The sequence below is a fragment of the Channa argus genome, chromosome 14 (genome assembly GCF_033026475.1).
Source record: "Channa argus isolate prfri chromosome 14, Channa argus male v1.0, whole genome shotgun sequence".
Lineage (NCBI taxonomy): Eukaryota > Metazoa > Chordata > Actinopteri > Anabantiformes > Channidae > Channa > Channa argus.
In genome coordinates, this window is record NC_090210.1 from 25,420,046 (window position 1) to 25,492,134 (window position 72,089).

Sequence of the window (72,089 nt, forward strand, 5' to 3'; positions counted from 1 at the left end):
AGAATGAAGTTTGATCAACCAAAGGTTTAGTGACAATGATTATTTTCCTCTCTGGATGTTGTCAGTTTCAGTTTCTCTTGATCGACGTAGATCTGCTTTTAGATCTGTTTGGAGATTATTTTGTGTGATCTACTTATAATGACAAAGTGAACTGATTTTTTGAAATATCTGTAAGTTTTTTAAAAAGGAAAAATCTGTAATATCACATGTACATATGTATTCAAGCCTTTTGCAACAAGACTTAAAATTTAGCTCAGGTTCCTCCCATTTGACCAATGGACAGACAATAAAAGGCCCTGTAGCCAGTTGATTTCTTTTTAAATTTGGGGACAGACAGGAGCCCTGCATTCTGTGAGCCATGAGGACAATATGGATTAGAAGGTTTAAGGAGGAACTATGAAGGAGCACTTCCATTTAAAACAGGTTAATATGGTCAAATCTTCTGAATTTTGTTAATAAAATTCTAGCTGCAGCCTTCTGGACCATTTGAAGACTTCTAGTACGAGCTCTGGGAGGCCTGACAAAACATTACAATGGTCCAGTCTGGATGATACAAAAGCACGAATGAATATCTTTGTATCAGATATGGACAGAAGTAGTATAGGGGCTACATGTAAGCGCATGCATGTGCATGAGTGTGCATGTACCGTGCGTGTAGTGCATGAGTGTGCATGTACCTTGCGTGTAGTGCATGAGTGTGCATGATGCCTATTGACTATTAGTCACCCCATAACCCCTCCTCCTCCTCCTCCTCCTCCTTCCTAATTGCATGAGTGTGCATGTAGTTTATGATGTCTGTTGACCGTTAGTTACCCCATAACCCCTCTCCTCCTCCTTCCCCCTTCCTCATCCAGTGATGGTGGTGGATGTCGAGATGTTTCATGATGTTTCAAACCCCCCACCTCCACCACTAGGATTGTTCGGGTGTTGGTTCATAGTAAAATGACACCTGTCAGTTACGATCATATCTTTGGGGCCTCCAATCAACTGTTTTCAACGTCACATGTTAAAGGGAACACCTCTTTTAAAACTTGCATATAGTTTAAGAAGTAGCCTCGTTATTATCGTCCTAGCGATTGTTGCTGCTAACGCTGTTGATGCTGTTGCTGCTGCTGAATTTTGTTTTTTAAAAAACAAAGAAAAATCGCCATCGGTGACCATCCCGTGCTATTGCCGCTAATATTTTTCTCCTCACAAGATCAAAAAATGGCATACATTACGGATAAGTTTTTTTTTAAATAAGCCATATACAATATAGTACTTATACATATATATTTAAAAACTATATTAATAAAAGTTTAAAAGTGTTATATGCGTTCTTGCTAAAGGCCTCCTTCAACAGGGCAGTTTGGATGCGTAGCGGACGAGTCGCTGGCGTGTGTCATTACGACAGGTGTGTAATACTCACAAAATATTTAGAAGTTGGTCGGTTATTTTATTTATTTATTTTTTTAACATTTATAATATGTTGGGTTTTTATGTCTCTAGCTGAAGAAGGTGAAGAGAGACGGGCCGACCCGGCTATCACAGAAGCCGCATTAGTTCATAGACAGGAGTGTGAAAACGGTGCGTGTATATCTTCAATAAATAATATTATTTATCAGATTATTAATACTGTGTCATTAGTAAGATATATGGCAATGTGATATTTATTGTTGTTTTTTAAATAGAAAACCTTCAACATGGCGATGGGCTACCCAGTGCTAAAAGGAGAAGAAACGATGGAGACGATCCGCTAGCATATGCTGTACCGCTGATTCCTTCAGAAACTCTCCAGAAAGACATATTACCAACAACACACTTTAACGATCTACAAGGCGACACAGTGTTGTAGATGCGTCTGTTCAGACAGATGTTATAGACGGTTCGGACCCTAGTGATGACGGTCATCATGGTTATGCTAATGATAGCCCTAATGCTAATGATAGCGCCATTGTAAACTCAGATGATCACATTGTGCTTAAAGCTGTTTTTACGCTGTCGAGATCCCTGGCACTTTTTAAACGATCACAATTACAAGTATGCGATCAGATGGTAACCACCCTAAACCAGTTCATTCAGAAACAGAGTCTAATAAATAAAAACACTAGTGAAATATATAAAAACACCACAGATGCTATAAACCACCATGCTAGATGCTTAAATGACCTTACACGGGACCACAAGACACATCTTTACATATCGTCCATGACACATAGTGAGTTAAAGAAGTTGAGGGAGATTATATCTGCTAAATAAATAATCCTCAATAGTCAGTGAAATGGCACCACCGCGAAAAAAAATTCAACCACTGCCTAATGCAGTTTCACCTGTTCGCCCCCCCAGCGATGATGATGACGAAATTACACCCGCAAGTATCTCTGAGTGGCACAGAGAGGCGGAGTTAAATATGCCTACATTGCTACAGGGTGTCGACTCTGATGTCGCTGGGGTGTTGGAGCGGCCGTTTAAAGAATCCTGTCAATGTTGGATTGATATCAAAGAAACAGAGTTGTGTTCATACCAAGACACATAGCAGCCAGCAGCACTGAGATGAACAGAGGCGTCATATGTGCAGCGTTGAGGAAGTGTGAGCTACAGCAAGTAGAAAGAAGGCTGTGATCTCTGTGTTTAGTCTTCAACACTAAGTTGGTGGATTAGAAGGAGGAACCTGATCATTCACAGCCCTGTGTTCTTCCCCCTACTTGTCTCTTCTGCTCTTTGACAGTGTTGCTCCTCCCTGTTTTTGGGTTTCATTAGCAGCTGGAACCACAGTGACTGTGAGAAAGCAGGAATTAGCAGAATCCATCTGATATGAAGCTGTGGTTTGAAAACCACTTCCCTCCTCTTTGAAGAGGAGTCAGATATCTGGGTTCAGGTTTTTGTACAGCCTCTTCTACACTTTGTATCACTGTGTTTCTCAGAGCACAGTAGTAGAGAGCTGTGTCTGCCAGGGTCAGTGTCTTTATGGTCAGTTCAGTTGTTGAATACGTTGTTTTGGTGTCATATCTATAATCAGGGATGTTCTTACTGCTATAAGATCTTGCTCCTTTCCAGAGAATAAATTGAGGAGCCTGAAGGTCAGAATGATGTTTGTACCAGTTAAGGTAAATGGTATCGACAGTTGTCTCATATTTACATGTGAGTTTGACAGATTGTCTTTCTGTCCCAATGACTTCATCACCTTCAGGAGAGATTGTGTCTCCAGCTATTAGTCCTGGAAAAAGTAGAGAAAATGAAGCCATTAGATGAACATTGTTGAAGAGGCTGAGAGGAGAAGACATTTGATACTTTTCCAGCAGGTGAAATGAGCCAATAATTGTTTGTCCAACTGACCTATAAAGTGAGACAAAGAGAGAAAGAGGTAGAGCAACATGTCTTTGGAGTAGTTGAAGCCAAACAGACAGCAGATGAACAATGTTGTTCCACTGCAGTAGAATGAACAAACTAAACAGCCTCTCTGCTGCACAGCCCTTCTCCTCAACATCAAGCTGATTGTGCTTTAAGTTCCTCAAACATTTCTGCTCTGGACACACAAACAATCTCATTGGTTGACTTGGACTCAGTGGGTGGGACCAGCTAATACATAGACATGATTATAATTTCTTCATTGTTAGACAAAGTCAGGTCACAGTAAAAGAAAACCTGATCACCTGATGATTTTGTGATTATTGTTTTTTTTATTGTAGATGTCATTATTCTCAGACTCTAAGTGAAATCTATAAATCATATTTTAATAGATGTTTCAAAGTTCATCTTGGATAAGACTGTAAAAGTTTTTCAGTTCTAGCTTTTAGTTTATTCTAATGTCAAACCTTTTATATTCAGCTGTAGAGCTCCTCCTCCTGCTGTGCTGTTTTCATTCAGGCTGATGGAAGCTTTAAAAAGACACTGATGCTGATTCATCATCATCATCATTGAAGTTCAGACTGAGGAAGAATCTGTAGAGAAATAACTTTCTGAGGAATCAAACAGCTTTGACTGCTGCTACTGTATAAAAAAGGTGAAACAGCTTCATGTTGTGGCTCATCAACTTTATGCCTCTGTAGTTGCTGCAGCTCTGAACATCTCCCTTATTGTTAAACATCAGAACAAGTCCACTTCTTCTTCAGTCCTCAGACATCCTCTCACTTTGTAGAATTTTCCTAAACAGTCTGGTTAACCACTCCATTGACCTAAAAAGTTCCATGTCTCTAATGGTTTGTCATCTGGACCAACTGCCCTTTCTGTCTTCATTCTCTTCATGTCTTTCCTGTCTTCATCTTTACTAATTACCTGCACTTCCTGTTTCACTCTGGCTGCTTCCTCTGACCTTCTCTCTCTCTCTCATCTTCTACATTCATCAGCTCCTCAAAGTTCTACCTTCACCTTCTTAACACACACTTGGCTTGTCAGCACATGTCTTTTATCACTCTAACCGGGGTCTGGTCCCTCCCAGTTCATTCCTGTTGTCAGAAAGTTGAAATACAAGTCATTTTGTTCTTCTTCAGCTTCTGTCTACTTCTCTCCACCTATTAAATTCCTTTTTGCTTGTCTCTTTCGTCTTTTCTGAACTTCCTCATTCCACCACCAAGTCTTTTTGTCTTGCTTTCTCGGTCCAGATGTCTTACCAAGTACCTTGCTAGCTGTCTCCCTCACTACTTCTGTCAGTCATTCACCACATCTTCACTGTCAGTCAGTCTGATTCACCTTCTCTCTGAATTTCACACAGAAGTCTTCCTCTTTCAGTTTCCACCATCTGATTTTTGCCTCGGTCACTTGGTCTTTATCACCTCAAAAGTCATTCTGCAGACCGTCATCAGCTGCTGTCTATCTACACTGTCCCCTGCCACCATTTTACAGTCTCTGGTCTCTTTGAAGTTGCATCTCCTGCATAGAAAGTAGTCCAGATGTGTGCAACTCCATCCACTCTTGTAGGTCACCTTGTCCCCTAGTTAAAAAGGTGCAAGTTGAGGTGGTTTAGGCATCTTATAAGAAATGTCATTGAATTATAGCTTTCTTCAATTCAATTCAACTTTATTTATATAGCGCCAATTCATAACAAAGTCATCTCAGGGCACTTTACAGAATAAAGTCAAGATTATAAAGATGTAGCGAGAAAACCCAACAATTCCGCCTTGAACAAACCCTAGGCAACAGTGGAGAGGAAAAACTCCCTTAAATGGAAGAAACCTCCAGCAGAACCAGGCTCAGGGTGGGCGGCCATCTGCCTTGACTGGTTGGGGTGAGTGGAAAGTGAACAGAGGAAAGAAAATGGCAACAAAAATCTAAAACAAATCATTCGGCAGGTTGGTAGGACCAGTAGCTGCACGCTGGAAAAGACACGGATCCAAATCTAGGGACACCTGCAGAAAGGGACAGAGAGGGGGGGACAGAGAAGGAGACAGACAACTACAGGAGAAACCACAAAGTTAATGTCATGCATTTTTCCCAAATAAATGTAAAGAGAGAGGAGAGGAGCTCATTGCCCTTGGAGCAACTCTCTCTCCCCACAGCAAGAAGGTCCCGGGTTCAATTTCGGACCGGAGCTGTGTGGAGTTTGCATGTTCTCTGTAGGTTTCCTCTGGGTGCAAATTTCATTGTACACCTTGTATATATAATGACAAATAAAGCACTACAACAGTTTAAACCTATAGCATCATAACTAAGAGCTTGAACTATAAGCTTTATCAAAAAGGAAGGATTTAAACCTAGACTTAAAAGTAGACAGGTGTCTGCCCCCTGAATCTGGATTGGGAGCCAGTTCCACATGAGAGGCTCTGCCTCCCATTCTACATTTGGAAATTCTGGGAACCACAAGTAGGCCTGCATTCTGGATTCGAAGTTGTGTAATCAGACGATATGGTACTATAAAGTCTTTTGTATATGATGGAGCCTGACCATTCAGAGCTTTATATGTAAGTAGCAGGGTTTTAAATTCTATTCTAGATTTAATGGGAAGCCAATGGAGAGAAGCTAGTGAAGGTGAAATATGATCTCTCTTGCTGGTTGTATGGGAAATTTCAAAATCTAGGTAACACTGTTTCACTGTTTCAATGTTTCACACTTCTCACAGACCCAGTATCAAGCCCACGGGAACCAGCACAAATCATCAATCTCAAGGACTTAAAAGACAATGAAGACAAAAGGACAAAGTAACATGAACTTGTTAATTAAGACTCCTGACCACATTGTATGAAGGTTGATTTGCATTGACTCATCCCTTTGTTCTTTGTGTAAACCCAGCTGTTGAGTTGTATGTATTAAAGGCTGAACAACCTACACATCTGGGTCAATCAGATTGGCCCGCTCTAGAGTGTAGCTCTGTTCTGCTCGGCATGTTTCTCTATTTTGCTGATTAAATTCACCGTTATCATTCACTTGTAAGTTGCCTTTTTGCCTCTTAACTTGCCTTACATTTTTTGCCACGACACTAGTTCCAGTCAGCACTCTTGCTGCAGCATTTTGGATTAATTGAAGGCTCTTTAGGGAGTTACTGGGGCATCCTTAAAGTAGGGAATTACAGTAGTCTTAGCTAGAAGTAACAAATGCATGTGTAGCATCTGAGACCCCAATCCCAAACACTAAATTATTTACAGACACAAAACTAGGCTAAACAGAACTATGGCTCTTAGTCAGCCTGGCTACAGTGCTAAACAGAAACTGGGGTTTTTTTGTTCTCTATTACTGATGAATAATATGCTGTTCTGGAATGACAGAGGAAATTTTTTTATACATTATTACTGGCATATATAACTGTTTTTCCAGGCCAAACAGGATTCTTTTAAATTAGTGAATTGCAACTCTCTTGTAACTTTTGTGACACATGCTTTAAGCTGCGCATTTTTTGATTGTACCATGAGGTCATCTCCTCTGATTCACTGCTTGTTTTTTTAGGGGGGCAACAGTATCTAGTATCATACGAAGTGAGGCTACAGAATCCTCAACTAGATAATGAACTTGTACAGGAGTAGAATAAAGGTGGCTACTCACCACTGTATTAGCAAAAGGTGGTGAAAATGAAGAAATCATTTCCTTAAATTTGTTTACAGCATTTTCAGATGAACATGTGCTGTAGTGGAAGATTGCATTTAAGTTATGATATGTAGGTGAAAGAAGACAGTCTTGGTGGTATCTCATGAAGAATAATAATGAGCTACAGTTGTCAAATTTATTCAAATACGCAATTATAACTATGTGTAACATTGTTTCTAAAGCCACAGTACAGCTGCTACAGGAACAAACCTGTTCCCAGGTGGGGACCAACAATTTACTGGAAATTGTCATGAATTTAATTTCTTGTTTGTTGTCAGACAGAAAGAGGAAAATAATTTCCAAGAAGTTTCTCTGAGCAGCTCAAAAGTTTTACTTGTACAATGATAAAGTATCTAATCTTATCTTAACAGTAATGTGAGAAAAATCTACCTACAGAGTTGAAGACTCCAGAGGCTTTACTTTCATATACCAACATGAATGATCCTGTAAAAACATTTTACGTCTTGTTATTTTCAGAGATTTTGATGTATGAAACATTTCTTCACTTTTTTCATTCTGTCTTTGATCTTTAGTGTTTCATTGTTTTTTTCTATTGAGTTTATTCTACTAGACTTTATCATCACAAACCATCAGAGTGTAACAGTGTGTGTCTCTCTCTAGTGGATGTTGTGGAGTATTGTGTTGTCTTTGCTCCAAAGGTTTTTGTAAAGAGTTTTGGTGTTTCCTGTCACTGTGGGCCTCACAGCACAGTAGTACACAGCAGAGTCAGACACTGCAGCAGAGGAGATCTGCAGATCCACCTGAGTTTTATCTCCACTCATTTTCACAGACAGTCGAGACTTTGCTTCTCTTTTTTCTGGTTCTATTCCAGAATGAGAGATGAGGAACTCTGGTAGTTTTCCTGTATATTGTCGATACCAGAAGAAATCATCACTAGCAGTTATGGTCTTAGAATATTTGTAGGACAGAGTAATGTTGCTGCCTTCTGAACTGAAGTCTTCACTTTTGACAGGAGTGAGACCTTCACAGCTGACACCTGAAGAAGGAGGAAAAATGCTGTTAATTATGTAAAAGACTGAACATTTCATATGCTGCTGTTAGTGGAACCAAAAAATTAGCAGCATATTCTACCAAACCTGTCAGTGTGGAAACAAACAGCAGTGAAAACAAACTCCAGTCCACCAACAGCATGTTGAAGAAAAACGTTTCTGATTTGTGTACTGAACTCTGCTGGGTATGAAAGTCTCTCTCTCGTCTGTATTTCAGATACACCTCAGCTCCTCCCTGAATCTCAGGCTCCTCTTGTTGTTTCACTTCTTACATTTCAGTTGCCACCACTGTCTTCATTATGTCAGAAAAAAGAGTAAAAGACTCTGTTGTACTCATGTGTCCAGAGTCATGTTAGTGAGTGACAGGAGGAGGAAAGGAGCTCAGTGCATCGGGGGGTGGGTCCCCCAGCATTCTAAGCCTATAGCAACATGACTATAACTAACTATGAGCTTCATCAAAGAGGAATGTTTTAAGCCTAGACTTAAAAGTAGAGAGGGTGTCTGCGTCCTGAATCTGAACTGGGAGCTGGTTCCACAGGAGATGAGCTTGATAGCTAAATCTATCTATGGAACCACATGAAGGGAATCAGTTAATTAAACTTCAAGCTTACAAGACATAAAGGCCTGGATGTCCCACAATATTTTACTTCTAAACTCAGACAAAACTAAATTCATAGTATTTAGGCCCAAAAATGTCAGAAATATGATGTCCAGTACCTTCAGTTTTTCCTCTCCACTGTTGACTAGGGCTTGTTCAAGGGGGAATTGTTGGGTTCTCTCTATAAATCTTTTTAGTCGTGACTTTATTCTGTAAAGTGCCTTGAGATGACTTTGTTGTAAATTGGCAATATATAAATAAAGTTGACTTGAATTGAATTGAAAATAGGTTGTCAGCAGGTTGTCAGTTACTTTTCCCACAGCAACTTATTTGTGACTGCAGTTTAGGTTGTGAAGATATTTTTAAGAGACAGGGTTGGACTGAACCGAACTGAATTTTTTGTGGTTGGTGTCTTTTTAAGATGTTGTGAACTCCAGTAACTGGAATGGTTTTAAATAGAACAAATCTAGTTGAGTTACTGGGGTTTGAAGAACATTGGTCAGAGGTATTTAGATACAAGCTGTCAGATATAGACTCTGCACTAATGAAGTTTATTAAACTGATTAACATTAGCAGCTTTGTCCTTTAGTTCAACTCAGTCAACTAGAAAGTTGTCAGTGAGGCTTGAAGTAACATTATTATTTGATATAGATTTGATTATTTTCTAGAACTAGAAATTTAAGTTCTCTGTGACAGACTTCAGATAAAACTCAAATTCAGCCTCTAATCATTAAAGTACTTTTGTTCTTTAAGGTTTTAAATTTAGTCCAATCAGCAGAGGAGTTTGAGAATCTAGCTTTTGCCCAGTATTTGTTTCTTAAATTACTAAATGTAATGTAAGAGAACAATGTTGGTGGAGGTTTGATTAATATGAACAATATTTAATTCTACAAGATCTGATTATCTTAAAGAGTTTCTGTCGTTTTTATACAGCAACTAATTTGTTCATTTTTCCTTCTCTTAAAATCACCACTACATCTAAATGTAGGTATGAAAAAACAAACCATCAGAGTGTAACAGTGTGTGTCTCCCTCTAGTGGATGTTGTGGAGTATTGTGTCGTCTTTGCTCCAAAGGTTTTTGTACAGAGTTGTGGTGTTTCCTGTCACTGTGGGCTGCACAGCACAGTAGTACACAGCAGAGTCAGACACTGCAGCAGAGGAGATGATCATAGTGATTTGTTTATTCTCCACTGTAATGTTGTATCGAGGATGTTGATCAGCTACTGTTCCTGAAGCAGAGTGTGAGATGAGGAGCTGTGGTGGTTTTCCTGGATGTTGTTGATACCAGAAGAAAAAATCACTGGTTACCAGTTTGGAGTATGTGAAGGACAGAGAAATGTTGCTGCCTTCTAAACTGAACTCTTCATCCTTCACTGCTGTGGGACCTTCACAGCTGACACCTGAAATAGAAAAATGAACAGTTATTTCATGATGAGAAAGACTCAGTGAACAACTGCAGATGTTACTGGAATGAAACATTTGTAAGAAGCAAAATCTACCAGACCTGTCAGAGAGTAAAGAAACAGCAGAGAAAACAAAGAACAGTCCAATTTCAGCATGTTGAATGAAGTCATGTTTGTTTTGTGGATGAAAGTGTGCTGAACGTGAAGTTTGTCTCTCTTCTATAGATCAGTAACAGCTCAGCTCCTCCCTGAATCTCCGTCTCCTCTTAGATCTGGATTTTCACTTCCTCCACCTTTAACTCTGGAAATGACACTGATGCTTCAGTCACCATCATTTCAATCTGTGTTTCACTGTGTTGGATAGAAATGATCCAAACTTCTTAGTTTGAAACATCCCAACTTTTGCAGTTAAGCACAGAATAATCCTTTGTTCCATCCACATCATCATCTAATCTACAGTAACTAGTTGTTGCTTTAAGCTAAAACATCAAAGAAGTAGGTTTTACTGTTTCTTCAGTAATGACAAAAAGCCTGTGAGAAGATCTGAAGACAGGATATAAAAGACAGGAAATGTCTTTAAGTCTTTTCCATCTAACCACTTAACCATAAAGACCTGACTGATGGAGTCTTACTGAGACCTTCTTGTCCACTTACTCAGTTTGACTCTTTAATTTTTCTCTGTTAGACTTTGAGGCACTTCTCTTTTTGAGTTAGCTCTTTTTGTGTGATGGGGCCAGTTGTGGCCTAATGGTCACAGAGGTCAGCTTCTGATAAGGTCACCAGTTTGATCCCCAGCTTGGTAGCATGGGTGGGTCCAGTCTCCTGTCAGCATCACTGTGACACATCAAAGTGAAGGTCGACCGTCAGTGAGCGTTTGTCACACTTTGTTTTTGAGGTGTGTTCTGGTCCATTGGCACCAGTCAGACCGTTGTTGGTGACCTTTTAAACCAATTGAGGATTTTCAATCAGCTGTGGTCCATCCCATCAGAAAGAGAAACCACTCAGATTGGCTGTTCAGCTTAGTGAATTGGTGAGACACCAACAACAGTATTTTATTTTATTTATATAGCACCAATTCACAACAAAGTAATCTCAAGCCCCTTTACAGAATAATGTCAAAACTATAAAAATGTACAAAAAAAACAACAAATCCCCCTTGAACAAGCCCTCGGCAACAGTGGAGAGAAAAAACTCCTTTTACCCAAAAAAGCTCCAGCAGAACCAGGCTCAGGGTGGGCGGCCATCTGCTTTGACCGGTTGCTCCAGGTCTATGGCCCAATGTTTGGGGCCATAGAGTTTAGCTCCGCTCTGGAAAACACATAGCTTCAGAGCCGGGGACACCTGCAGAAAGGGACAGAGAGAGGTAGACAGAATGGACTAAATCTAAGTATAAGCTTTATCAAAGAGGAAGGTTTTAAGCCTAAACTTAAAAGTAGAGAGGGTGTCTGCTTCCTGAATGTGAACTGGGAGCTGGTTCCACAGGAGAGGAGCTTGATAGCTAAAGGCTCTGCCTCCCATTCTACCTTTGGAAATTCTGGGAACCACAAGTAGGCCTGCATTCTGAGATCGAAGTGGTCTACTGGGATGATATGGTGCTATGAGGTAAAAATAACTCCAAGGTTCCTTGCAGTAGTACTGGAGGCCAGACTTATGCCATCTAGAGTAACAGCATGGTTGGACATCATATTTCTTAGAATTTTGAACCCAAATACTATGAGTTCACTTTTGTCTGAGTTTAGAAGTAAAAAATTGTGGGACATCTAGGCCTTTATGTCTTGTAGGCTTGAAGCTTGATTAACTGATTATTTTCATCTGGTTCCATAGATAAATATAACTGGGTATCATCACCATAGCAGTGCAAATTTAAAGTTGGTCACATAGTTGTTTTGCAACTACTTTTTCAAGGATTTTAGAAATAAAGGGGATATTAGATATTGGTCTGTAATTGGGTAAATCACCTAGGTCAAGTTTAATTACAGCTACCTTATAGGCCTGTGGTACATAGCCTGTTTCTACAAATAGATTAATGATATCTAATACGAACGTATCTATTAAGGGTAAAGCTTCTTTGAGCAGTGTAGTTGGAATAGAGTCTAGGAGACAGGTTGTTAGTTTAAACCGGGGTTTTTCTTGTTTTCCTCTGTTAATGATGAATAATATTCTGTTCTGGCATCACAGAGGGTTTTTTGTACATTTTTAAAATATTTTACAGACTAAATGAGATTCTTCCATTTTGGCTGAACGCCACTTCCTTTCTGACCTTAGTGTTGCCTGCTTTAAGTTGTGAGTTTGTGAACTATACCATGGCTATCACCTCATCTGGTTGACCGTTTGTATCATTTGTAACTTCTCATCAGACAAATCCTCAGTTAGCAGTAGTTATTATAGTATAAACTATCTGTGCTGAGTGAGAGTTCTGTGAAAAAGTAACTGCTTTGTCTACAGTTTATATATCAATGGAATGGAATAAAGAAATATTTCCTCTCATACAGGAGCAGAATGTACATGCTAGCTGACCGTTGGCTGTAGTATTTGCAGTTGACCAGATTTTGTAGTTGCCTGTGTGCATGTTACCTTTCAAAGAAGCTGGTTTACAGTACATCCTACCAATCCACACCATTTGTTGTTTCCATGTTAGAGTTTGTAATGTCTTATCAGACGTGCTTCATGCATCTTTAACACTGTTAGTTAGTGACTGGAAGAGTTGGTACTTATCTGAGCATCATGATGGGAATGTTTCAGATCAAATCGGTCTTTAAGTGAATTGTCCAGTTTAGTCTTCAGGTGAGTCTCCACCTTCAGTGTGAGCTTGAAAGAATCAGATTAAAGTAGAAATGCAAATGGAAAGAAACAACAAATTGAATCAGGAAATGTTCTGTAGCAAACTCATCAAATGAAACTGGATCTGGATCATTAGGAGCTTTTGCACAAACTTTCACAGGATGTGTCAGTGACCAAGGAATCATTTCCTTCTGTGTCACAGTAAAATCTGTTGATGAAAAGTTTGTTTTTAAGGTCTATGTTTAGTGACAATGACACAGATGTGTTTTTATTCTTTTTACAAGTTCTGAGGAGGTGACAGATTGTTGGGATGTTGATGGGACATTAATGCTTCAGTGGGTCTTTGCTGCTCAACAGGAAAATTCTACATTGTTAATGATGAAGTTATTATAATGGAAACATGTTTATCTGCTGCTTCTTTCTTTAAGAAAGAGCCCTAAATCAAAACCTGGTCTCAGAGTGAAAATGGTACAAACTTTATCTCCAACATCCCATAAATTGTAACAGTGTGTGTCTCCCTCTAGTGGATGGTGTGTAGTATTGTGTTGTCTTTGCTCCAAAGGTTTTTGTACAGAGTTGTGGTGTTTCCTGTCACTGTGGGCTGCAGAGCACAGTAGTACACAGCAGAGTCAGACAGATGAAGCTTCTGGATCTTCAGAGGAACTGATGTCCCATTGATTGCAGCATCAAATCTGTTGCTCTGAAACTCTGGAGCTTTTACTATTGTTTTTGAAATACATCTCAGCATGTACTTTGGAGGATCTTTTCTTTCTTGTTTGTACCAGAACAAATAAGCACTGGAGGAAACACTGGTCTCAAATGTACAGTCCAGTGTAACAGCGTCTCCTTCAGCAGCAGTAACATCTCCTTTTGTCTGGATCACTTTGTCTTCTCCTTTACACTCTGGGGAAGAACAGAACATGCAGAGAAAGAGATGAATCAATAAAGATGATGGATTAAAGCAGAACAATCAGTAGCTTTAAACAGTTATCTACACAGAGAGTCAGACACACAGATATGTAGAGTTGACTTTCAGTGATCAATGTCAATTTGAACCATAAAATGTTGTTTTAGTGAGAATGATCAGCTCTAACTTTACAGCTCAGGAACTGTTTGTATCTCACCACAGCAAAGAGCAGCAAGAAGAATCCAGAGCCAATGTTCCATGTGTACAAGCAGGTGGAAATCAACAGGAGAAAGTGTGTGATGTTCAACCTTCAGTCTGACAATTGTTCTCTTCACAGCAGCAGTTCTTATTGACACAATGGTTGAACACCTACTTGATAATGTGGCCCTCTAGTGGAGGGAGAAAGTTCACTTCAACAGTGTGGAAAAAAGGCTTCCAGCAGCTTGTCAGTGTAAAAAAAAAAAATGGTAAATGTTCTGCACTTATATAGCACATTTCTACCTATTGGCACTCAAAGCGCTTTACACTACTTCTTACACTCACAATCACACTCATACACCGATGGGGTAGCTGTTATGCAGCTGGCCAACACTCACCGGGAGCAACTAAGTTGGGGTTCAGTGTCTTGCTCAAGGACACTTCGACATGTGACCGGCGGAGCCCGGGATTGAACCAACAACTGTGAGATTGGTGGACAACCGCTCTACCTTCCTGCACCACAGTCGCCCCAAGTGTGTCAGCTTGTGTTTTTGTACAGAGTTGTGGTGTTTCCTGTCACTGTGGGCTTCACAGCACAGTAGTACAGAGCAGAGTCAGACACTGCAGCAGAGGAGATCTGCAGATCCACTTGATTTCCTCCAGACAGGTTAATAGAAAACCTGTTTTCTGACTTTAGAGAATCTGCTTGTTTTATAATGTGAAGTCCTGAGATCATCAAGAGGAACTCTGGAGGTTTTCCTGGATATTGTCGATACCAGAAGAAATAATCATTAGTTGCAGCTTGTCTGTAGTATTTATAGGACAGAGTAACGTTGCTGCCTTCTAAAGTGAACTCTTCATTGTTGACTGCAGTCAGATCTTCACAGCTGACACCTGAAGGAAGAGAGAAATGTAGTTAAAGATGATGTTAAACTCTGATTTCCTGTTCCAGTGCTTTCTAACAAACAGTTGTTATTCCTGCTTGAACCTACCTTTTAGTATGATCACAAACAAAGGAACAATTCCACAGTACTGCAGTGAGAGCATCTTCCACACAGTATCTGTGGTCTGTATGGGTTAGATATTGAATGGATGTGACAGTGGGAGTTCTTTTCTCTTCTGCTCTTTGACAGTGTTGCTCCTCCCTGTTTGTGGGTTTCATTAGCAGCTGGGACCACAGTGACTGTGAGAAAGCAGGAATTAGCAGAATCCATCTGATATGAAGCTGTGGTTTGAAAACCACTTCTCTCCTCTTTGAAGAGGATTCAGATATCTGGGTTCAGGTTTTTGTACAGCCTCTTCTACACTTTGTATCACTGTGTTTGTAGAGCACAATAATAGAGAGCTGTGTCTGCCAGGGTCAGTGTCTTTATGGTCAGTTCAGTTGTTGAAGCTGAGGTTTGGGATTCATATCGACTATCAGGGATGTAATCACTACCACTATAGGATTTTGCTCCTTTCCAGAGAATAAATTGAGGAGCCTGAATGTCAGAATGATGTTTGTACCAGTAAAGCTCTGGATAACTTGCAGCTGTATCATATTTACAATTGAGTTTGACAGATTGTCCTTCTGTCCCACTGACTTCATCATCTTCAGGAGAGATTGTGTTTCCAGCTATTAGTCCTGGAAAAAGTAGAGAAAATGAAGCCATTAGATGAACATTGTTGATGAGGCTGAGAGGAGAAGACATTTGATCCTGTTCCAGCAGGTGAAATGAGCCAATAATTGTTTGTCCAACTGACCTATAAAGTGAGACAAAGAGAGAAAGAGGTAGAGCAACATGTCTTTGGAGTAGTTGAAGCCAAACAGACAGCAGATGAACAATGTTGTTCCACTGCAGTAGAATGAACAAACTAAACAGCCTCTCTGCTGCACAGCCCTTCTCCTCAACATCAAGCTGATTGTGCTTTTAGTTCCTCAAACATTTCTGCTCTGGACACACAAACAATCTCATTGGTTGACTTGGACTCAGGGGGTGGGACCAGCTAATAACCATAGTGGGAGGAATGTATTAGCAAGAGTAGTCAGGACAACCTGAAAACTTTAATGCCTTATCCTTCAACTGTACCATGTTGGATTGTAGGGAGGAGGAAACACTGGCTTTTTTTCTGTGTAGTTTTCTTACCAGCCCCAGTAAATGGAACTGCAGCCTGAATCATATGTTCTAGAACCACTATGTTATTTGTTGTTCTCCAACCTTCACAGACCTACGTTCACGCATCCTGAACAAACAGGGTTCAGAGCTTTACCTCCAACAACTGGTGTCAGCTTGTAGAGCTGCCACCCAGTAAACCACAGCGTCTGAGGTTCGTACCTGGCTCTCCCCGACCACATGTCAAAGTGTCCCTTGGCAAGACACTGAACTCCAAAATGCCCATTCCTAGCCGTGCCATCCTTAGCTCAGTAAAATTGGGAAGGGTAGCATCAGAAGGGGCATCTGGAGTAAAAATGTTATAAATCAACATGCTCATTGATCCTCTGTGGCAACCCTGACCTTATGGAATATGCTGAAAGACAGAATTATTAGACTCTAAAACTGCAGAAGTGGTTTCTGCCTCTGCATACAGTAGGTTTGACTGTTTTTGTTTCTTTTCTCTTCCTGTTGTTTGTCCTGTGCTTTGGATTTACCTGTCCAGCAGAAGCTCTGAGTCTAGACTATAATGTGAGTGAAAAACATGAGGAACACAGTTTTTGTCAAAGCCTTGTGTTAGATGTGTTTATGTTTGTCCTCTGACAAAAATGTCTTGTGTGAACCAGTTTAAGCTTTAAAGCTACTAAAGTAATGGAGAGAAAGAAAATGTTTGATGGATGGATCTAAGCTGGTAGTTGAGTTGTCAGTACAATTAACACTTCAGTGACACAGTGTAACAGTGTGTGTCTCCCTCTAGTGGATGTTGTGGACTATTGTGTTGTCTTTGCTCCAAAGGTTTTTGTACACAGTTGTGGTGTTTCCTGTCACTGTGGGCCTCACAGCACAGTAGTACACAGCAGAGTCAGACACTGCAGCAGAGGAGATCTGCAGATCCATGTGAGTTGTTTCCTTTCTCACTTTAACAGACAGTCCAGAGACTGGATTTACAAATATTTCTCCAGACTCCAAATGAGAGATGAGAAACTCTGGTGGTTTTCCTGGATGTTGTCGGTACCAGAAGAAATAATCAGCAGCACCTTTGGAGTATTTACAGGACAGAGTAACGTTGCTGCCTTCAAAACTAAAGTCTTCAGTCTTAACTGGAGTGAGATCTTGACAGCTGACAGCTGAAGAAGACAAACTCTGTTATATGTTGAACACTTTTGAATTGAACCTTTTAAAGAATCTTACTTACCTGTTAGGTTGATGGTTAATAAAATTAGAAGAAATACATCACACTTTAATGACAGCATGTTGAACAAAGTTAACGTTTCTGAACTGATGAACATGAAGTTTGTCTCTCTTCTATAGATCAGTAACAGCTCAGCTCCTCCCTGAATCTCTGTTTCCTCTAAGATTTGGATTTTCACTTCCTCCACCTTTAACTCTGGAAATGACACTGATGCTTCAGTCACCATCATTTCAATCTGTGTTTCACTGTGTTGTATAGAAATGATCCAAACTTCTTAGTTCATATTAATGATGAATCCTCCATAGAGTTGACTTTCAGTGATCAATGTCAATTTTAACCTTAAACTGTTGTTATAGTGAGAATGATCTGGGGACACCTGCAGAAAGGGAAAGAGAGAGGAGAACAGAAAGGGACTTAAACTAAGTGCAAGCTTTATATAAGAGGAAGGTTTTTAGCCTAGACTTAAAAGTACAGAGGGTGTCTGCTTCTTGAATCTGAACTGGGAGCTGGATCCACAGAGAGGAGCTACCTTTGGAAATTCTGGGAACCACAAGTAGGCCTGCATTCTGAGAACGAAGTGGTCTACTGGGATGATATCATGCTATGAGGTAAAAATAACACCAAAGTTTCTTGCAGTAGTACTGGAGGCCAGACTTATGCCATCTAGAGTAACGACAGGGTTTGACACCAGATTTCTGTGATTTTTGGGCCGAAATTCAGTTTTGTCTCAGTTTAGAAGTAAAAAATTGTGGGACATCCAGGCCTTTGTCTTGAACCTTGATTAACTAATCTTTTTCATCTGGTTCCATAGATAAATAAAGCTGGGTATCATCAGCATAACAGTGGAAATTTATGGAGTGTTTTCTAATAATGTTGCCTAAAGGAGACATATATAAAGTAAAAAGTATTGGTCCTAACACAGAGCCTTGTGGAACTCCATAGATAACCTTTCTGTGCATGGAGGATTCATCATTAACATGAAAAAATTTAAATCTATCAGATAAATAATATTTAAACCAACCGAGTGCAGTTCATTTAATCACAATTTAATGTTCCAGTCTCTGTAATAAAATGTTGTGATCAATGGTATCAAATGCAGGACTAAGATCTAACAGAACAAGTATAGAGATGAGTCCATTATCTGAGGCATTAAGAAGATCGTTGGTGACTTTTACCAGTGCTGTTTCTGTACTATGATGAACTCTAAATCCTGACTGAAAGTCTTAATACTAATTATTCCTGTATGTTGCAACTACTTTTTCAAGGATTTTAGAAATAAAGGGGAGGCTGGATATTGTCTGTAATTGGCTAAAACATCTGGGTCAAGATAGGGTTTTTTAAGTAGTGGTTTAATTACAGCTACCTTTTGCTTTGATGTTTTCTCCTTGACTTAGATTTTTGCTGCCTTGTACCTCACTTGTAAGTTGCTTTGGATAAAAGCGACTTACATTAATCTATCTTAAAAGATAGATTAATGATATCTAATACAAACGTATCTATTAAGGGTAAATGTTGAGCATTGTAGTTGGAAAAGGGTCTATCAGAAAGGTTATTAGTTTTAACCGGGGGTTGTTCTTGTTTTCCTCTATTAATAATGAATAATATGTTGTTCTGGAGGAGGGTATTTTGTACATTTTTAACACATTTTACAGACTAAACAGGATTCTTCCATTTTGGCTGAACGCCACTTCCTTTCTAACTTTCGTGTTGCCTGCTATAAGTTGTGAGTTTGTGAACTATACCATGGAGATTAACCTCTTCTGCTTTACCATTTACCATTTAAGATCTAAGTTTAGTGACAATGTAATAGATGTGTTTTCATTCTATTTACAAGTTCTGAGGAGGTGACAGATTGTTGGGATGTTAATGGGACATTAATGCTTCAGTGGGTCTTTGCTGCTCAACCGGAATATTCTACATTGTTAATGATGAAGTTATTATAAAGGAAACACATTTCTCTGCTGCTTCTCTCTTCAGTGCAAAGAATCTAAATAATCTCATCACATTTTTGAATCATTAAGTATCATTTCACAGTGCATCATTACACCCCCAGTGTCAATGCTTTAAATTAATGATTATGTGATTTCATTTCTGAAGCCGTAAATCACAACCTGGTCTCACAGTGAAAATAGTACAGACTTTATCTCCAACATCCCATTAAGTGTAACGGTGTGTGTCTCCCTCTAGTGGATGTTGTGGAGTATTGTGTTGTCTTTGCTCCAAAGGTTTTTGTACAGAGTTGTGGTGTTTCCTGTCACTGTGGGCTGCAGAGCACAGTAGTACACAGCAGAGTCAGACAGATGAAGCTTCTGGATCTTCAGAGGAACTGATGTCCCGTTGATTGCAGCATCAAATCTGTTGCTCCTAAACTCTGGAGCTTTATCTAGTGTTGTTGAGATACATCTCAGCATGTACTTTGGAGGATCATTCCCTTCTTGTTTGTACCAGAACAAATAAGCATTAGAGGAAAAACTGGTCTCAAATGTACAGTCCAGTGTAACAGTGTCTCCTTCAGCAGCAGTAACATCTCCTTTTGTCTGGATCACTTTGTCTTCTCCTTTACACTCTGGGGAAGAACAGAACATGCCGACGAAGAGATGAATCAATAAAGATGATGGATTAAAGCAGAACAATCAGTACACAGAGAGTCAGACACACAGATATGTAGAGTTGACTTTCAGTGATCAATGTCAATTTGAACCTTAAACTGTTGTTATAATGAGAATGATCAGCTCTAACTTTACAGCTCTGGAACTGTTTGTATCTCACCACAGCAAAGAGCAGCAAGAAGAATCCAGAGCCAATGTTCCATGTGTACAAGCAGGTGGAAATCAACAGAAGAAAGTGTGTGATGTTCAACCTTCAGTCTGACAATTGTTCTCTTCACAGTCGCTGTTCTTATTGACACAATGGTTGAACACAGTGCAGAAGTAGAGCAGCGCCTACTTGATAATGTGGCCCTCTAGTGGAGAGAAAAAGTTCACTTCAACACTGTGGAAAAAAAGCTTCCAGCAGCTTGTCAGTGTGTCAGCTTGTGTTTTTGTACAGAGTTGTGTTGTTTCCTGTCACTGTGGGCCTCACAGCACAGTAGTACACAGCAGAGTCAGACACTGCAGCAGAGGAGATCTGCAGATCCACTTGGGTTTTATCTTCACTCATTTTCACAGACAGTGTAGAGTCCTTTGCAGTTTTATTTGGTTCAGTTCCAGAATGAGAGATAAGAAATTGTGGTGGTTTTCCTGGATATTGTCGATACCAAAAGAAATAATGATTGTAAACAGCAGCTTTGGAATATGTGTAGGTCAGAGTAATGTTGCTTCCTTCTAAACTGAACTCTTCATTCTTGATTGGAGTAAGTTTGTCACAGCTGACTCCTACATGGAGAGAAAATCATGTTAAACCACATACATGAAAGAAGTGAAAATCAGATATACTTGAAATGATCAGTTTAACATACCTGTTAAAATAGAAAGAAACTGTATAGAAAGTAGACAATGCAGTGAGAGCATGGTGAAAACTGTATCACTGAATGTGTACTGGGCTTAACGTGAAGTCTCTCTTCTGTATTTCAGATACATCTCAGCTCCTCCCTGAATCTCAGGCTCCTCTTGTTGTTTCACTTCTTACATTTCCTTTAAGTTTCATTTGACATTAACTGCCAACATGTCTTCATTATGTCAGAGAACTGAATCAGTGTAATGTCTCTTTTAGTCTGACAGTCTGTTGTTTGGATGCCTGTTCCAACTAAATTCATTTTCTTATAATATACTTTCTTTGACTTTCAGTCATGATTTAGAGTTCATCAGCACTGGTAAAAGTCACCAACGATCTTCTCTTGGCATCAGATAATGGACTACTCTCTATACTTGTTCTGTTAGATCTTAGTGCAGCATTTGATACCATTTATCATAACATTTTATTACAGACACTGGAACATGAAATTGGGATTAAAGGAACTGCACTAGGTTGGTTTAAATCTTATCTATCTGATAGACTTAAATTTGTTAATGTTAATGATGAATCCTCCATGCACACAAAGGTTAGCTATGGAGTTCCACAAGGCTCTGTGTTAAGACCAATACTTTTTACTTTATATATGTCTCCTTTAGGCAACATTATTAGAAAACACTACATAAATTTCCACTGCTATGCTGATGATACCCAGCTATATTTATCTATGGAACCAGATAAAAAGTATCGGTTAATCAAGCTCCATGTCTACAGGACATAAAGGCCTAGATTTTACTAAACTTAACTCAGAGAAAACTGAAGTAGCATTTGACCAAAATAAATCTTAGAAATACGTTGTCCAACCATATCATTAGTGTAGATGGTATGGCACCAGTAGTGTACTGGTCTCCAGTACTACTGCAAGGATTCTGAGTCATTGTACTCCTTGTCCGAGTTAAAATCTCCTCAGTGTGGAGAATGATCTTGCAGAGGACGCAACGGACACAGCCAGGCTAAGACAAAGTTCTACAAACTTTTCCAATTTTCTAAAAAGCTCTAGTTTGTTGATGTAGCCCAGCTAAAAAAATCTGCCACATCTATAGTTGCTTATAAACCCTTGACTTTGGCAACATCACCTAGAAGTGTGAGCTACATAAGCAATTGAGCTGAGTTGGAAGATTTGAGGCAACGTCATGTTGTCCAGAGTACTGACCACTCATTGCATTTATTATATTATTTTCCTTCTGAGCTGGTTTCATTCCAGGCTGATTAAACCATCAGTCCAGCTCTGATGTTATGAGGTCTGCTGCTTGATAAAAAGCAAGTCTCCACTGTTAACACCCCGAAGGCAGTGGAGTGTCCAGTGGTGTCTGTGTATCCCACAAAAAGGATGGAGTTTTGCTGTCCAAAAGTCCAAAATCCTTTTTTATGCTATTATTTTACAACCACTAATCTACAGTTTGTTTTGCAGTAATGTTAACTGCCAAAATTCTGATAATACACTCAAATCTTTACATTTAATTCAAATTCTGAATATATTATTCAAGTAGGCCATACTTGAGAGGGCAAACTTAGTTCCACTCTGAGCCTAAAGGGAAGCACATTCACTACCCCACTTCGCACATTCACTACCCCACTTCGCCTATATCACCGGTCAAGGCAGATGGCTGCCCACCCTGAGTCTGGTTCTGCTGGAAGTTTAATCCGTTAAAGGGAGTTTTTCCTCTCCACTGTTGCCTAGGGCTTGCTCAAGGGGGAATTATTGGGTTTCTCTATAAATCTTTATAATTCAATTCAACTTTATTTATATAGCGCCAATTTACAACAAAGTCATCCCAAGGCACTTTACAGAATAAAGTCCAGAGTACATAAGTATGTAGAAGCAACCCAACAAATCCCCCTTGAGCAAGTTCTAGGCAACAGTGGAGAGGAAAAACTCCCTTTAACGGGAGAAACCTTCAGCAGAACCAGGCTCAGGGTGGGCAGCCATCTGCCTTGACCGGTTGGGTTGAGTGGAAAGTGAAGGGAGAAAAGAGCAGAGCAACAAAAAGCAACAACAAAACAACAACAAAGCATTATACAGGTTGGTAGGACACAAAATTAATAGCATACAGTGGTGACAAATAAATGTGTAGAGAAAAAGAGGAGGGGAGCTCATTGCACTTGTAGGAGTCCCCCAACACTCTAAACCTATAGCATCATAAGTAGGAGCTAGTTCAGGTTGAGTGAGCAGTTTTAACTATAAGCTTTATCAAAAAGGAAAGTTTTAAGCCTAGTCTTAAAAGTAGAGAGGGTGTCTGCTCCCCGAATTTGGATTGGAAGCTGGTTCCACAGGAGAGGAGCTTGATAGCTAAAGGCTCTGCCTCCCATTCTACTTTTGCAAACTCTGGGAACCACAAGTAGGCCTGTATTCTGGGATCGAAGTGGTCTAATGGGACGATACAGAACTATGAGATCTTTTAAATATGATGGAGCTTGACCATTAAGAGCTTTGTATGTAAGGAGGAGGGTTTTGAACTCTATTCTAGATTTTATGGGAAGCCAATGGAGAGAAGCTAGTGAAGGTGAAATATGATCTTTCTTTCCTAATCCAGTCAGCACTCTTGCTGCAGCATTTTGGATTAATTGAAGGCTTTTTGGAGAGTTATTAGGACACCCCAGAAGTAGGGAATTACAGTAGTCCAACCTAGAAGTAAAAAATGCATGGACCAGTGTCAGGGACCGAGCAGGTAGACACAGGACACAGGAGTAAAGTCACAAAAGAAAATGGGTTTTATTTACCCAAATGTAACATATACAAAGAAATTTCAATTAACAAAATGTGGGCCCTAAAAGAGGTCAAGAAAAGATAGCTGAACTTAAACTATCAAACTGAAATTACAACATAAGTTCTAATCACAACAGAGACAAAACAGACCTCACCTGAGTGACACACAAGGGGCAACATATATACTGGCTGGCCAAACCAATATGACACACAAGGGGTAGATATAACTAGAACTGGACAAATTATAAACAAACTCTAGACAAACAGTTTACCAACATCATCCCATTACTCAAATATGAAAAAGAAATAACAAAATAATGAACGAAACACCATTTAATAAACTATAAAGTCTAAAGAAACATATTCCCCATATTTTCCCCTCCCTGCGTCAAACGGGGTACTTGGTACAATCCAGGCCCAATAGGAAGTATTTGAAGTTGACAAAGGCCTCAATCCAATCTTTTATCTGGATGGCCAACACCCCCGGACCAGCAAAATGATAACTCAAGAAAAAGAGAAATTAAATTAATACAACTTAAACTTAACAACAAGAAACCAAACTTACAAAGGTAAATGAAAACATTACCAAACAAACTTAGGGTGTGTCCGAGGCTGTGGCCATCACAACCAGTTTTTCGGCATCACTTTGAGACAGGATGCTTCTAATTTTAGCAATGTTCCGTAGGTGGAAGAAGGCTGTTCTAGAGATTTGTCTTATATGTGACGTAAACGCCAAATCCTGGTCAAAAATAACTCCAAAGTTCCTTACCGCAGTACTGGAGGCCATCTAAAGTAACTATATTGTTAGACAGCATATTTATCATGTTTTTAAGCCCAAAGAGAATGATTTCAGTTTTGTATGAATTTAGAAGTAGGAAATTATAGGACATCCAGGTCTTTATGTGTTTTAGACATGCTTCAAGTTTAACTAATTGGTTAGTATCTTCTGGTTTCACAGATAAATAGAGCTGGTGATCATCTGCATAGCAGTGGAAGTTTATGGAATGTTTCATAATAATTTTGCCTAAAGATGACATATACAGATTAAAAAGTATTGGTCCTAACACAGAGCCCTGTGGACCTCCATAGCTAACTTTGGTGCATAAAGAAGATTCATCATTAACATGAACAAGTTGGAATCTGTCTGACAGATAAGATTTAAACCAATGTAATGTGGTTCCTTTAATCCCAAATACATGTTCTAGTCTCTGTAATAAAATGTTTTGGTCAATGGTGTCAAATGCGGCACTAAGGTCTAGTAAGACCTTAAGATTATCTGAAGCCAGGAGAAGATCACTGGTGACTTTTACCAGTGCTGTTTCTGTACTGTGATGACCTCTAAATCCTGACTGAAAGTCTTCATACAAATTATTCCTGTAAAGCTGATCACATAATTGTTTTGCAACTACTTTTTCAAGGATTTTAGAAATAAACGGGAGATTTGATATTGTTCTATAGTTGGCTAAATCACCTGGATCAAGACAAGGTTTTTTAAGTAACGGTTTGATTACAGCAACTTTATAGCACTTTGGTACATAGCCAGTTTCTAAAGATGGGTTAATCAAATCTAATATGAACGTGTCTATTAAAGGTAGAACATCTTTAAGCAATTTGGCTGGAACAGGGTCTAAAACACATGTTGTTAGTTTTGAGGAAGCGATAGTTGATCTTAGCTCAGTGAGATCTATGGGTGAAAAGCAGTCTAAGATGGATTGGGGCCTTATTGAGGATTCTAGAGCTGTTGTACATGAAGATCTATCTGTAATATTTGTAGGGAGGATCTGGTGATTTTTTTTCCTAATGGCTACAATTTTATTAGTAAAGAAAGTCATGAAGTCGTTGCTGCTCAGAGTTAAGGGAAAACTAGGCTCAACAGAACTATGGCTCTTAGTCAGCCTGACTACAGTGCTGAACAGAAACCGTGGGTTGTTCTTGTTTTCTTCTATTAATGATGAATAATATGCTGTTCTGGCATCACGGAGAGCTTTTTTGTACATTTTTAAACTATTTTTCAAGGCTAAATGAGATTCTTCTAAATTAGTGGAACACCACTTCCTCTCTAACTTTTGTGACGCCTGCTTTAAGCTGTGCATTTGTGAATTGTACCATGGAGGTCGGCTCCTCTGATTCACTGCCTTCTTTTTCAGAGGGGCAACTGTATCTAGTATCATACGCAGTGAGGCTGCAGAATCGTCAACTAAATAATCAATTTGTACAGTAGTAAGATGGCTACTCACCATAGTATTGACACATGGTGGTTAAAAAAGATGAAGAAATAATTTCTTTAAATTTATTCACAGCATTTTCAAATAAACATCTGCTGTAGTGGAATTTTTTCCTAACTGCTGTATAGTCCATTATTGTAAATTCAAATGTTATTAGAAAATGGTCAGACAGAAAAGAATTATGAGGAAATACTATTAAATTATCAGTTTCAATGTTATATGTAAGGACAAGGTAACAGTAAAGAATTTGTACATTGGCTACCTTTGATTACATGTAAACTGAGAATGAAGATCTGAACATGTGACTTTTTGACAGTTGGTTTGTGACTGATGTGGGTTTTCTGCTCATGTGAATCCTCCCACAGTGTTTCATTAGCAGCTGGAACCACAGTGACTGTGAGAAAGCAAGAATTAGCAGAATCCATCTGATATGAAGCTGTGGTTTGAAAACCATTTCCCTCGTCTTTGGACGAGGAGTCAGATATCTGGGTTCAGGTTGTTGTACAGCATCTTCTACACTTTGTATCACTGTGTTTCTCAAAGCACAGTAGTAGAGAGCTGTGTCTGCCAGGGTCAGTGTGTTTATGGTCAGTTCAGTTGTTGAATCTGAGGTTTGGGATTCATATCGAGGATCAGGGATGTTATCACTACCACTATAGGATTTTGCTCCTTTCCAGAGAATAAACTGAGGAGCCTGAATGTCAGAATGATGTTTGTACCAGTAAAACTCTGGATGACTTGCAGCTGTATCATATTTACATTTGAGTTTGACAGATTGTCCTTCTGTCCCACTGACTTCATCACCTTCAGGAGATATTGTGTCTCCAGCTATTAGTCCTGGAAAAAGTAGAGAAAATAAAGCCATTAGATGAAGATTGTTGATGAGACTGAGAGGAGAAGACATTTGATCATGTTCCAGTAGGTGAAATGAGCCAATAATTGTTTGTCCAACTGAGCTATAAAGTGAGACAAAGAGAGAAGGTAGAGCAACATGTCTTTGGAGTAGTATGAACAAACTAAACAGCCTCTCTGCTGCACAGCCCTTCTCCTCAACATCAAGCTGATTGTGCTTTTAGTTCCTCAAACATTTCTGCTCTGGACACACAAACAATCTCATTGGTTGACTTGGACTCGGTGGGTGGGACCAGCTCATAACATCTTACTGATTACTAACCACCAACATTGAAGATTTTGAAATTATATTTGTGTTTCTGTGAAAAAGATTAATCTGTAATGTACTGTCATTATTTTTGTCCTCATTCGAGAACATCATTGTAACCGCAAAAGGTTAATTGATAGAATGTTATAGTCTTTAAACAATAACTGGGAAACACTGTAAAGTTTATTATATAGCACTTTTCTAGATCAGCTGGGACAATTTACTTCAGAATATAAATGAAATAAAACGCAAAAGACAAACAAGAAAAACCTAAAAATAGTAAAATGTCAGTCTTTACTCAAAGGCCAGTCTAAACACATCGGTCTTGAGCTGGTTTTTAAAAATGTCCAAAGTTCAGAGATCTTAAGTCTTATGAGGGAGAATTCCAGAGGTTTTCTGGTGCGAGGAACAGCCAATAAGCCCCGATCAGAGACCTTAGAGACCCGGTGGTGATGTACGGTCATTGTTTCACATATGCTAAATTTGTCACTACACATCCTGTCACCACAAACTTAATTCTGCTCTGGTTACATCGCGCCTGAATTCTGTGCTTTAGGTTAACTCATTTTATTTAATGCTCAGGAAATGTAGTGATCTTCCCAAAGTTGTGGTCTTGGTTGCATGTTTAAAATACATAGGCACAAAAACCAAAGGGTATAAAGTGTAAAAAGCTTTTATAAAGAAACACACACCAAGACAGTTTACAGTAATCAAGCATGACCAGAAATTCAGCTGAACTGTTGAGTTGTACAGTCTTACAGCGGTGGGAATGAAAGACCTGTGGTAACACTCCTTCCTACACTGAGGATGCATCAGTCTGCTGCTGAAGGAGCTGCACAGAGCAGATGAGAGCTATTGTCCATAATGGATGTCAGCTTAGCAAACATCCTCCTCTCACCCACCTCCTCCACAGAGTCCAGAGACCAGCCCAGAACAGAGCTGGTCCTCCTTAACAGCTTGTTCAGTCTCTTCCTCTCCAGGTCAGTCCAGGTTCTGTATTTATTCATTTTTTATTTTTAATATAGCGGGAGGAAGGAGCCAGTTGGGGAGCAAATTATTACTATTTTTTACTTATGTTTGTTGGTTTGTTTGTTTCTTTGGGGGCTTGCAGCAGTGTCCCCTCCAGCAGGTGGTGCCCTAGACGACCGCCCATAGGGCTGATGCCAAGAGCCGGCTCTGGCGTCATCTCCACAGTCTTAACCATGTTCTGCTTTAGGTTGTTTTAACTGCGTTACAGCACCAGCTGATCGACCTCCCATCAGTATTCAGTGTCATCATAATCTTGAATGAGTCTGAGAACAGTTGGCGTTCACAAACTTTAGGAGCTTGGCAGTCGAGTTGCACCAGCACTAGTGTGCAGTGTACAGGATGTAACTTTTCCCATCCTTACCTGCTGGTCAGAAAGCTGGTGATCCATTGACAGATGAAAGAGGGATACTGAGAGCTGGGAGAGTTTAGACAATAGGATTTCTGCATCGATGGTGTTAAACACTGAGCTGAAATCCACAAACAAAAACTGTGCAAACTACAGGGGGTCTAGCAGGGGCCCTGACATGTTTTTCAGTTGTTTAAAGGTTTTCATGAGCACAGACATCAGAGTGAGTGGCCTGCAGTCATTTAGTTTTGTAAGAAAAAGTATTTTTAGGGTTTAAAAGTATGATTGACCCTTTGAAGGTAGAGGGGAATTCTCACAGATCCAGTGATCTGTTGAAGATTCAGGTGATTGGGGCCAGTTGGTCAGCACAGGCTTTCAGACAGGAGGACCTGAATTTATCAGGGCCTGCAGACTTCCTGGGTTTCTGTCTGTAAAAGAGTCTCCTCACCTCTTCTTTGCACATCATGAGGATGTCCAAAATGTCTGGCAGGGGCTTTAGTAAAGTGTATGCAGTCCTGTTGTCTGAAGGGGGAGGTGGGTGAGGGACTGCACTCTGTGTGTCTTGAAGTGGATTCAGGGGGTTGATGCAGGTGTTCGGGTGGTGATCATTGACCTGCAGGTTTGTTTTCCTCAGCAGGTGCTGCCAGGCTCTCCACACTGTTGTAGCATCACAGGCAGAAAAACTGTTTTTCAACTTTTCAGAATAGTTTCTCTTTGCCTCGATCTACTTCGTCAATAGATTTCTGGCCTGTAATGGAGACTTTCCCTGCATCTGTAAGCTTCCTCTTTGGTCCTGTGAAGCTGGGTTTCGCTGTGAAACATGGCTTGTTGTTGCCCTACGTGTGACACAGGTGGACACGTGTGGAAACCAAAAACTGATGAAGTGCTGCTTTGCCTCTCTGGTCAATCTCTTCACAGATTTAACTACAGGCTTGAGAGGTTTTATTTTTTGCTCATAGGTCAGCAGGAGATGAACCATGCAGTGATATGAGTGGCCCAGAGCTGCTTTGGGGACAGAGTGACATGTGTCTTTCAGTACAGTGCAGCAGTGATGCAGTGTATTATTGTCTGTAATCGGGCAGTTTATGTGCTGTTTGTATTTAGACAGTTCATGTCTTAGTTCTGCTTTGGTAAAATCCCCAAGAACAATGATAACAGAGTCTGAGTCTTTGCCCTCTAAGCTGGTTATTTTCTCAGCTAACTGCTGCAGCGCGTCACTTACGGTGGGATATAAACACCAACCAGTACAAATGAGAAAAAAACCCTCGGAGAAACAAATGGTTCACATTTTAGAATTAAAGATTGAGGTTCTCATTTACATTTTGGCATCAGTGCATCAACCTTCACTGATACAGAAGCAGATGCTGCTGTGTTACACGGTCCACTCAGTGCAGGTGAAAGCACAGGAGCTGCAGGTTGTTATCCACAATGCATGTTTTGATCCAGGTATCAGTGAAGCCCAGGACAGTAGAGGATGTAAAGTCTATAGCAGCTCGTAAAGACTGGTAAAAGTCTGTGTGTAGTGGATTGATACTAATCAGATCGTCTTTGAAATACATCATTGGATTAGAGCATCCTAATACACAAAAAACATCATAGACACCATTGGATCAAGACGGACGTCTGTGTCGTCATCTTAGCTCTTAACTTCACAATATTGTCAGTTTCACTCATTCTGTCTTCAATCTTTAGTGTTTAGTTTGTTTTTTCATCGCTGCAAATAATCTAAACTGTGTTATCACAAACCATTAGTTTAATTGATACTGAGATTTTCTCCTTTTACAAGGTGAATCATCACATTTTTGAATCATGAAATATCATATCACAGTGCTTTGTTACACTTCCAGTGTCAATACTGTAAATGAAGCTTGATGTGAGAGATTTCATTTCTGAAGCCGTGAATCACAACCTGGTCTCACAATGAAAATAGTACAGACTTTATCTCAAACAACAGAGTGTAACAGTGTGTGTCTCCCTCTAGTGGATGTTGTGTAGTATTGCGTTGTCTTTGCTCCAAAGGTTTTTGTACAGAGTTGTGGTGTTTCCTGTCACTGTGGTCCTCACAGCACAGTAGTACACAGCAGAGTCAGACACTGCAGCAGAGGAGATCTGCAGATCCACTTGATTTCTCTCCTGGTTCAGTTGAGCAGTCAGTCGAGGGTTTGGAGGTTTTGCTTCTATCACTTCAGGCTCTTTAGTATCTGTGATCAGGAGCAGATACTGAACAGCTGATCCAGGATCCTGTCGATACCACTGAAGATTTTGAGCTTTAACTGAATATTTACAGGACAGAGTAACACTATGACCCTCTGATGAAACCACTTCAGTCCTGATGGCAGTAATATCATCTTCCAACGTGTTACCTAGTGAGAGAAACAACTTGTTAGATTTAGAGAGACACACTCACATATCCATCATATGATCAACATATTAACTTCACACAGTCAGTTTGATATGAAAAGAATTGATCCTGTTAACAATACACTGAGTAATTATTAAGGAGGAAGTGATAACGTCTTTGAAATGTTACATTCTGAACTTCAGCTACAACTACTTAACTCAATCTGTCATGTTTAGAAAATGTCTTTGTGTTTCAGCTTCTTTCTCAAGATCATACGTACCTATGAGAGCTGAAAGAAACAAAACTGCAAAGAGTTTTTCCATGTTGACAGTAGAGAAATATAGTAACTGAATGTTCAGAATTAGCTGAGAGTTGTTGAGTTGGGTTTGATCTGATGTTCACAGCTGGAATCAAACTGTTCTCTCTCAATCAGACACATCTGTAGTCAGTAGGAGGAGACTCACATGTCAGATTATCACAGTTGTGTCTCATGATGTAAGATGATGAACAAACAGAGTTCCTATCATGTCATTTTTACACTTAGTTTGTTACAATGTAAGTCAAAGAATGTTTAAACAGTGTTTCCCAAGTACATTGGTACATTTCACTCACCAGTATGAAGTGAGACAATCATCATACAGATGAACAGCAGCAGCATCATTTTTACTTGTGCTGAATGAACAGTAGAGAGCAGACAGCAGCTGTTCACTTCATATTCAGCTGTAGATCTCCTCCTCCTGCTGTGCTGTTTTCATTCAGGCTGATGGAAGCTTTAAAAAGACACTGATGCTGCTTCATCATCATCATCATTGAAGTTCAGACTGAGGAAGAATCTGTAGAGAAATAACTTTCTGAGGAATCAAACAGCTTTGACTGCTGCTACTGTACAAAAAAGTTGAAACAGCTTCATGTTGTGGCTCATCAACTTTTTTCCTCTGTACCAAGTGGACCAACTGCCTTTTCTGTCTTCATCTCTTAATGTCTTTCCTGTCTTTATCCTTACTATTTACCTGCACTTCCTGTTTCACTCTGTCTGCTTCCTCTGACCTTCTCTCTGTCTCATCTTCTACATGTATCAGCTCCTCAAAGTTCTCCCTTCACCTTCTTAACACACTCTCTTGGCTTGTCAGCACATTTCCATCTTCATCCTTTATCACTCTAAGCTGCATCATGACCCTACAAGTTCAGTCCTGCTGTCTGACCAGTCAATGTACAGTAAGTCTGTTTGTCCTTCTTTAATGTTCAACTCATCCATCTATCTTTTATTAAGTTATCATGATTAACTCCTCTTGTTGTCATTTTTAGTTTATTTAATTTAGTTGGTCAGGGAACAGAAACAGTCTCTATAGGTATGTGGGAGTTGTGGGGGGGTGACGGTTGTAAGGACACTGCAGAGAGGTGTGTAGGACTGGATCGTTGCATCCTAGGCTCAACTCTGGATTGTCATTCTTTTGGTTGTCTAATAAAACCAGCCATAAAAACCACCAGGCATCATTAACTCCTGTATAATTAATAATCACACTGTATTAATGTTTATCTTTATCCCAGGAAGACATTTGCCTACGTTGGAGTCTCTAACTTCATGTTTCATTTTATTAAAGTTCTTTTTTTATCAGAGTGTAACAGTGTGTGTCTCCCTCTAGTGGATGTTGTGGAGTATTGTGTCTTTGCTCCAAAGGTTTTTGTACAGAGTTGTGTTGTTTCCTGTCACTGTGGGCTGCAGAGCACAGTAGTACACAGCAGAGTCAGACACTGCAGCAGATGAAATCTGCAGATCCACTTTAGTTTTACCTCCACTAATGTTAACAGAAAAGTGTAGAGACTTTTTATTACACTGCATGTTCCTGTGTGAGAGATGAACTCTGGAGGTTTTCCTGGATATTGCCGATACCAGAAGAAATAATCATCAGTTGCAGCTTGTCTGGAGTATTTATAGGACAGAGGAACGTTGCTGCCTTCTAAAGTGAACTCTTCATTGTTGACTGCAGTCAGATCTTCACAGCTGACACCTGAAGGAAGAGAGAAATGTCGTTAAAGATGATGTTAAACTCTGATTTCCTGTTCCAGTGCTTTCTAACAAACAGTTGTTATTCCTGCTTGAACCTACCTTTTAGTATGATCACAAACAAAGGAACAATTCCACAGTACTGCAGTGAGAGCATCTTCCACACAGTATCTGTGGTCTGTATGGGTTAGATATTGAATGGATGTGATAGTGGGAGTTCTTTTCTCTTCTGCTCTTTGACAGTGTTGCTCCTCCCTGTTTTTGGGTTTCATTAGCAGCTCGAACCACAGTGACTGTGAGAAAGCAGGAATTAGCAGAATCCATCTGATATGAAGCTGTGGTTTGAAAACCACTTCCCTCCTCTTTGAAGAGGAGTCAGATAACTGGATTCAGGTTTTTGTACAGCCTCTTCTACACTTTGTATCACTGTGTTTCTAGAGCACAGTAGTAGAGAGCTGTGTCTGCCAGGGTCAGTGTGTTTATGGTCAGTTCAGTTGTTGAATCTGAGGTTTGGGAGTCATATCGAGGATCAGGGATGTATTTATTATTTCCACCTTTCCCTCGTTTCCAAAGTATAAATTGAGGAGCCTGAATGTCAGAATGATGCTTGTACCAGTAAAGGTCAGCATAAGTTGCACTTGTCTGATAGTTGCATCTGAGTTTGACAGATTGTCCTTCTGTCCCACTGACTTCATCACCTTCAGGAGAGATTGTGTTTCCAGCTATTAGTCCTGGAAAAAGTAGAGAAAATGAAGCCATTAGATGAACATTGTTGATGAGGCTGAGAGGAGAAGACATTTGATCCTGTTCCAGCAGGTGAAATGAGCCAATAATTGTTTGTCCAACTGACCTATAAAGTGAGACAAAGAGAGAAAGAGGTAGAGCAACATGTCTTTGGAGTAGTTGAAGCCAAACAGACAGCAGATGAACAATGTTGTTCCACTGCAGTAGAATGAACAAACTAAACAGCCTCTCTGCTGCACAGCCCTTCTACTCAACATCAAGCTGATTGTGCTTTTAGTTCCTTAAACATTTCTGCTCTGAACACACAAACAATCTCATTGGTTGACTTGGACTCAGTGGGTGGGACCAGAGATTCTTATATATAGAGATACTTTCCAAGGTTCAGTTCAGACAGACATTATTTCTGATCCAGATCAGCTCTGCCTCAGAGAAATATTTGCTAAGTTTCACTTGTAGGGGAATAGATTAAATTTAGTCATATGGTTAGATAATAAGCAAACAGTCAACCAAGATGGGCTTATTGAAGAGGTCACAAAGAGGACAAGAGATCACAGGCTGGGTCGTGTTTGGACGAATGCTTGAAATCACAGCAGGCACTTTGTTGTTACAAGGCCCAAAGCAATGTAGCAGATAGTGAGTCCTGGGGTCACAAGATCTACAAGAAGGTGAAATAAAAGGGTTTTATTTACTTCACAACTGATATCTTCAGATAACCTAGAAAGGGACAAGAGTGATGACTGTCAACTGCATGCACCTGGTTTCGTCATTCATGTTTTGTGAGGATGGTTCCTTTCTTGGGTTTAAGTATAAATAGAAGGGGTTTGAGAGATACAAGTCAGAAACAACACTCAACATCCATGTGTTCTTCTCCATGCCGGCATGTATTAAACTGAGATGGTTTATCACGCTGAGTTCTGTCTACAATTCTTCCAAGAGGGAAAATTTCTATCACACACTTCTTCACACTGTTGTGGGACTAATGAAGTTTGCAGTAGAAGGACATTTGATCACCTGAAGGTTTAGTGACGAGGATTATTTTCCTCTCTGGATGTCGTCAGTTTCAATTTCTGTTGATGGAAGTGTATCAGCTTTTAGATCAGTTTGCAGATGATGATTTTCTGTGTGATCCACTTATAATGACAAAGTGAAAACAGAATTTTAGAAATGTCTGTAAATTTATTAAAAAGGAAAAACCTGAAATATCACATCTACATAAGTATTCAGACCTTTTGGAACAACACTTAACATTAAGCTCAGTTTCCTCCCATTTCTCTTGATCATTGCTGAGATGTTTCAACACCTTGACTGGAGTCCACCTGTGGTACATTAAACTGCTTGGACATGATTTGGAAAGACTCACTCCTGTCTATAGAAGGGCTCACACCTGACAGTGCTACTGTATCAGAACAAAAGCCATGAGGTCAAAGGAACCACCTGCAGAGACAGGATTATTAACAGGATTATTAAAAGGCACAAATTTGGGGAGGGCTACAAAAGGTTCCTACTGCACTGCAGGTTCCCAAGAGCACAGTGGCTCCATGATTCTCAAATGGAAGAACTTTGGCACAACCAGGATTCCTCCAAGAGCTGGTTGCCCGGGCGAACTGAGCAATCGGGGGAGAAAGGTCTTAGTAAGAGGGGTTACCAACAACTGATGGTCACTCTGACTGAGCTCCAGAGATCCTCTGTGGAGATGGGACAAAGTTCCATAGAACAACCATCACTGTAGCCCTCCACCATTCTGGGCTTTATGGCAGAGTGGCCAAACGGAAGATCCCCCTCAACCCCAAAAAATGAAAGCCCATTCTCAACCTTTAAATATTCTTTAACCCTTCGCTGTTGATTATAGCTTTTACTTCACAAAGAAGTGTGTCCATGTTCTGCTCCTTTAAAATTAAATAGAGGACTTTCCACACCCATTTAAAATCTGTCTCTCCCAAGATCCTCAATGGTGTGAGCCAGATGAGGGTTTAAAATTCCTTTCTGAAGAAGAACATTACTAATTTGTGAGTGATTCCATCCAAGTTTGTCCCATTATCAGAGTGTAGCTCCAAAACTTTACCAAGTCTTGCTATGAGTGCATTCATGAAGGAGTCAGTATCCAGTGAAGGTGCCACTTCAATGTAGATTGCTCGAATGGCCAGGCAGATAAAAATAACTCCATATGTTTCTAATAGACTTCTTCTGCTCTTTACCTTGAAAGGTCCAAAATAACCTACTCCAACATGAGAAAATGGTTTTTCATCCAAAGTCACTCTTTCAGGAGGCAAATCTGCCATCTGCTTGGACAAAGGTTGAGTATTCAATCTTCAACATGTGACACACTTGGCAAGACTTTTTCTCTGACTGAACTGAACACAGACTGAACACAGTCCTTTTCTTGAAAGTGTCCATGTTCTTCTTCAGTGACCATCTCTGTTCTACATTTAAGTCAGATTGTGCACTAACATGCTCAATTGTCTCCTTTTCTGGACACAAGACAAGTGCCAGTCCTTAAATCGTAATATCCAGGCAACAGACTCTTTCAGAGGAGAAATAATGGCTTATTCTTGTCACTGCATTAGCTCCGTCATATACTTGTGCCATGTTAGCTGAAATGACCTTCTTGACCTCTAGGTCATCTGAAGAAAGCTGATTAACATTGTCAGGAATTTCACTTTCAGGCTGGAGGAGAAAGTGAGGTCCTCATACACATGTTGGATTTCAAAGATATGCGTCCACTTTTGAACCTCTAGAGGCAATGTCAGCTGGGTTGCTAGCAGAGTCTACAAACCTCCATGGAGAAGAGTGTGAAGTCCTGAGGATTTTTGACACTCTGTTAGCAACAAACCAAAAAACCTGAAAACAGAACAAAAAAACAAAAAAAAACTTCCTTTCTGCTCTTTTTCGCACTTTCATCTTGTGAACTGTGAACACTTTTCTTATAGGACTTTGCTTTAATGTTTTCTCCTTGACTTGGATTTTTGCTGCCTTGTACCTCACTTATAAGTCGCTTTGGATAAAAGCGTCTGCTAAATGACCAAATGACTAAATGTAAATGTAAATGTAAACCAACACAGAATTCTGAGGATCCATGTGTAGCTCCTTCCTCCACAACACATCTATGCAACTGACCATGGTGGCAGAGACAAGGTCCATTTCCAGGATGGTGACTGACTGTATTGGAGCGACACAAGCCTTTCCCATAATAAAAGCACTGTGTACCTGTAGGTTTGCATTTTGCACCAGCAAATAAGTCACCGCTCTGTAACCATCCTCACCTGCATCGGAGAAATGGTGTAATTGTGCTGTAGTTACATCACCAAAGTCCAGGGGTTTCAGGCACCTCATGATGTTAAAATCCTCCAAAATTTCTTGCAACCAATTCATCCACTGTCTAGCTGTCTGTTGATTCTGGGATGATGCAGACAAAAACAGTATACCAAGAGGATCAAAGATAGAACAAATAATCCATCTTTGAATCATCTGGTAAGAGGTCTGTTCTATATAACAATCTTGACCCTGAAGGAATCAGACTGAATGCACCATTCTACATCATGTTGCTTATCCAGACAAGGTCAAGATAGAGAGATGCTGCTTCTTCCTCTAAATCCACTGGCGCAAGGCAGTCGTCAACATGGAAGCAATGCACAACTTTATCCACTGTTTCCTGACTGAACTGATCTCTTTTGTCCTCTGCACATTTCCTAAGTAAAAAATTAGCACAGCTCAGAGAGGATGTTGCTCCAAATATATGCACTTTCATCCTGAAGTCAGTGAGACTTTGCATCACTGCAGCAGCAGATGAACAATGCTGTTCCACTGCATTAGAATTGGTTGACTTGGACTCAGTGGGTGGGACCAGCTAATAACCTGTTACTGATGTTGTACCTGTTAGGGGTTAAATGATCACTGTTAAACAGACTGGATGCAGGATTTGGTGCCAGTTATAGGTGGTATATTTGTTTTAGTGATCTTGTGATTCACTGCCAAGAAAATGTTTCACCTACACACTTACATGTTATTATCATACATGTTTTTTCAGGCATATTTAAGTAAAGCACATTGTCAGTCTAAATTTGCTGCTTAAACTTTACTTTCTGAAAGAAAAATACTTTTTTCAACTGCCTAAAAAATCTGTGTCATTCCACAGATCAGTTTTTCCAGAAATCTGGCCAAGAAGACAATTAGTTACAAGTGTCCTCATTTTAAAAAAAGACACCTTACTGGTCCTGAACTGGCTGCATCATTGAATATAAAAAGAGAGAAACTGTTGTGCATAGACACTGCAAGTAGGAGACTCAGGTCAGCTGCCTCATGGGCAAAGTTGCAAGAAAAAACCTATTAAGCTTCACAAATCAGAAGAAAAGGTTGCAGTGGGCCAAGAGGAACAACCAGTGGACTTTGGATGATGAGTCAAAGTTTGATTTGCTTGGAAGTAAAGAACATGTGTCAGACACAGAGGCAGGAAATTCCATCTGTGTAACGACTGATAACTTCATTTTGCAGCAACACAATGACCCCAATCTTTTATTTGGCTTGTGTAAGAATTATCTGGAGAAAAAGTATGTGCTGCAATACTCTCAGTAATGGTTTGAAAAGCTCAGTCACCAGATCTGAACCCCATTGAGCTGCGGGAGAATCTGGACCAAAGAGTTTTAGAGAGCTTTATTTTGGACTGAAAAAATAGCATACAAAACATTATTTTAATCAATTCACACAGTCAATAGGCAACATAGAGAAGATGTAAACAAGCATATTGTATTTCTGTGAGATGTTGATTTGTTCTCTAAGACAAACTGTCAGGTTGTGTGAAACAGTTTGAGCTTTTAAGACAATAGTGGAGAGAAAACCATGGTAGATGCTCCAGGATAAACAATATACGTAAGTTTCTGTGTGATATTTCTAAAGTGTAACAGTGTGTGTCTCCCTCTAGTGGATGTTGTGGAGTATTGTGTTGTCTTTGCTCCAAAGGTTTTTGTATAGAGTTGTGGTGTTTCCTGTCACTGTGGGCCTCACAGCACAGTAGTACACAGCAGAGTCAGACACTGCAGCAGAGGAGATGATCATAGTGATTTGTTTATTCTCCACCTTAATCCTGTATCGAGGATTTGGATCAACTACTGTTCCTGAATGAGTGTGTGAGATGAGGAGCTGTGGTGGTTTTCCTGGATGTTGTTGATACCAGAAGAAATAATCACCAGTTGCTAGTTTGGAGTATGTGAAGGACAGAGAAATGTTGCTGCCTTCTAAACTGAACTCTTCATCCTTCACTGCTGTGGGACCTTCACAGCTGACACCTGAAATAGAAAAATGAACAGTTATTTCATGATGAGAAAGACTCAGTGAAAAACTGCAGATGTTACTGGAATGAAACTTTTGCGAGAAGAAAAATCTACCAGACCTGTCAGAGAGTAAAGAAACAGCAGAGAAAACAAAGAACAGTCCAATTTCAGCATGTTGAATGGAGTCAGGGTTGTTTTGTGTATGAAACTGTGCTGAACATGAAGTTTGTCTCTCTTCTATAGATCAGTAACAGCTCAGCTCCTCCCTGAATCTCTGTCTCCTCTTAGATCTGGATTTTCACTTCCTCCACCTTTAATTCTGGAAATGACACTGATGCTTCAGTCACCATCATTTCAGAACAAGAACGTGACATTCATGGACAAAAGATGAGAATAAGGAGTTATTGAATGTGAGAGGGGTTACATGCAGAGGATGTGGGAACTATGGATACTTCAAAACCCAACATTTAGACTAACACTGAAACAACTAGCAGCTCAGTGTTCTAATGTCCACAACAAATATTCCAAAGTGATAAAAACATGAGTAAGAAGGAACACGAGAACCTCGAGAAATACCAAGAACTTAAAGAGAAGTTAGAAAAGATGTGCAAGGTGCAAGTGGTGCCTTTGGTAACACTGGGGGCTGTGACCCCCAAACTGGGGTAATGGCTCCACCAGATTCCAGGAACATCATCTGAGATTTTTGTCCAGAAGTGTGCTAGGAACAGCTAAGATACTGTGCAGGACCTGAAAACTCTCAGGCGTCTGGATGAGGCCACGAGCCTGAAGGAATAATACAGCCTCAAATAGAAGGGGCAAGTGGTGAATTTTTTATATATATACATATCATCATTATCCACAATCTTTAAAAAAGTTGATGCCTATTAAACTTGTTACTCTTTGTACAAATTCAATATCCTGGTTTTAGGATGAACAGCATCACAGTGTGTGAGTCTGTCCTGACGGTTAAATGTGATTTGTCTCCAGTTAAAATTCAGGTAATTGCACATTTCTTTTTCCTTTTAGATTTCTCACAGTTGACCATAACATCCTCCTGGACCACCTTAAGAATGTTGTTCACATTCCTGGACATCCCCTTCAGCCTTTTTTCTAATTGATAACAAGTCCTCTTACTCTGCATCCACCTCCTGTGAAATACTCCCAGGCTCCATGTTAGGTCCTATATCATTTTCTCCATATCTGGAATTTCTTAGTATTGTTTTGCAGACCTACAGTTGTAGCTGCCTCTGAAATCTGGTTATTCCTGCTGCTTTAACTCAATTCATAACTGCACTGAGGACATAAAATCCTGGATGATCAAAACTTTCCAACAGTTAAATCAGAATAACTAAAGTCTTAATCTCTGACCCTACAGATGACTCCTCAACCACATTAAACTTTATCTCCCAGGAAACAGATCTTGATGTTCATCTAAGCCTACTTGGAAAATGTCATTCCTGTCTAAAGATGAAAGATTTACAGATCATAGTTCATATTTTTATTTTCTTTTGCCTTGATTGTTGCAGTTCTCTTTATGTAGGATTCAGTCAGTCGGCCTTATCTCACCGACAGCTTCTTCAAAATGCAGCATCTGCACACGTCACTGGAACAAAGTAGAGAAACCAAGTCTCCTCTTTACTGACGTCTCTTTAACTGTTACCAGAAAGTTACAGAATTGATTTCGAAATTATTTTTATTTTTTAAAAACCACTGCAGAGTTTGACACCAGGTCACATCTCTCAACTCTTTGTCCACATTCCACCTCCATTACCTCTGCTGACCAATCACTTCTCTCTTTACCATGCAACTAGTTTAGATCAGGTCACTGATACATTTCAGTTGGTTGCCCCAAATTGTGGAACAGTTTCCCACTTACAGGTAGTTTATCAACCTGTAGTATTTAAAAAAAAGGAGGCACCTTGAGGCATGGAAGTTGAAAAAAGAAGAATGTCGTTTAGTTTTCAGGGAGGAGCTGAGACAGACTCTGGGTGGTTTGGAGGTGCTTCCAGATGACTGGACTACTACAGCTAATTTGATCAGGGAGACAGGTAGGAGGGTACTCGGTGTGTCATCTGGAAAGAGGAAAGCGGACAAGGAGACTTGGTGGTGGAACGAGGAAGTTCAGGAGTGTATACAGAGAAAGAGGTTAGCTAAGAAGAAGTGGGACACTGAGAGAACTGAAGAGAGTAGACAGGAGTACAGGGAGATACAGCGTAAGGTGAAGGTAGAGGTGGCAAAGGCCAAACAAAGAGCATATGAGGACTTGTATGCTAGGTTGGACACTAAAGAGGGAGAGGTGGATTTGTACAGGTTGGCCAGACAAAGAGATAGAGATGGAAAGGATGTGCAGCAGGTTAGGGTGATTAAAGATAAGGATGGAAATGTATTGACAGGTGCCAGTAGTGTGATGGGAAGATGGAAGGAGTACTTTGAAGAGTTGATGAACGAGGAAAATGAAAGGGAACGAAGAGTAGAAGAGGTGACTGTTGTGGAGCAGGAAGTAGCAAAGATTAGTAAGAGTGAAGTGAGGAGGACATTGAAGAGGATGAAGAGTGGAAAGGCAGTTGGTCCTGATGACATACCTGTGGAGGTATGGAAGTGTCTAGGAGAGGTGGCAGTAGAGTTTTTGACTAGTTTGTTTAACAAGATCTTGGAGAGTGAGAGGATGCCAGAGGACTGGAGGAAAAGTGTACTGGTACCAATTTTTAAGAACAAGGGAGATGTGCAGAGCTGTGGCAACTACAGAGGAATAAAGCTGATGAGTCACACAATGAAGTTGTGGGAAAGAGTAGTGGAAGCTCGACTAAGGGCAGAGGTGAGTATTTGTGAGCAGCAATATGGTTTCATGCCTAGAAAGAGTACAACAGATGCAGTATTTGCTTTGAGGACGCTGATGGAGAAGTACAGAGAGGGTCATAGGGAGTTGCATTGTGTCTTCGTAGATTTAGAAAAAGCGTATGACAGGGTGCCGAGAGAGGAGCTGTGGTATTGTATGAGGACGTCTGGAGTGGCAGAGAAGTATGTTAGAGTGGTGCAGGACATGTATGAGAGCTGTAAGACAGTGGTGAGGTGTGCTGTAGGTGTGACAGAGGAGTTGAAGGTGGAGGTGGGTCTGCATCAAGGATCGGCTCTGAGCCCCTTCTTGTTTGCTCTGGTGATGGACAGACTGACAGATGAGGTTAGACAAGAATCTCCCTGGACTATGATGTTTGCTGATAACATTGTTATTTGTAGTGAGAGCAGGGAGCAGGTGGAGGAAAATCTAGAGAGGTGGAGGTCTGCTCTGGAAAACAGAGGAATGAAGCTTAGCCGCAGCAAGACAGAATACATGTGTGTCAATGAGAAGGACCCAAGTGGAACAGTGAGGTTACAGGGAGCAGAGTTGAAGAAGGTGTGGAAAACAGGTGAAGAGGCGAGTGCAAGCAGGTTGGAACGGGTGGAGAAAAGTGTCAGGTGTGTTGTGTGATAAAAGAGTATCAGCAAGAATGAAAGGAAAGGTGTTCAAGACCGTGGTGAGACCAGCAATGTTGTTCGGCTTAGAGACAGTGGCACTGAAGAAAAGACAGGAGGCAGAGCTGGAGGTAGCAGAGCTTAAGATGTTGAGGTTCTCTTTGGGAGTGACGAGGATGGACAGGATCAGGAATGAGTACATCAGAGGGACAGCTCATGTTAGATGTTTTGGAGATAAAGTCAGAGAGGCCAGATTGAGGTGGTTTGGACATGTTCAGAGGAGAAACTGTGAATATATCGGTAGAAGGATGCTGAGGTTGGAGCTGCCAGGCAGGAGGTCTAGAGGAAGACCAAAGAGGAGATTTATGGATGTAGTGAGGGAGGACATGAAGTTAGTTGGTGTGAGTGAAGAGGATGCAGAGGATAGAGTTAGATGGAGGCACATGATTCGCTGTGGCAACCCCTGAAAGGGAGCAGCCGAAAGGAAAAGAAGAGGCACCTTGAGGCACCTTTTTTCCTTTTTCATCTTTTAAGATATTTTGTGCTAATCCAATGCAGATTTATATTGTTTCTTCTCTCTATCGTTGGTTTCATTAGATCTTTCCTGTATTTTAATGTGGATGCAATTATCAATCAGTAAATCAAATATTTATATCTGTCTGTAAAGCACTTTGGTTAAGAGATGTTATTTTTTAAATATACTCTGTAAAGAAGCTCTTAACTTCACAATGTCATCAGTTTTCCTCATTCTGTCCTCAATTTGTAATGTTAACTTTGTTACTTTCATCACTATAAAGAATCTAAACTGTATCAACACAAACCATCAGAGTGTAACAGTGTGTGTCTCCCTCTAGTGGATGTTGTGGAGTATTGTGTTGTCTTTGCTCCAAAGGTTTTTGTACAGAGTTGTGTTGTTTCCTGTCACTGTGGGCTGCAGAGCACAGTAGTACACAGCAGAGTCAGACACTTTAGCTGAGATGATCTCCAGATCCACACGTTTCTCTGTTTTTTCAATGTGAGCTGAGAAATCAGAATCAGGTGGATTTATCGATCCCGTCTCTGTGATGTAGAGCAGGAACTCTGGTCTGGATCTCTGGTATTGTCTGTACCACTGGATATTGTAGATAGAACCTTCATATTTACAGGTCAGGTTGATGTTTCTTCCCTCTGCAACAACTGCTTCAGTACTTTGTGGATTGATGCTGTTCATGGAACCCATGGCTGCAAAATGAGAGTTATTCATGTCAGTTAGTCTGCAAGAGATTCTAACATCAAGACACTCAACACTGGTTCTTACAAATAGACTTCTAGTAATGAAATGTAGAGGAAATATCTGGTTAATACAGCAGGTGAAATGAGCTAATAATTGTTTGTCCAACTGACCTATAAAGTGAGACAAAGAGAGAAAGAGGTAGAGCAACATGTCTTTGGAGTAGTTGAAGCCAAACAGACAGCAGATGAACAATGTTGTTCCACTGCAGTAGAATGAACAAACTAAACAGCCTCTCTGCTGCACAGCCCTTCTCCTCAACATCAAGCTGATTGTGCTTTTAGTTCCTCAAACATTTCTGCTCTGGACACACAAATAATCTCATTGGTTGACTTGGACTCAGTGGGTGGGACCAGCTAATAACCTCTAACTGCAGGCTGCAGGATTTTGAGCCAGTTGAAGTTGGTAAATTGGTTTCAGTGATGTTGTAATTCACTGCCAAGAATTTAACAGCTTCATGCTTTTATATTCTTTTTTATCTTTTTTTGGATTTATTCAATAAAATATTTGTAAATGGATCATTAAACCTACAAAACAAGTTTGTAGGTTTAATTTTAGTTTCCTAAAACACTTTTTGCAGCAATAACTGCCTAACAAATTCATAAAATTCTTTTTATCAGTTTTTCCAGAAATCTGACAAATTGTGTCCAAATGAGTGTCCTCATTATAGAATGAGACACCTTACTGTTCCTGAACTGGCTGCATCATTGAATATAAAAAGAGAGAAAATATTGTGCACAGACACTGCAGGTAGAAGACTCAGGTCAGCTGCCTCATGGGGATGGGTTTTTGCTGGTGTCCTATCGTCAGTTTCTCTTGGACAGGGTCCACCAGGGTGAACAGTTATCAGCTGGTGAACTCAAAGGCCCATCTGGCTTGCTCCTCTTCTTTCTCCCGGACAGGACACGGATTGTTATTTCCCTTTGTCCTGCCACGACACTTCCTGGATCCCCTCAAACTCTGCCTGACACCTGTTGCAGGCAGTGATGAGGGATTCCAGCCCCTGTTCTCCTCGGCTCCGCCAGAGCGGGGTGAACCCCCTGTAATTGGAGGATGGTTCCTCAGGTCCCCCGATCCACTAAACCACAGGCCCAGGCTCTGGCCATGTTTGTCCTGGTTAATGCCAGATCCCTGACAAACAAAACATTTACTTAGACTTTTTAGCTTTTATTGACTTTATCTGGTGCAATGTGTGTCTGGTCCCACACACGAACAGGGACATTCATTATATATATTTTTGCTGCCTTGTAACCTCACTTGTCCCTTTGCATAAAAGCGTCTGCTAAATGAATAAATATAAATGTAAAGTGTAAATTATAACTTGTTCTCTGTCATAGCTTGTCTGTGTCAAACTTAGAAATCTGTATCAATGTGTTTTCTGATCACATTTTATTTGATGCAGATTTTTCCTGTGCAGCAGTTAAATCTTGCGCTCCAGCTCTGCTCTGTGGGATTTTTAACTTCTGCTCAGTTTTCTGCTGCTTTCAACCAGCTGTGTGCCCCTTCTGACACAACTGCTGTTGATACTGAGGAGCTTAGCCCCTGGTTTCAGCTGCAGATGTTCTGCAACAGAGGATTTAATGAAATATATTAGGATGTGTTCTGTAGCAAAACAGGGGGAATGGATATATGTTAATGAGAAAATAGAAAATGATTTGGGACCTAGAATTGAACCCGGTGGTACAACACAGAGCAGAATAACCAATAGGAAAGAAGGAGCCACAGATAATCTCTTATAAAAGTGAGGCTTCTGGATCTGAAGCTGTTAGTCTGTTAACAAATAACATTAGAAAACATTTTAGATACTAAAAAAAACAAACCATTATTTTAGTGAATTCACACAAAGTGCAACAAAGAGAAGATAAGAAGCATATAGTATTTTTATGAGATATTTGATTTGTGCTCTAGTTGTGTAAACCAGTTTGAGCTTTTAAAAAAGCAGTGAAGAGAAAAAGGAATGATGGTGGATGCTGTAGTACCACAAATATACAGTTTCTGTGTGATATTTCATGAGTGTAACAGTGTGTGTTTCCGTCTAGTGGATGTTGTGGAGTATTGTGTTGTCTTTGCTACAAAGGTTTTTGTACAGAGTTGTGTTGTTTCCTGTTACTGTGGGCCTCACAGCACAGTAGTACACAGCAGAGTCAGACACTGCAGCAGAGGAGATCTGCAGATCCACTTGAGTTTTATCTCCACTCATTTTCACAGACAGTGTAGAGACTGTTGTTTTTATTACACTGCCTGTTCCTGTGTGAGAGATGAGCAACTCTGGAGGTTTTCTTTGATATTGTCGATATCTCATCACCACCAGCTGCTTGTCTGGAGTATTTATAGGACAGAGGAATGTTGCTGCCTTCTAAAGTGAACTCTTCAGTTTTGACAGGAGTGAGATCTTCACAGCTGACACCTGAACAAAGAAATAACTTTGTTATAATATGTTAAAAATCCACACAGTTAATTATATTCCTGATGATGTTTGAATGAATCTTACCTGTCAGAATGGATAATAATAGTAGATGATGGACATAATAATTCAATGACAGCATGTTGACTATGTTTGTGGTTTGTGGGTGAAACTGTGCTGAACATGAAGTTTGTCTCTCTTCTATAGATCAGTAACAGCTCAGCTCCTCCCTGAATCTCTGTCTCCTCTTAGATCTGGATTTTGGAGGGAGTCTTACTGAGACTCCTTCTCATCCACTTACTCAGTTTGACTCTGATAACTTCTTGCTCCAAAGGGTTTTATCACTCAGTTATATTTAGCTTTTCTAGTTTTGGGTCTAGTTTGGTGTTTTGGTTTTTGTCTGTGAGACTTTCTCCTTTTAAGTTATGGTTTGTGTGATGGGGCCAGTTGTGGCCTAATGGTCAAAGAGTTCAGCTTCTGATAAGGTCACCAGTTTGATCCCCAGCCTGGTAGCATCCAGTCTGGTAGCATCCAGTCTCCTATCAGCATCACTGTGACCTTCTTTCTTAGGAGTGTGACACGTCAAAGTGAAGATCGACCGGCAGCGAGCATTTGTCACACTTTGTTTTTGAGGTGTGTTCTGCACCGTTGGCACCAGTCAGACCCTTGTTGGTGACTTTTTAGACAATTGAGGATTTTCAATCAGCTGAGGTCCATCCCATCAGGACCATTAGATTTTTCAATGAAGGTCCTTACTGTTTCCCAGGAGCCACAGTCCCGGTCATTCTTCATAATCTCCCTGAACTGTTACAGTCTCTCCCATCCTCCATCATTCGAGTGATTGTCCATGTGAGGTCATGTGACACTTAATGACATGTTCACCTTTCTCAGTACCTGTGGCAAGTCTGTCTTTATTTCGGGCACTTTTCCCACATTAAATAGAGGAATAGGGCGTTTCAGCAGAATCCTCAGCCTCCACACTTCGCTCCAGTCTGCTTGCAGGTCTCGGGATTTTGTTTATATTGACAATTTTAATCTCTTCTGGGGCAGATCCTCCTTCCTCAGGAGTGATTGGATCCACCCTAACAGATTGGTCAGCTGAACACTTGCTGCCAATATTCAACATACTGTTTGGTCTGCTCCACATGATTGACTACCCCACCACTTAAAATTCTCAGTCTCCGCAGCTTCATGTCCATCTCATAGATCTATTCCCCCCACCAATTATTCCGCTGTTTCTCGCCTTTGCAGTCATGAATTAGCTCAAGTATCCCAGTTAGAATCAGTAATAGGACTGTGAAACATGAACTCACGAAACTGCAATAATAACCTCCTAAAGATTGTGACTAAAGCTCCAGGACCAGCACCTACATTAATGCAACACAGGAAGCTGAACATAGCTTTGATTAATGTGAGATCTGTCTCTAACAAGATTTTCATTCTTCATGACTTCATCACCTCTATGGACCTAGATTTCTTGTTTATGACGGAGTCCTGGCTACGACCGGGTGAGCACACTCAGCTGGCTGAGCTATGCCCTCCGGATTATGACTACTTTAGTTGCCCCAGAGCCAGTGGACGTGGTGGTGCACTTGTTGCTACTTACAGAAAATTCTTTAAATGTGAACAGTTGTCATCCAGTGAATTCTCTTCCTTTGACGTGCTCCTGTTTAAACTTAGTGGCCCATCCCCAGTTTTATTTGCTGTCTTTTATCACCCCCCAGGAACAGCTAGTTCCTTCTTGTTGGAAATTTCAGATTTTATATCTGGTGTTATTTTAAACTATGATAAAGTTGTTCTTTGTGGTGATTTTAATATTCACGTTGACAATTCTTCTAATATTCATGCTATAGAATTTTTAAATATAATGAACTCTTTTAATTTTCAGCAACATGTAGCTGGTGAAACTCATTCTGGTGGTCACACTGTTGATCTTGTTTTTAGTCTGAGTCTTGGGATTTCAGAACTGAAAATTTTGGATTTGTCTGTATCTGACCATAAGCCTATTGTTTTTAGCTGTGAATTACAGATTGTTAGGGACTCTCCACGTCCCAAGTGTTCACGTGTGTTCAATGAGCAGTGTGCCGTTAAATTCTGAACTCTTTTTAATTCTGCGGATGTGACATTGCTTGACTCCACCTGCACTAATGAAATGGTGGATTCTTTTCACTCAGTTTGCGTATAAACCTTAGACTGTATAGCTCCTTTCAGAAACAGACCTGATCCTTCGACCAGGAAGCAACCATGGATTAATGAGAACATACGAAACTGTAAACGAGTATGTAGAAGAGCTGAGCGTAAATGGAAGAAATCTGGTCTTACAGTACATTTTATTATAATGAAAGAAAACGTATTACTTTTCAATAGGATGGTGAAGGATGCCAGATCCTCTTACTTCTCTCAACTCATCTATGCCAATCGTCAAAATCCCAGATTTCTATTTCATACTCTTGATAGGCTGGTTAACCCTCTACCCCATCATGCCTCTGCCAATTGTGTTGCTGATTGCATTAAGTTTTATCACACTTTGTTTCCAAAGTTGAGAAAATTAGGGCTGGTATCACTCAAAATCCTTCATTTCTGGATGTGGTCTGTCCTTATTGGAGCTCCCTGAATTATTTCTCTCCCGTTACACTGTCTAACCTACTTGATACAATATCTCATATGAAGCATCAACTAGTCAACATGACATTATTCCAACAAAGTTTTTACTGGAAGTGTTAGACTGGATAGCACCATACCTGTTTATCATATTGAACAAATCACTGAGTACTGGTTATGTCCCTGATTATTTCAAAGTTGCCTGCATACAGCCCATTTTAAAGAAACCTGGTCTTGATCCTTCTATCCTGGACAGCTACCACCCCATTTCCAAACTGCCATTTTTCTCTAAAATTCTAGAAAAGTTGGTGACACAGCAGTTGCTGACAGTTTTGGAAAAGTTCCAATCTGGTTTTCGCAAAAACCACAGCACAGAGACAGCTCTTCTAATTGTTGCTGACTCTGGCCCGTGCTCTATCCTATTGCTGTTGGATTTAAGTGCTGCATTTGACACAGTAGATCATAATATTCTGTTGGACAGACTGAGACACTGGGTGGGTATATCGGGCACAGGATTAAACTGGTTTGCTTCATATTTGTCTAATAGGAAAACTTGTGTCTCCATTCACAATTACATGTCACCCCCCTTTCCCGCTGAGTATGGTCTTCCCCAAGGATCGATACTTGGCCGAATTCTTTTCCCAATCTACATCCTTCCACTGGGTGATGTTATACGCAGACATAACATTTCATTTCACTGTTACGCTGATGACACTCAGCTGTATCTCTCTATTACTTCTATGGACCATACCAGGCTGAGTTCTCTACAAAACTGTATGTCCGATATTAGAAACTGGATGTTCTTACATTTTCTTTAATTAAATTCAAATAAATCAGAAATTCTCATAATAGGACCTCAAAATATTTCCAGTAACATACTCCCATCCTTAGGGCCTTTATCAATATTCGTTAAGCCAGTTGGTTTTATTTGACTGCAACCTGAGTTTTGAGCATCACATCACTAAACTAGGTCAGTCCTGCTTTTATCATCTTAGGAACATTGGAAAAATCAGACCTATGTTAAAGTTTAATGATGCTGAGACTAATATTCATGGTTTTATCTCCTCTCGTCTCGATTATTGCAATAGCCTATTTTCATCACTTCACCAAAAAGACCTGAAACGCCTACAAATTGTTCAGAACTCAGCAGCGTGGCTCCTGACTAAAACTGGGAAGTTCAGCCACATTACTCCTTGTCTTGCATCTCTACTTTGGCTCCCTGTTGATGTTAGGATACATTTTAAGATTTTGCTGATTACTTATAAATCACTGCATGGTTTAGCACCATCCTGTATTTCTTAACTTTTAATTCCATATGTGCCATTACGAAACTTAAGATCATCAGACAGTGGATTGTCGTCTGTTGCAACTTCCCGGTTAAAAACCAAGGGGGATAGAGCATTTTCCATCATGGCTCCAAAACTGTGGAATAACCTGCCTGAGGAAATCAGACTCTCTGACTCAGTGTCATCTTTTAAGTCTCGTTTGAAAACACATTTTTATAGATTTGCCTTTCCTGAGATGTGAGAGTCTTGTTTTAGTATAAATAGTATGTTCTATCTATATCACTTGATGTATTTTACCTTGTGCTTTTCTTTGATTTTATATTTAACCTGATTTTATTTATTTAATTATCTTTTTTCCTTTTTAATGTACAGCACTTACTTAATTTGTTTGATAAGTGCTTTATAAATAAAGCAATTATTATTATTATTATTATTATTATTATTATTATTATTATTATTATTATTATTATTTGTAATGCAACCGCAAGGGGGCACAAGCCAGTGTCTTCTTGTGCCAGTCCCAAGTCTGGATAAATGCAGAGGGTTGTGGCAGGAAGGGCATCCGACGTAAAACACATGCCAAATCAAACATGTGAATCGTGACAAAGACTTCCATACCGGATCGGTCGGGGCCCGGGTTAACAACGACCGCCACCGGTGCTGTTGACCTACAGGGTACCGGTGGAAATTGGACTACTGTTGGTCGAAGACGAAGAAGAAGAGGAGGAAGGTGTGTTCGTAGGCAGAGAGAGAAGAGGAAAGCTAAGAATGTAGGACTGACAGTAGGGACTTTGAATGTTGGTACTATGACAGGGAAGGCTAGGGAGTTGATCGACATGATGCAGAGAAGGAAGGTGGACATACTGTGTGTCCAGGAGACCAGGTGGAAAGGCAGCAAGGCTAGAAGCTTAGGAGCAGGGTTTAAGTTGTTTTACCATGGGTCAGATAGGAAGAGAAATGGAGTAGGAGTTATATTGAAAGAGGATTTTGTGAGGAATGTTCTAGAGGTGAAAAGAGTATCAGACAGGTTGATGAGTCTGAAGCTGGAAGTTGAAGGGGTGATGTTCAATGTTGTGAGTGGTTATGCCCCACAGGTAGGATGTGAGTTAGAAGAGAAGGAGAAATTCTGGAGTGAGTTAGATGAAGTGATGCAGAGCATCCCCAGAGGTGAGAGAGTTGTCATTGGTGCAGATTTCAATGGGCATGTAGGTGAAGGGAACAGAGGTTATGAGACTGTGATGGGCAGGTTTTATGTTCAGGACAGGAACGCAGAAGGTCAGATGGTGGTTGACTTTGCAAAGAGGATGGAAATGGCTGTAGTAAACACTTTCTTTCAGAAGAGGCAGGAACATAGGGTGACGTACAAGAGCGGAGGGAGAAGCACTCAGGTAGACTACATCTTGTGTAGACGTTGTAATCTGAAAGAGATCAGTGACTGTAAAGCATTGGTAGGGGAGAGTGTAGCCAGACAACACAGGATGGTGGTGTGTAAAATGATGCTGGTGGTGAGGAAGATGAAGAGGACTAAGGCAGAGCAGAGGACGAAGTGGTGGAAGTTGAAAAAGGAAGAATGTCGTTTAGTTTTCAGGGATTTGCTGAGACAGACTCTGGGTGGTTTGGAGGTGCTTCCAGATGACTGGACTACTACAGCTAATTTGATCAGGGAGACAGGTAGGAGGGTACTCGGTGTGTCATCTGGAAAGAGGAAAGCGGACAAGGAGACTTGGTGGTGGAACGAGGAAGTTCAGGAGTGTATACAGAGAAAGAGGTTAGCTAAGAAGAAGTGGGACACTGAGAGGACTGAAGAGAGTAGACAGGAGTACAGGGAGATACAGCGTAAGGTGAAGATAGAGGTGGCAAAGGCCAAACAAAGAGCATATGAGGACTTGTATGCTAGGTTGGACACTAAAGAGGGAGAGGTGGATTTGTACAGGTTGGCCAGACAAAGAGATAGAGATAGAAAGGATGTGCAGCAGGTTAGGGTGATTAAAGATAAGGATGGAAATGTATTGACAGGTGCCAGGAGTGTGATGGGAAGATGGAAGGAGTACTTTGAAGAGTTGATGAACGAGGAAAATGAAAGGGAACGAAGAGTAGAAGAGGTGACTGGTGTGGAGCAGGAAGTAGCAAAGATTAGTAAGAGTGAAGTGAGGAGGACATTGAAGAGGATGAAGAGCGGAAAGGCAGTTGGTCCTGATGACATACCTGTGGAGGTATGGAAGTGTCTAGGAGAGGTGGCAGTAGAGTTTTTGACTAGTTTGTTTAACAAGATCTTGGAGAGTGAGAGGATGCCAGAGGACTGGAGGAAAAGTGTACTGGTACCAATTTTTAAGAACAAGGGAGATGTGCAGAGCTGTGGCAACTACAGAGGAATAAAGCTGATGAGTCACACAATGAAGTTGTGGGAAAGAGTAGTGGAAGCTCGGCTAAGGGCAGAGGTGAGCATTTGTGAGCAGCAATATGGTTTCATGCCTAGAAAGAGTACAACAGATGCAGTATTTGCTTTGAGGACGCTGATGGAGAAGTACAGAGAGGGTCATAGGGAGTTGCATTGTGTCTTCGTAGATTTAGAAAAAGCGTATGACAGGGTGCCGAGAGAGGAGCTGTGGTATTGTATGAGGACGTCTGGAGTGGCAGAGAAGTATGTAAGAGTGGTGCAGGACATGTATGAGAGCTGTAAGACAGTGGTGAGGTTTGCTGTAGGTGTGACAGAGGAGTTTAAGGTGGAGGTGGGTCTGCATCAAGGATCGGCTTTGAGCCCCTTCTTGTTTGCTCTGGTGATGGACAGACTGACAGATGAGGTTAGACAAGAATCTCCCTGGACTATGATGTTTGCAGATGACATTGTTATTTGTAGTGAGAGCAGGGAGCAGCTGGAGGAAAATCTAGAGAGGTGGAGGTCTGCTCTGGAAAACAGAGGAATGAAGCTTAGCCGCAGCAAGACAGAATACATGTGTGTCAATGAGAGGGACCCAGGTGGAATGGTGAGGTTACAGGGAGCAGAGGTGAAGAAGGTGCAGGACTTTAAGTACTTAGGGTCAACGGTTCAGAGCAACGGTGAGTGTGGAAAAGAGGTGAAGAGGCAAGTGCAGGCAGGTTGGAACGGGTGGAGAAAAGTGTCAGGTGTGTTGTGTGATAAAAGAGTATCAGCGAGAATGAAAGGAAAGGTGTTCAAGACGGTGGTGAGACCAGCAATGTTGTTCGGCTTAGAGACAGTGGCACTGAAGAAAAGACAGGAGGCAGAGCTGGAGGTAGCAGAGCTTAAGATGTTGAGGTTCTCTTTGGGAGTGACGAGGATGGACAGGATCAGGAATGAGTACATCAGAGGGACAGCTCATGTTAGATGTTTTGGAGATAAAGTCAGAGAGGCCAGATTGAGGTGGTTTGGACATGTTCAGAGGAGAAACTGTGAATATATCGGTAGAAGGATGCTGAGGTTGGAGCTGCCAGGCAGGAGGTCTAGAGGAAGACCAAAGAGGAGATTTATGGATGTAGTGAGGGAGGACATGAAGTTAGTTGGTGTGAGTGAAGAGGATGCAGAGGATAGAATTAGATGGAGGCACATGATTCGCTGTGGCGACCCCTGAAAGGGAGCAGCCGAAAGGAAAAGAAGAAAGAAGAAGATTATTATTATTATTTGTAATGTCTTATCAGACGTGCTTGATGCATCTTTAACACTGTTTTTTAATGACTGGAAGAGTTGGTACTTGTCTGAGCATCATGATGGGAATGTTTCAGATCAGAAACATAGTTTGTAGTAAATCAACAGTCCAAGCTGCTGGTTGCTGTCCATGTTTGTAGTGGTACAAGAACACTCACTAACTTCAGTGTTTTTCAGAGTTCATGCAGCTTTATTGACCTCCAGAACTTGTTGTCTGTGTTGTGTTGTTGTCAGGTGTTTGCTGCTTCCACTGTCTCAGACTACAAATCTGTCTTTAAGTGAATTGTCCAGTTTAGTCTTCAGGTGAGTCTCCACCTTCAGTGTGAGCTGGAAAGAATCAGATTAAAGTAGAAATGGAAATGGAAACAAACAGCAATTTGAATCAGGAAATGTTCTGTAGCAAACTCATCAAATGAAACTGGATCTGGATCATTAGGAGCTTTTGCATTGATAAACTTTCAGAGGATGTGTCAGTGACCAAGGAATCATTTCCCTCTGTGTCACAATAAAATCTGTTGATGTAGACTTTGTTTTTAAAGTATTAAGTTTAGTGACAATGACACAGATGTGTTTTCATGCTTTTTAGAAGTTCTGAGGAGGTGACAGATTGTTGGGATGTTGATGGGACATTAATGCTTCAGTGGGTCTTTGCTGCTAAACAGGAATATTCTACATTGTTAATGATGGAAGTTATTATAAAGGAAACACGTTTCTCTGCTGCTTGTTTCTTTCTTCTTTCTTTCAGTGCAAAGAATCTAAATTGTCTCATCACATTTTTGATCATGAAATATTTCATTTATGAAGCCCTAAATCACAACCTGGTCTCACAGTGAAAATAGTACAGACTTTATCTCCAACATCCCATAAAGTGTAACAGTGTGTGTCTCCCTCTAGTGGATGTTGTGGAGTATTGTGTTGTCTTTGCTCCAAAGGTTTTTGTACAGAGTTGTGTTTCCTGTCACTGTGGGCTGCAGAGCACAGTAGTACACAGCAGAGTCAGACAGATGAAGCTTCTGGATCTTCAGAGAAACTGATGTCCCGTTGATTGCAGCATCAAATCTGTTGCTCTGAAACTCTGGAGCTTTATCTAGTGTTGTTGAGATACATCTCAGCATGTACTTTAGATGATCATTTCCTTCTTGTTTGTACCAGAACAGAGTTGGACTTGTTATTGTCTCAAATGTACAGTCCAGTGTAGCAGCGTCTCCTTCAGCAGCAGTAACATCTCCTCTTGTCTGGATCACTTTGTCTTCTCCTTTACACTCTGGGGAAGAACAGAACATGCAGAGGAAGAGATGAATCAATAAAGATGATGGATTAAAGCAGAACAATCAGCAGCTTTAAACAGTTACCTACACAGAGAGTCAGACACACAGATATGTAGAGTTGACTTTCAGTGATCAATGTCAATTTGAACCATAAACTGTTGTTATAGTGAGAATGATCAGCTCTAACTTTACAGCTCAGGAACTGTTTGTATCTCACCACAGCAAAGAGCAGCAAGAAGAATCCAGAGCCAATGTTCCATGTGTACAAGCAGGTGAAAATCAACAGGAGAAAGTGTGTGATGTTCAACCTTCAGTCTGACAATTGTTCTCTTCACAGCAGCAGTTCTTATTGACACAATGGTTAAACACAGTGCAGAAGCAGAGCAGAGCTTACTTGATAATGTGGCCCTCTAGTGGAAGGAAAAAGTTCACTTCAACAGTGTGGAAAAAAGGCTTCCAGCAGCTTGTCAGTGTGTCAGCTTGTGTTTTTGTACAGAGTTGTGGTGTTTCCTGTCACTGTGGGCCTCACAGCACAGTAGTACACAGCAGAGTCAGACACTGCAGCGGAGGAGATCTGCAGGTTCAGTTGAGTTTTATCTCCACTAATGTTCACAGACAGTGTAGAAACTGTTCTTTTTATTACACTGCCTGTTCCTGAATGTGAAATGAGGAATTCTGGAGGTTTTCCTGGATATTGTCGATACCAGAAAAAATCATCATTAGTTGCTTGTCTGGAGTATTTATAGGACAGAGTAACGTTGCTGCCTTCTAAAGTGAACTCGTCACTTTTGACAGGAGTGAGATCTTCACAGCTGACACCTGAACAAAGAAATAACTTTGTTATAACATGTTAAAAATCCACACAGTTAATTATATTCCTGATGATGTTTGAATGAATCTTACCTTTCAGAATGGATAATAATAGTAGATGATGGACATAATACTTCAATGACAGCATGTTGACTATGTTTGTGGTTTGTGGATAAAACTTTGCTGAACATGAAGTTTGTCTCTCTTCTATAGATCAGTAACAGCTCAGCTCCTCCCTGAATCTCTTTCTCCTCTTAGATCTGAATTTTCACTTCTCTCTGTTCCACCTCCTCCTAGTGTCAGTGTCAGGTGGAAATAATTGTAGTACTTTTATGGAGCTGAGTTGAATCATGATTTTTTTTAGGTTTTACAGAAAAAGAAGACCAAACTTCATGTCCCTAAAGTGGAGACATCAGTTACATGAGGCAAATAATCACATGAAAGCTCAGTGTCAAAGTGAGAATAAATAAATGAGAATATGAGAATGAGGGGTGACTGTGGTGCAGGAAGGTAGAGCGGTTGTCCACCAATCTCACAGTTGTTGGTTCAATCCCCGGCTCCTCCGGTCACATGTCAAAGTGTCCTTGAGCAAGACACTGAACCCCAACTTAGTTGCTCCTGGTGGTTGTTGCATAGCAGCTCCCCAACCAGTTTATATGTGTGAGTGATTGTGAGTGTGAATGGGTGAATAAGAAGCAGTGTAAAGTGCTTTGAGTTCCAATAGGTAGAAAAGCGCTATATAAGTGCAGATCATTTACAATTTAAATGTAAAACTAAGAAACTTACTGATCAAACAGAAACCAGAAACCACTGCTCTTCTCTGATTGGTCAGTAGGCCAAGCCCCTTTAAAAATATTTTTGAAAGCAAATATCTGAAAGTGAACAACTCAGTAAAGGTTACAGTTTGTATTGGAAAAAACAAATATGTTATTTATTTTCAGTTTTTTGACAAAGCCAGGAGTCACTATTCAATTCAATTCAATTCAACTTTATTTATATAGCGCCAATTCACAACAAAGTCATCTCAGGGCACTTTACAGAATAAAGTCAAGATTATAAAGATATATAAAGAGAACCCAACAATTCCCCCTGGAGCAAGCCATAGGCAACAGTGGAGAGGAAAAACTCCCTTTAACGGAAGAAACCTCCAGCAGAACCAGGCTCAGGGTGGACGGGTATCTGCCTCGACCGGTTGGGGTGAGTGGAAAGGGGAGAGAGAAAAGAACAGAGCAACAAAAGCAACAACAAAACATCTGGCAGATTGGTAGGATCAGTAGCTTCACGCTGGAAGACACACAGCTTCAAAGCCGGGGGACACCTGCAGAAAGGGACAGAGAGAGGGGGACAGAGGAGGACAAAGACAACTACGGGAGAGAACACACAGAGTTAATGACATACAGTGGTGACAATTGCTGGATGAGAGGAGAGGAGAGATGGTCAAGAGGAGGAAAGGAGCTCAGTGCATTGGGGGGTGGGTCCCCCAGCAGTCTAAGCCTATGGCAGCATAACTATAACTAACTATATGCTTTATTAAAAAGGAAGGTTTTAAGCCTAGACTTAAAAGTAGAGAGAGTGTCTGCTTCCCGAATCTGAACTGGGAGGTGGTTCCACAGGAGAGGAGCTTGATAGCTAAAGGCTCTACCTCCCATTCTACTTTTGGAAATTCTGGGAACCACAAGTAGGCCTGCATTCTGAGAGCGAAGTGGTCTACTGGGATGATATGGTGCTATGAGGTCTTCTAAATATGATGGAGCCTGACCATTCAGAGCTTTATATGTAAGAAGCAGGGTTTTAATACATTTAATGGGAAGCCAATGGAGAGAAGCTAGTGAAGGTGAAATATGATCTCTCTTGCTAGTTCCAGTCAGCACTCTTGCTGCAGCATTTTGGATTAATTGCAGGCTCTTTAGGGAGTTACTGGGGCATCCTGAAAGTAGGGAATTACAGTAGTCCAACCTAGAAGTAACAAATGCATGGACCAGTTTTTCGGCATCACTTTGAGACAGTATGCTCCTAATTTTGGCAATGTTCCGTAGGTGGAAGAAGGCTGTTCTAGAGATTTGTTTTATATGTGACTTAAAGGACAGATCCTGATCAAAAATAACTCCAAGGTTCCTTGCAGTAGTACTGGAGGCCAGACTTATGCCATCTAGGGTAACAATATGGTTGGACATCATATCTCTGATATTTTTGGGCCCAAATACTATGACTTCAGTTTTGTCTGAGTTTAAAAGTAAAAAATTGTGGGACATCCAGGCCTTTATGTCTTGTAGGCATGCTTGAAGCTTTATTAACTGATTATTTTCATCTGGTTCCATAGATAAATATAGCTGGGTATCATCAGCATAACATTGGAAATTTATGGAGTGTTTTCTAATAATGTTGCCTAAAGGAGACATATATAAAGTAAAAAGTATTGGTCCTAACACAGAGCCTTGTGGAACTCCATAGCTAACCTTTGTGTGCATGGAGGATTCATCATTAACATGAACAAATTGAAATCTATCAGATAGATAAGATTTAAACCAACCTAGTGCAGTTCCTGTAATTCCATTTTCATGTTCCAGTCTCTGTAATAAAATGTTATGATCAATGGTATCAAATGCAGCACTAAGATCTAACAGAACAAGTATAGAGATGAGTCCAGTATCTGAGGCCATGAGAAGATCGTTGGTGACTTTTACCAGTGCTGTTTCTGTACTATGATGAACTCTAAATCCTGACTGAAAGTCTTCATACAAATTATTCCTATGAAGGTGATCACATAATTGTTTTGCGACTACTTTTTCAATTATTTTAGAAATAAAGGGGAGATTAGATATTGGTCTGTAATTGGCTAAAACACCTAGGTCAAGACAGGGTTTTTTAAGTAATGGTTTAATTACAGCTACCTTATAGGCCTGTGGTACATAGCCTGTTTCTAAAGATAGATTTATGATATCTAATATGAATGTATCTATTAAGGGTAAAGCTTCCTTGAGCAGCTTAGTTGGAATAGGGTCTAGCAGACAGGTTGTTGGTTTAGATGAGGTAATAATTGAAGTTAGCTCAGAGAGATCTATGGGTAAAAAGCAGTCTAACAGGGAGTGGGGCCTTATCGATGACTCTAGCACTGTTGAACATGAAGATCTATCTGTAATTTTTGGGGGGAGGATCTGGTGAATTCGTTCTCTAATAGCTACAATTTTATTCATAAAGAAGCTCATGAAGTCATTGCTGCTCAAAGTTAAGGGAATAGTAGGCTCAACAGAACTATGGCTCTTAGTCAGCCTGGCTACAGTGCTGAACAGAAACCGGGGGTTTTTCTTATTTTCTTCTATTAATGATGAATAATATGCTGTTCTGGCATCACTGAGAGCTTTTTTGTACATTTTTAAACAATTTTTCCAGGCTAAATGAGATTCTTCTAACTTTCTGAAACACCACTTCCTTTCTAACTTTCGTGTTTCCTGTTTTAAGTTGCGTGTTTGTGAACTATACCATGGAGATCGCCTCTGCTGGTTTACTGCCTTCTTTTTTAGAGGGGCAACACTATCGAGTATTGTACGTAGTGAGGCGGCAGAATTGTCAACAAGATAATCTACTTGTGCAGGAGTAACATTAAGGAGACTACTTTCCATTGTATTAACATATGGTGAAGCAAATGATGAAAAAATAATTTCTTTAAATTTGTTGACAGCTTTTTCACTTAAGCATCTGCTATAGTGGAATTTTTCCCTACCTGCTATATAGTCTGTTATTGTAAATTCAAATGTTATTAAAAAATGGTCAGACAGAAGAGAGTCGTGAGGAAATATGGTTAAATTATCCGCTTCAATTCCATACGTAAGGACAAGGTCTAACGTGTGACTAAAACAGTGAGTGGGTTTATTTACATTTTGGGAAAAACCAATTGAATCTAATAATTAATTAAACGCAGTGCTCAGGCAGTTACTGTCAGCATCTACATGGATGTTAAAGTCACCCACTATAATGACTTTATCTGTACTAAGCACTAAATCAGATAGAAAATCAGAGAATTCAAAAATCAAAAACTCTGAATAAGGGACTGGAGGACGGTACACGATAACAAATAATAGTGGTTTTTGAGTTTTCCAGTTTGGGTGTGAAAGGCTAAGAGTAAGACTCTCAAATGAGTTATAACTATGTTTAGGTCTAGGTATTATTGATAAGCTACAATGGAAGATTGCTGCAACTCCTCCACCTCGGCCTGTGCTTCTAGGAACATGGTAATTAATATGACTCATTTAAACTGACATATTCTTCCTGCTGCAACCAAGTTTCAGTGAGACAAAATAAATCGAATTGATGATCATTTATCAAGTCATTTACTAACAGAGATTTAAAGAGAGAGATCTGATATTTAATAATCCACATTTAATAGTTTTGGGGTTTTGTTCTGTAAGAGGAGTAGTTTTAACTTTAATTAGGTTATTATGATTAACTCCTCTTGTTTATATTTACTTTATGTAATTTAGGTCGGGGAACAGACACAGTCTCTATAGGTATGTTGGAGTTGTGGGGGGGTGACGGTTGTAAGGACACTACAGAGAGACGTGTAGGACTGGATCTCTGCATCCTCAGCCTAGGTTTTCCCCAAAAACGTTTCCAATTGTCTATGTAGCCCACATCATTTGCTGGACACCACCTAGACAGCCAGCGGTTGAATGACGACATGCGGGTGTACATGTCGTCACTGGTCAGATTTGGCAGGGGGCCAGAGAAAATTACGGAGTCCGACATTGTTTTTGCAAAGTTACACACCGATTCAACATTCATTTTAGTGACCTCCGATTTGCGTAATCGGGCGTCATTAACTCCCACGTGAATAATAATATTACTGTATTTACGTTTATCCTTAGCCAGGAGTTTCAAATATGATTCAACGTCGCCCGCTCTGGCCCCAGGAAGACATTTGACTACGGCCGCTGGAGTCTCTAACTTCACGTTTCTGACTATGGAGCTGCCAATTACCAGAGTTATTTTCTCAGCGGGTGTGTCGCTGAGTGGGTAAAATCGGTTAGAAACGTGAACCGACTGGTGGTGAACCTCGGGCGTCTGTTTAGCATTAGATCTCTTACGAACCGTCACCCAGCCGGACTGGCTTCCCGGCTGCTCGGGAACTGCCGGGGGACAGCTAGCAGGGGCTACGCTAGGTCGGCCCGCACCAGCTACCGGGGCCTGACTAGCTGAGTTGTTTTCCATGGTGCGGAGCCGTGCTTCCAATTCCGTGAGCCTCGCCTCCAAAGCTGCAAAAACCTTACACTTATTACATAAACCATTATCACTAAAGGAGGCAGAGGAAAAACTGAACATAAGACACACCGAGCAAGTGAGAGAAGGAGAAACAGAGGGAGACAGAGAAGCCATTGCTAATGGATAACCGCTAAGCTAACGAAGCTAATATAAGATAAATGTGGAATTTGTAAACTTTAGCTGGTTATGTTTTGCAAAAGCAGGTGCTTGTGTAATACAAGCGTATGTTACGACTTAGTATTAATTCTTGTAAGTAAAAATAACAGCTACAATTAATCAGTAAAAGATCCTTCGGTAGAAACCCAAGAGTGTGCAGAAACAGGAAGTGACGCGATACGCTTACCGCACGAGCAGCCAATCCACCTCACGTTAAGATCCCGTAGAGACTAGAGACTGACTGACACAACAGTGTTGTCACGTGTGTCCTCAGTCAGACAGATTTCTGCACCGGCTTCATCAGGTTCAGAACTCTGACTCTCACACAGTGTTCGACATCAGCACCTTCCTAAACTCCCTCCACCAGGTCTACAGTCCCTCTCTCCCACTGAGCTCCTTGTGGTCCCATCACCACTCTCTGATCACTGAGCTCTTCAGCTCAGTGATCCCACGATGGTGAAACAAGCTACCAAACCTGCTCAGCTTCACTGCCAATATTCCAAAAACCCTTGAAGACAAAACTTCTATAACTTCAAATGCACTTAAACTAAAAAAATACAAACTAAAAAGTTTCCTATCTGTCCTAAGTTGTACTTTGGATGTAAATGTAAGAAAGAACAGTGTTGGTGGATGTTTGATTAATACAAACAATAATCTCATTCACAAAGTCAACATTCTACAACAATTACATTTAGTCATTTGCTTTTGTCCAAAGTAACTTACAAGCCAAGTACAAGGCAGGAAAAATCTAAGTCAAGGAAAAAACATTGAAGCAAAGTGCTGTGACGAAACCAGAAACAGGAAACCAGTGCAGACATTCAGTGGAATCAATCACTGCAGATCCAATGTTGATGCTGGTGTGTTGTATTGATAGTCCAGCTGGAAAGACTAGATCTTCAGTCTTGGAGAGGTTGAGGTGAAGCCAAGTCATCCAAGCAGAGATGTCAGAGACAAGCAGAAATGTGAGTCATCCAGTGGAAAGGACAAGAAGAACTGTGGGGTCAGCACTGATAGGAAAAACCATGTGAGTGGATGATAGAATTCAGGGATGTGGAGTAAATGAAAAAAGAAGAGAACCAAGATTTGAGCCCTTTGGCACACCGGGAGAGAGGTCATGAGAGCTAGAAACATGCCCCTTTCCAGGATACCTTGAAGTTTCATCCAGATACAAGACCAGATCTCATTATCTTAGAGTTCTGTAGTTGTTATACAGCAAAGAATTTTTTTTTCATTTACTTTAATCACCACTACATCTAAATGTAGGTGATGAATCACAAACCATGAGCGTGTAACAGTGTGTGTCTCCCTCTAGTGGAGATTGTGGAGTATTGTGTTGTCTTTGCTCCAAAGGTTTTTGTACAGAGTTGTGGTGTTTCCTGTCACTGTGGGCTGCAGAGCACAGTAGTACACAGCAGAGTCAGACACTTTAGCTGAGATGATCTCCAGATCCACACGTTTCTCTGTTTTATCAATGTGAGCTGAGAAATCAGAATCAGGTGGATGAATTGATCCCGTCTCTGTGATGTAGAGCAGGAACTCTGGTCTGGATCTCTGGTATTGTCTGTACCACTGGATATTGTAGATAGAACCTTCATATTTACACGTCAGTTTGATGTTTCTTCCCTCTGCAACAACTTCTTTTGTACTTTGTGGATTGATGCTGTTCATGGAACCCATGGCTGCAAAATGTGAGTATTCATGTCAGTTAGTCTGCAAGAGATTCTACCATCAAGAGACTCGACACAGGTTCTTGATTGTTTGTCACACCTTTGAATATTCTGAGATCCATGAAAACAACAAATGTCACAATTTTCTGTCATAGAAAGTGTTTTTACAAATAGACTTCTAGTAATTAAATGTAGAGGTAAAATGAGCCAATAATTGTTTGTCCAACTGACCTATAAAGTGAGACAAAGAGAGAAAGAGGTAGAGCAACATGTCTTTGGAGTAGTTGAAGCCAAACAGACAGCAGATGAACAATGTTGTTCCACTGCAGTAGAATGAACAAACTAAACAGCCTCTCTGCTGCACAGCCCTTCTCCTCAACATCAAGCTGATTGTGCTTTTAGTTCCTCAAACATTTCTGCTCTGGACACAAACAATCTCATTGGTTGACTTGGACTCAGTGGGTGGGACCAGCTAATAACCTCTAACTGCAGGCTGCAGGATTTTATGCCAGTTGAAGTTGGTAAATTAGTTTCAGTGATGTTCACTGCCAAGAAATTAAAAACAGCTTCATGCTTTTATATTTTTTTATCTTTTGTTGGATTTATTAAATAAAATGTTTTTAAATTGATCATTAAACCTACAAAACAAGTTTGTAGGTTTAATTTTAGTTTCCTACAAACACTTTTTGTAGCAATAACTGCCTGACAAATTCGTAAAATTATTTTTATCAGTTTTTCGAGAAATCTGACAAATAGTGTCCAAATGAGTGTCCTCATTTTAGAAGAAGACACCTTACTGTACCTGAACTGGCTGCATCATTGAATATAAAAAGAGAGAAAGTATTGTGGACAGACACTGCAGGTAGAAGACTCAGGTCAGCTGCCTCATGGGGATGGGTTTTTGCTAGTGTACGATCGTCAGTTTCTCTTGGACAGGGTCCACCAGGGTGAACAGGGATCAGTTGGTGAACTCAAAAGCCCACTTGGCTCGCTCCTTTTTTTCTCCCGGACAGGACACGGATTGTTTTTTCCCTTCGTTGTGCCCCGACACTTCCTGGATCCCCTCAAAGTCTGCCTGACACCTGTTGCAGGCACTGATGAGGGATTCCAGACCCTGCTCTCCTCGGCTCCACTCAGATTGGGATGAACCCCTGTAAAAGGAGGATGGTTCCTCGGGTCCCCCAATCCACTAAACCACAGGCCCAAGCTCTGGCCAGGTTTGCCCTGGTTAATGCCAGATTCCTGACAAACAAAACATTTATCCAGAGGGATTTCTGCAGCTCCCGTGGCCTGGACTTCCTCTGTGTGACAAACACTTGGAACGGTGCTGGTGAGTGTAGCGCCCAAGTGGAACTTTTAGGATTTTACTAATTTAACTCCCTGCGGGCTTCCGAACGCGGAGGAGGAAAAAATTATTTTAAATGTAAGCAGTGTTCCTTATCTTCTGCATCCTCTAGCTTTGAGGTGACTTTATTTGAGGTGGGTCACTCAGACTGTACTGTGTGCTGTCATCTACTGACCCCCCAAATATAACAAAGACTTCGTGAATGATTTGTTGGATAGAATCCTGCCTAATTATGATCGTGTCCTCATTGTCTGTGATTTTAATATACAGGTGTGTTGCCCTGATAAAGCGTTGGTTAGAGACTTTTTAGCTTTTATTGACTTAATCTGGTGCAATGTGTGTCTGGTCCCACACACGAACAGGGACATTCATTATATATATTTTTGCTGCCTTGTAACCTCACTTGTAAGTCGCTTTGGATAAAAGCATCTGCTAAATGACTTAATGTAAATGTAAAATGTAAATTATATCTTGTTCTGTCTCATAGCTTGTCTGTGTCAAAATTAGAAATCTGTATCAATGTGTTTTCTGATCACATTTTATTTGATGCAGATTTTTCCTGTGCAGCAGTTCTTGCGCTCCAGCTCTGCTCTGTGGGATTTTTAACTTCTGCTCAGTTTTCTGCTGCTTTCGACCAGATGTGTGCTCCTTCTGACACAACTGCTGTTGATACTAAGGAGGTTAGCTCCTGATTTCAGCTGCAGATGTTCTGCAACAGAGGATTTAATGAAATATATTAGGACGTGTTCTGTAGTAAAACAGGCGGAACGGATATATGTTAAAGAGAAAATAGAAAATGAATCGGGACCTAGGACTGAACCCTGTGGTACAACACAGAGAAAAATAACCAATAGGAAAGAAAGAGCCACAGATAATCTCTTTTAAAAGTGAGGCCTCTGGATCTGAATTTGTAGACTGTGAACAAATTAGAAAATCATTAGAAAACTTTATTTAATAAAATAGAAAAACAATTACATTAGTAAATTCACACATTCAAAGAGCAATGAAAAGAAAATAAGAATGTTGTGTGAACCAGTTTGACCTTTTAAAAAGGTAGTAGAGATAAAGCAATGATGGTGGATGCTGTAATACCACCAATATACCAGTATACACCAGTGATATGTGATATTTCTAAAGTGTAACACTGTTTCTCCCTCTAGTGGATGTTGTGGAGTATTGTGTTGTCTTTGCTCCAAAGGTTTTTGTACAGAGTTGTGGTGTTTCCTGTCACTGTGGGCTGCAGAGCACAGTAGTACACAGCAGAGTCAGACAGACGAAGCTTCTGGATCTTCAGAGGAACTGATGTCCCGTTGATTGCAGCATCAAATCTTTGTTTCTGGGAGTCTGGAGCATTATCTTCTGATCCAAAAGTATCACGTCGCAACATATACTTAGGAAAGTCATTAGTCCCTTGTTTGTACCAGAACAAATAAGCACCGGAGGAAACACTGGTCTCAAACGTACAGTCCAGTGTAACAGTGTCTCCTTCAGCAGCAGTAACATGTCCTCTTGTCTGGATCACTTTGTCTTCTCCTTTACACTCTGGGGAAGAACAGAACATGCAGAGGAAGAGATGAATCAATAAAGATGATGGATTAAAGCAGAACAATCAGCAGCTTTAAACAGTTACCTACACAGAGAGTCAGACACACAGATATGTAGAGTTGACTTTCAGTGATCAATGTCAATTTGAACCATAAACTGTTGTTATAGTGAGAATGATCAGCTCTAACTTTACAGCTCAGGAACTGTTTGTATCTCACCACAGCAAAGAGCAGCAAGAAGAATCCAGAGCCAATGTTCCATGTGTACAAGCAGGTGGAAATCAACAGGAGAAAGTGTGTGATGTTCAACCTTCAGTCTGACAATTGTTCTCTTCACAGCAGCAGTTCTTATTGACACAATGGTTGAACACCTACTTGATAATGTGGCCCTCTAGTGGAAGGAAAAAGTTCACTTCAACAATGTGGAAAAAAGGCTTCCAGCAGCTTGTCAGTGTGTCAGCTTGTGTTTTTGTATAGAGTTGTGGTGTTTCCTGTCACTGTGGGCCTCACAGCACAGTAGTACACAGCAGAGTCAGACACTGCAGCAGAGGAGATCTGCAGATCCACTTGAATTTTATCTCTTCTCGCTCTAACTGACAGTCGGGACTTTGTTGCATTTTGTGTTCCCAAGTGTGAGATGAGGATCTCTGGATGTTTTCCTGGATATTGTCGATACCAGTAGAAATAATCACTACCAGTTGCTTGTCTGGAGTATTTATAGGACAGAGTTACGTTGCTGCCTTCTAAAGTGAACTCTTCATTGTTGACTGCAGTCAGATCTTTACAGCTGACACCTGAAGGAAGAGAGAAATGTTGTTAAAGATGATGTTAAACTCTGATTTCCTGTTCCAGTGCTTTCTAACAAACAGTTGTTATTCCTGCTTGAACCTACCTTTTAGTATGATCACAAACAAAGGAACAATTCCACAGTACTGCAGTGAGAGCATCTTCCACACAGTATCTGTGGTCTGTATGGGTTAGATATTGAATGGATGTGACAGTGGGAGTTCTTTTCTCTTCTGCTCTTTGACATTGTTCCTCCCTGTTTGTGGGTTTCATTAGCAGCTGGAACCACAGTGACTGTGAGAAAGCAGGAATTAGCAGAATCCATCTGATATGAAGCTTTGGTTTGAAAACCACTTCCCTCCTCTTTGAAGAGGAGTCAGATATCTGGGTTCAGGTTTTTGTACAGCATCTTCTACACTTTGTATCACTGTGTTTGCAGAGCACACGAGGATCAGTGATGTACTGAGCTGTGCTCCATTTTGCTCCTTTAAGCAGAATAAACTGAAGATCTTGAAGGTCAGAATGATGCTTGTACCAGTAAAGGTCAGCCTAGTACTCAGTTGTTGATAGTTGCATTTGAGTTTGCCAGATTGTCCTTCTGTCCCACTGACTTCATCACCTTCAGGAGAGATTGTGTCCAGCTATTAGTCCTGGAAAAAGTAGAGAAAATGAAGCCATTAGATGAACATTGTTGATGAGGCTGAGAGGAGAAGACATTTGATCCTGTTCCAGCAGGTGAAATGAGCCAATAATTGTTTGTCCAACTGACCTATAAAGTGAGACAAAGAGAGAAAGAGGTAGAGCAACATGTCTTTGGAGTAGTTGAAGCCAAACAGACAGCAGATGAACAATGTTGTTCCACTGCAGTAGAATGAACAAACTAAACAGCCTCTCTGCTGCACAGCCCTTCTCCTCAACATCAAGCTGATTGTGCTTTTAGTTCCTCGAACGTTTCTGCTCTGGACACACAAACAATCTCATTGGTTGACTTGGACTCAGTGGGTGGGACCAGCTAATAACTGATGTTGAACCATCACAGTTGAAGCCTTTAAATGTGTTCCCTCTTTGAAGACCTGGTCAAGAGTTTTGCTAAGACAAGTAAAGAGGGAATTACAAGGATCTAGATGGGATGAAATAAAAGCATGGAAAATCATCTGCATCTCAGCCTGATTCAACAAATGTCTGAGTTTAGTTATGTTCATTAATTGAAATTAAAAAAAAAAGCAGGAAGGAGTCTTACACTCTACATGCTGCTCCAGATTCAGTGCCTGGTCAAAAATGACACCAAGGTTTGTGACTGAGGATCTTACAGACATAGGCAAAGAACCAAGACTTTTCTGCACCTTAAGGAAAAGATGAATAAGGGGACAAATAAACACTTGTTAAGCTGAAGATAAATATAAATTATTCAATTAGTCATGCCAGATTTGACAGTTAAATGACAGGTATAACTTGATGTCATCTGCATAGAAATATCTCTAAAGTTCCCAAGGGGAAGTGGGTACAAGGCAAATTAAATGGGAGCCAGAACAGAAGCTTGTGGTTCAGAACCTTGTGGTTCTGTTCACACCACACGACTAAGGTTCACACAAGCACCTTTGTCAAATCAATATTTAAACCAAGAGAAAAAAAACTGTCCAATGTCAGAATCATCATCACTGTGAATGTTTAAATCACCAACAATAAACCCTCTGGACCATTAGAAAATACTCAAACAACAAGTCTATAACTGCCTAACTTTCCTTACAGTAGCTTATACTAAGCAACCAGCCCTGTGTGCATGTCTAGACAGGTACAGTTACCTGCAAAGGTTTATATTCCCTTATTTTAAAATGGCAAAAAGAAAATAATCAATAAAATATTTAATGCCCATTGTCAGGGACCGAGCAGGTAGACACAGGACACAGGAGTAAAGTCACAAAAGAAAATGGGTTTTATTAACCCAAATGTAACATACAAAGAAATTTCCATTAATTAACAAAATGTGGGCCCTAAAAGAGGTCAACAAAAGATAGCTAAACTTAAACTATCAAACTGAAATTACAGCATAAGTTCTAATCACAACAGAGACAATACAGACCTAACTTGAATGACACCCAAGGGGTAACATATATATATACTAGCTGGCCAAACCAATATGACACACAAGGGGTAGACATAACAGTAACTAGACAAATTATAAACAAACTCTAGACAAACAGTTTACCAACACCATCCCATTACTCAAATATGAAAAAGCAATAACAAAATAATGAACCAAAAAAGATTTAATAACCTATAACAGCTAAAGAAACATATTCCCCATATTTTTCCCTCCCTGCGTCAAACAGGGTACTTGGTACAATCCAGGCCCAGTAGGAAGGATTTAAAGTTAATAAAAACCTCAATCCAATCTTTTATCTGGATGGCCAACACCCCTTGACCAGCAGAATGGTAACTCAAGAAAAAGAGAAATTAAATTAATACAACTTAAACTTAGTAACGAGAAACTAAACTTAAGGTAAAAGGTAAGTGAAAACATTACCAAACAAACTTAGGGGTGTGGCTGAGGCTGTGGCCATCACACCCATTCAGCTATACTACAAATGTTCCTACATCATAAATCTGTTGTTTAAACCTAAACCTAAACCTAATATAATATAATATAATATAATATAATATAATATAATATAATATAATATAATATAATATAATATAATATAATATAATATAATAATGTACATTCAGCTGCTTCAAATTTTCTTTTATTTTCACAAGTAGCAAAAAGTGATTGGATAAAAAAGTTATAGTAAAAAATTACATTTGTGCAAAAGTTTTCACCCCCTGATCCATTTATTTAAGCAGCAACCTTATAATGATTTCTGCTGTAGGACCATTTGTACTGGCTGTTTGTTCAATAAATATTATGTTGATGAAAAAAATTGCCCTTTCAAAATAAGAGGATGCAATTTTTGTACACAACTGTATGAGCTACACAAAGTATCATATAAGGCATTGAAAAATTTATAAAGTTAACATGTGACAAGGCAACACAAAAATAGACCATTTAAAATAATTTTATTTCAGAGATTAAATTACACTTCATTTTCATGATTATCAGCTCAAAATCTATAAGATTCAAACAGAAGTGTTTAACAAGCAAAATCTTTGTTGTCCAATGAAATAGTTGATCATTATGTGTCTTCTTCTTTAAATCAGTTTCACTTTTCAAGATTAAAGTGCAGCAAAAAGAGGAATCAACTGTAGTGACTGTGTCATCAAAAACCATCAGTGTAACATTGTGTGTCTCCCTCTAGTGGATGTTTTGGAGTATTGTGTTGTCTTTGCTCCAAAGGTTTTTGTACAGAGTTGTGGTGTTTCCTGTCACTGTGGGCTGCAGAGCACAGTAGTACACAGCAGAGTCAGACACTGCAGCAGAGGCGATCTGCAGATCCACTTGATTTCTCTCCTGGTTCAGTTTAGCAGTCAGTTGGAGGTTTGGAGTTTGTGCTTGTATCACTTCAGGCTCTTTAGTATCTGTGATCAGCAGCAGATACTGAGGAGCTGATCCAGGATCCTGTCGATACCACTGAAGATTTTGAGCTTTAACTGAATATTTACAGGACAGAGTAACACTCTGACCCTCTGATTTAACCACTTCACTCCTGATGGCAGTAATATCATCTTCCAACGTGTTACCTAGTGAGAGAAACAACTTGTTAGATTTAGAGAGACACACTCACATATCCATCATATGATCAACATATTAACTTCACACAATCAGTTTGATATGAAAAGAATTGATCCTGTTAACAATACACTGAGTAATTATTAAGGAGGAAGTGATAACGTCTTTGAAATGTTACATTCTGAACTTCAGCTACAACTACTGAACTCAATCTGTCATGTTTAGAAAATGTTTTTGTGTTTCAGCTTCTTTCTCAAGATCATACGTACCTATGAGAGCTGAAAGAAACAAAACTGCAAAGAGTTTTTCCATGTTGACAGTAGAGAAATATAGTAACTGAATGTTCAGTTTGAATTAGCTGAGAGTTGTTCTATGAGTTTGGTTTGATCTGATGTTCACAGCTGGAATCAAACCGTTCTCTCTCAATCAGACACATCTGTAGTCAGTAGGAGGAGACTCACATGTCAGATTATCTTCATTCCTACAGTTCTTCATCACAACTGTGTCTCATGATGGAAAAGAATCTAAACTGTGTCATCACAAACCATTAGAGTGTAACAGTGTGTGTCTCCCTCTAGTTGATGTTGTGGAGTATTGCGTTGTCTTTGCTCCAAAGGTTTTTGTACAGAGTTGTGTTGTTTCCTGTCACTGTGGGCTGCAGAGCACAGTAGTACACAGCAGAGTCAGACACTGCAGCAGAGGAGATCTGCAGATGAAACTCTTTAGTTGGTTTGTCATGTTTAAAAGACAACCCTGCTTTTGTCTCTGAATATTCCATGAACAGAAGCTGTGGAGGTGAACTGGACATTTGTTGATACCAGTAGAGGTTGTTGACAGAGCCTGAATATTTGCAGGAGAGAGTCACAGTGTCTCCTTCCAAAGCTATGATGGCATCTTTAAGTGGTTTCAGTAAATCCTCAGAGGATCCTGGGAAGAACAAACAGAGTTCCCATCATGTCATTTTTACACTTAGTTTATTACAATGTAAGTCAAAGAATGTTTAAACAGTGTTTCCCAAGTACATTGGTACATTTCACTCATCAGTATGAAGTGAGACAACCATCATACAGATGAACAGCAGCAGCATCATTTTCACTTGTGCTGAATGAACAGTAGAGAGCAGACAGCAGCTGTTCACTTCATATTCAGCTGTAGAGCTCCTCCTCCTGCTGTGTTTTCATTCAGGCTGATGGAAGCTTTAAAAAGACACTGATGCTGCTTCATCATCATCATCATTGAAGTTCAGACTGAGGAAGAATCTGTAGAGAAATAACTTTCTGAGGAATCAAACAGCTTTGACTGCTGCTATTGTACAAAAATGGTGAAACAGCTTCATGTTGTGGCTCATCAACTTTTTGCCTCTGTACCAAGTGGACCAACTGCCCTTTCTGTCTTCATCCTCTTTCTGTCTTGTCTTCATCCTCCTTATGTTTTTCCTATGTTCATCACCTTCATGTCTTTCCTGTCTTCATCTTTACTAATTACCTGCACTTCCTGTTTCCCTCTGTCTGCTTCCTCTGACCTTCTCTCTCTCACCTCTCTCATCTTCTACATTCATCAGCTCGTCAAAGTTCTCCCTCCACCTTCTTAACACACTCTCTTGGCTTGTCAGCACATTTCCATCTGCATCCTTTATCACTCTAAGCTGCATCATGTCCCTCCATGTTCAGTCCTGCTGTCTGACCAGTCAATTTACAGTAAGTCTGTTTGTCCTTCTTTAATGTTCAACTCATCCATCTAATCATAGGCCTTTTCCTTAGTCTTTACAAACTCTCTCTTCACTTTATTTCACATCTTCTTGTATATTTGTCAACTTTCCTTGTCTCTGTTACTATCAAATTATTTTTTGCTTGTTTCTTTTCTAACTTCCTCATTCCACCACCAAGTCTCTTTGTGTCCCTTTCTCTGTCCAGATGTCTTACCAAGTACCTTCGTAGCTGTCTCCTCAACACTTCTGCAGTAGTTCCCAGTCATTCAGCACATCTTCACTGCCACTCAGTCTGATTCACCTTCTCTCTGAATTTCACAAAGAAGTCTTCCTCTTTCACTTTCCACCATCGTATTTTTGGTTCGGTCCTCACTCTGCCACCACTTAACAGTCTCTGATCTCTTTCAGGCTGCATCTCCTGCATAGAAAGTAGTCCATCTGTGTGCAACTTCTTCCACTCTTGTAGGTCACACAGTCTCCTAGTTGAAAAAAGTAAGTTGAGATGGTTTAGGCATCTATTAAGAATCCACCTCCTATGGGACGTCTTCCAGTCACGTGCAGCCGGTAGGAGACCCCCTGGTAGACCTGGCCTGGGAACAACTCGCAATCCTGCTGGAGGAGCTAGAAGCCATCGCTGGGGAGAAGGACATCTGGAAAGCCATACC

The 72,089-nt window shown here is 40.3% G+C and overlaps 2 protein-coding genes and 2 gene segments (V, D, J or C); all 4 read right to left on the reverse strand.

Annotated features, from left to right (window-relative positions):
• Nucleotides 1-9,688: 9,688 nt before the first annotated feature.
• Nucleotides 9,689-17,349, reverse strand: LOC137098472 (uncharacterized; the record flags this gene model as incomplete). The annotated part of the gene is made up of 5 exons (XM_067474722.1): nt 17,219-17,349; nt 16,864-17,150; nt 11,260-11,346; nt 10,107-10,224; nt 9,689-10,002 (listed from the first exon to the last, which is right to left on the reverse strand). Coding segments are annotated over exons 1-5 (900 nt in total), but the record flags the coding sequence as incomplete, so codon positions are not given.
• A 2,049-nt stretch (nt 17,350-19,398) lies between these two features.
• Nucleotides 19,399-19,800, reverse strand: LOC137098473 (Ig kappa chain V region 3381-like). The segment is given in 1 exon segment: nt 19,399-19,800. A coding segment is annotated over 1 exon segment (402 nt).
• A 190-nt stretch (nt 19,801-19,990) lies between these two features.
• Nucleotides 19,991-31,196, reverse strand: LOC137098474 (uncharacterized). Its single transcript, XM_067474723.1, has 6 exons — nt 31,145-31,196; nt 30,813-30,971; nt 30,256-30,554; nt 28,910-29,027; nt 20,673-20,756; nt 19,991-20,589 (listed from the first exon to the last, which is right to left on the reverse strand). The coding sequence occupies exons 2-6, from the start codon at nt 30,853-30,855 to the stop codon at nt 20,243-20,245; spliced, it is 891 nt and encodes a 296-aa protein (XP_067330824.1). The 5' UTR covers nt 30,856-30,971; nt 31,145-31,196; the 3' UTR covers nt 19,991-20,242.
• Nucleotides 31,197-62,015: 30,819 nt separating this feature from the next.
• On the reverse strand, nt 62,016-62,384 carry LOC137098475 (T cell receptor alpha variable 12-3-like). The segment is given in 1 exon segment: nt 62,016-62,384. A coding segment is annotated over 1 exon segment (369 nt).
• Between the last annotated feature and the right edge of the window lie 9,705 nt (nt 62,385-72,089).

Excerpts from the sequence above, each read along its gene's own strand:
- LOC137098474 (XM_067474723.1), bottom strand. The coding sequence starts at position 30,855 with ATGGAAAAACTCTTTGCAGTTTTGTTTCTTTCAGCTCTCATAG. Across the intron at positions 30,555-30,812 it reads GTTTCTTTCAGCTCTCATAG|GTAACACGTTGGAAGATGAT; the intron begins GTACGTATGATC and ends TTCTCTCACTAG. Across the intron at positions 29,028-30,255 it reads CTGCTGTGTACTACTGTGCT|GGCAACAACAAGCCATGTTT; the intron begins GTGAGGACCACA and ends TGTCACACGTAG.